The 72089-nt window shown below is 43.1% G+C and overlaps 1 protein-coding gene, 1 long non-coding RNA gene and 1 pseudogene across 2 annotated transcripts; 2 read left to right on the top strand and 1 right to left on the bottom strand.

The window, feature by feature from the left end:
- Positions 1-10941: 10941 nt before the first annotated feature.
- Positions 10942-18371, top strand: LOC139182090 (uncharacterized). The gene is made up of 3 exons (XR_011565672.1): positions 10942-11454; positions 11928-12022; positions 17823-18371. It is a non-coding gene; the product is annotated as an uncharacterized lncRNA (long non-coding RNA).
- On the top strand, positions 14427-17195 carry LOC139182089 (zinc finger protein 724-like; annotated as a pseudogene).
- A 12767-nt stretch (positions 18372-31138) lies between the features above and the next one.
- LOC139182092 (zinc finger protein 724-like) lies at positions 31139-66768 on the bottom strand. Its single transcript, XM_070785563.1, has 4 exons — positions 66764-66768; positions 35184-35269; positions 34350-35015; positions 31139-31386 (listed from the first exon to the last, which is right to left on the bottom strand). The coding sequence occupies exons 1-4, from the start codon at positions 66766-66768 to the stop codon at positions 31139-31141; spliced, it is 1005 nt and encodes a 334-aa protein (XP_070641664.1).
- Positions 66769-72089: the final 5321 nt, after the last annotated feature.

Here is a 72089-nt window from a genome sequence, read left to right as displayed (position 1 = left end):
TGTGGAATCTTCTTGGACCAGGGCTGGAACCCGTGTCCTCTGAACTGTCAGGAGGATTCTTAACCATTGGACCACCAGGGAAGTTCCTATTTATCCCATTTCTCAAGGACTGTTTAAAGATTTCCACCCTGTCAGACTTTGACTCTCCCCTTCGTCTTTCTTCATTTTCTGGTGACTCACTTTAATGTTTTGTGCTCCCTGTGGTTTCACCATAACGTTTCCCTTTAGTAGCAGCAGCCCAGAGGCTAACAGCTTTATCTTGGGCTGGACAGAACCCAAACTGGGCTGTCAGGATCCCGCCCAGCCTTTTCCTCTTCTTTCATGTTAGCTATTACAGATAAAAATAACCCAGGATCATGCATTTAGCTTGTTCTTGTTATGTTGCATTTTCTTATGCATCCAGTGAGTCAACTTCTTGGATGTTGTATCCATCATTAAAAAAAGGTAACCCTTAACCTCCTGTAACTAATTACAGAACAGTTGTATTTCAGGAACCCTTGAGTAACCCTGGGGCCACCCAGGAATCAGAGTCATCACCTCGTGTCCTCATCCTTCCTTTTCCCAAATGATGTGCTTCAGTGGGTCCTGTTTGCTCTAGTGGATTTCATTTCTATGCCAGCAGCAAAGCTAGGGAATGGTCTGCAAGATGCCTCATTCCTGACAGTGACTGCAGATTGCAGGGGTCCCTAAAAGCCCCTCGTTTTTTACATCTATTGAAAGTCTGCGGGCCCTCAAGACTACCCTCAGATTTGATAATTCACTGGAAGTACTCCCAGAATTCACAGAAGGACTTCCCTTGTGGTCCAGTGGTTAAGACTCAGCACTTCTGATGCAGGGGTCATGAGTTCAATCCCTTGTCAGGGAACCAAGATCCCACATGCTGCAGGGTTCAGCCAAAAATAGGAAACAAAAGAATCCACTTCCAGAATTCACTGAAAGCTGTTTTAGGTTACTGTGTTTTGCAACTAAAGGACACAGATTAGGATCTGCCAAGAGAAGGAGCACAGAGGGCAGAGTCTGGGAAAGTTCCAGCCAGACAGCTTCCTGCTCTCCTCTCCCCGAGGAGTCAGAGACAGAGCAACTTAACTGTTCTGGAGTTAATGCCTGACAACAGGCCCAGAAGACTGACAACCAGAGAAGCTCACCCAAACCCTGTGACCAGAGTTTTTATTGGACCTTAATGATGAGGGCATCTGCCCTTGCAGAAGATTTTACTCTCCTGCTCCTTCTGAAGGTGAACTGGTACCACAGGATCCAAAGCCCCCACTGGAAATCACGTTGTTAAACGGTCTTGTGTGGCCAGCTCCTGCTGTTAATCACAGCTGAAGACTCTTCAGTGTGACGCCAGGACCTCAGGCAAACAGAGACTCTCCATCAGGCAGGACTTCCCAGGGTTTAGAGATTATACCTCCTGGAATCCAAGGGCAAAGGCCAGACCTCTCTTTGGGCTCCATTAACTTCCTTACTACATAGAATGATGTGTGCTAAATTCAAGGTAGCAGTTATTGCTAGATTTTAGTGGGAGATATGGTTGGGGAAGGGGTACAAAGGGTGAGTGTTTTAAATTTTAAGCTGGATGGTAGGTGCATGCTCTTTTATATACCATTTTTATACAGTTCTGTAAAGAATCTGCCAGCAATATGGGAGAACGGGGTTCGATCCCTGGGTCAGGAAGATCCCCTGGAGAAGAATGGCAACCCACTCCAGTATTCTTGCCTGGAGAATTCCATGGACAGAGGAGAAATGAAAAATTGATCATTTCATTTATGTAAAAGTTTTATTTATTTATTTTTGTTTTGGCTGCACCTCGTGGCCTGTGGAATCTTAGTTCCCTGACCAGGGATCCAACTGGCATCTCCTGCATTGCAGGCTGAGCCACTTGGGAAACAGAGATGGATTAGTAAGTGGAAAAAAAGAAAGAATCACCTAATTAGGCCATAATGAGATTTTAAAAACCTTTAACTTCAACTAGTATTTATTGTTTACTATGTATCTGTCAATTTCACATACACATAGTCTCATTTACATCCCCGTCAACAACCTGAGAGGCTGAATATACAGAAAAAAGAGCCAGACTACATATGACCCTCAAGTCTCATCAGTATGACATACATGACTCTGGTCCTCAATTACCAGCAACTAGTCCAGGAAACCAAACCACTACTGCCGTGACAGTTAGCCTAGAACAGTCAGAGTCTGGCCCGTAAGTATCAGGTTCCTTATTATTTACCCCTGTTTCCGGCTCAGAACCAACCAAGGAAAACCAAATATGCTTTCCAATTCAACCACAGAAGGTGCTAACCCTCCATCTTTCTCATGATTAAAATCATCTCCCAACACTGCTGACACTCCTTCACTTTTTTCCACTCTAAAGGACTCCCACTGCCTTGCCTGGCTTTGTAGTCTTTGCCGAATGCAAATGGTGGTGGCTGGCTCTCTCACTACAGCAAGCTCTGAATCAACAGCCTGTTTGTTCTCATTTGGGTGGTTTTCATTTATTTCCACAAGCCCTTATGGAATTAAGTGTTATGATTTCCTCTTCACAGAGGAGAAAATGGAAACTCAGACAAATAAGTGATTTTCCCAGAGTCGCTAAGCAAATACAGTTAGAGATGAACTTAAAACTCGTTTCTCTTTTTCCACACCAACTTTCAAGAGTGTAGAGATTATAAGCTCCCCCAAATTCTCTGGCCAAGTGGCACTATGGGTACTGTACAAATTACTATTAAATGTTTAAACAGCACTGCCCTATTCTCAGGGCTTCCCAGGTGCTCAGAGGTAAAGAATCCTTCTGCCAATGCAGGAGACGTGGATTTGATCCCTGCATCAGGAAGCTCCACTGGAGAAGGAAATCACAAGCTACTCCAGTATTCTTACCCAGAGAATCCCATGGACAGAGGAGCCTGGTGGGCTGCAGTACACGGGGTTGAAAAGAGTTGGACAAGACTGAGAACACACGCAGCAACACAGCCCTCATGTCATAAAAAGGAAAAAGTCAATCACCTAAATTTAGGAAATATGTCTCTAAATCAAATAAAATCACGTTCAGGAAGAAATCAAGAATCAAGACCTCAGAGTCCACTTTGACTACTCTTTTATATGTCAGAAAATCCTGTTGGTATTGTTTTCCAAAATATATTCAATTTTGGAATTGAATTGGCCACTTCTAATCAGCTGCACTGCTCCCACTCTGGCCCAAACCACCATCCTCTCACCCAGATGGCTGCGATGATCTTCTCATTGGCTTGGCTGCTTCATCTGTGTCCTGTACATGCTACTCCCCGCATGGCAGCTGGAGGGATTCCATCAACACCTCAGTATCATCCTGCCCCCTTCTCTTCTCAAAACTCTCCAAACGGTTCTCATCTCACTCAAGAGTAAAAGGCAAAGTTCTGCATAACATGGTCCATTCCCTCCATTCCCTTTCCTTGTCTGATCCCATCCCCTACCACTCTACAGAAACTCTACATCAAAGAGCAGTCTTCCCCTTCTCAGGAACCTTTCTTGAGAAGCACACGCCGTTTTTGTTTTTGGCCATGACACACAGCCAGCATGTGGGATCTTAGTTCCCCCAGGAGGGATCAAACCCGGGCCCCCTACATCGGCAGCACAGAGTCCTAACCACTGGACCACCAGAGAAGTCCCAAGGAGCACATGCCTTGGTGATGGCACTCTTCATTCATTCTTTCAGTCAACCAACATGTTTGAGCATCTCCTTTATGCCAGGGACTATTTTAGGGTTTTAGCAGTAAGCAAGAATGACACAATCCCTGTCCTCAAAAATCAAGCTGATGGTGAGCATAACTTGATAACTGTAAATACAATGAAGAAAAAGAACCCAGGACAACACGATAGGAATTATGGGATGGGGGACAATGGGGAAATCGTTTAGATAGGGTGGTCAAAGAAGGCTTCTTGGAGGAAGTGACATTTGAGCAGAAACCTAGAGGAAGGAAAGCCAGGCCACGCTGGGGGAAGGAAAATTGCAGGTTGAGGGAAGAGCAACTGCAAAGCTTGAGGAGTTTAGCATGGTTAAGAGAGAGAAAAAAAAAAGTGAGCTGCTGAAGTGCAGTGAGGGGTGGGGGAGACTGGCATGAGACAAGGTCAGATACCAGGTGGGCTCAGCTCCTAAAAGGCACAAGGAGGAATATGAATGCAATTCCACTGGAGTGTATTAAGAGGCATGACTGTAAACTGATTAATTTGGTTTTGAGTTCCCTCTGGCTGCTGTGTGGAAAATGGACCACATCAGGGGCTAGAGCGAAAGCACAGAGACCAGTGGGAGACCACGAAGCCAGTCAGAAAGTGTGATGATGGCCTAGCCCAGGGGGGCAGCTCTGGAGATCTTTACTGTACTGAGGATAGATTCTGGGCTGAAATGATGGCATTTTCTCTTCTTCACACCCTACAGCCATTCCCTTTTTGCACTGCCATTTTTATTCCCTTTTCCTTTCTCCAATTTAAAACTGCATTTGGGTGTTGGGATGAGCCCTGTCTGGGTCCTGGCCCAGGCTTGGCCAGTAAATCACTAAAGAACCTTGGTCAACTATTTTACCCTCTCTGGTTTTTTTTTTCTTTTTTTTTCTTTCTTTTTTTTTAATCTATATTTATCTATTTGACTCCATGGCATCTTAGTTGTGGCTCATGGAATCTAGTTCCCTGACCAGGGATCGAACAGAGTCTCCCTCCATTGGAAGCACAGAGTCTTAGCCACTGGAACACAAGGGAAGTCCCTCCTTCTATTTCTTCATCTATAATATGAGTGAGCTTGACTGTTTGAGATGTAATGATCAGCCAAGCTCTAAAATTCTGATTTCCTCTTGCTCCTCTCTGCCAGCCTTTAGAGGTGAGTTGAGTGACTCCTCATGCACCCTCTTTTCCCCCTCTCCTTCTATTTCCCTTCATCCATCACCTCTCAATTTTACCTTTGTCTCTGGTTCCAAGGGCCCCAGACGGTTCTTTGACCTCAGCACACCTCTGTCTGTATATTTCCGAAGCAGAGTGCAAGAGATGCAGCGACCTTTCCAGACTTGGTAAGGGCGGGACTGACTTTTGGATGACTGACCTACTTAGGAGCTGGAAAACGAATTTCAAGAGAAATCAAGGACTAACAGTGAAACCGATTAGCTGGCTTACACGCAGGATAACTGTGTGACTAATGACTGAGTGCCTGGTAGGGGGATTAGCTTATTAGGAGGCTGATTTACAGGGAGCCTAATTGGACTGATTAACAGGGCAGGCTGTGAAGGGGGTGGATTATCCGATTAAATGATTTACGAGGGGACTCACTGCAGACTCATCAGGGCACTAGCCTGATCCTCCGTTGACATAGAGACTGACGGTCTTATTGGCAGATTGGTGATCCTCTGGCTGCTCTTCAGGCTGACCGGGTGACCCACCTGGTGGCAGGCTGACGAATACAGAGACAGGCTGCGGTGAACTGACTGACTAGCTGGTGAGCTGGCTCTCAGGGAGCCTTCCAACCTGATCCAGAATTGGCCCCGGGGGCCTCTCAGGCCGGACAGCCACCTTGGGAGGCCTCACCCACCTCCGGCCGCCTAACTGTCCAAGGGTCACAGTGACTGACAGAGATGCCCGACTCTCATGGAAGCCCAGTTCGGCCAGTGCCAGCGCAGGTTCTCCACTCAACAACTGACAGGAGAGCCAACAGCCGGAGTGCAGCCCCGTGAGGCCTCGTGAGGCCCCACGACGACCCATGTATCTACAGAAAGAAGGCTGTGTGGAAACCACCCTAGATCCTGGCTGCGTGCCTCCTGAGCGTGTGACGTAAGCGTATACCCGGCAGCCAATCAGCGACTGCACGGGCCTGCCTCCCAGCCAGTCAGTGACTGAGTGGTTTAGTCTGGTTCCTGAGAGGTAGGGTTGATGCTCAGAAAGTGAGAATTATTAGCGATGTACCCTTGTTATGGAGAAGGCAATGGCACCCCACTCCAGTACTCTTGCCTGGAAAATCCCATGGGCGGAGGAGCCTGGTGGGCTGCAATCCGTGGGGTTGCGAAGAGTCGGACACGAGTGAGTGACTTCACTTTCACTTTTCACTTTTCATGCATTAGAGAAGGAAATGGCAACCCACTCCAGTGTTCTTGCCTGGAGAATCCCAGGGACGGCGGAGCCTGGTGGGCTGCCGTCTATGGGGTCGCACAAAGTCGGATACGACTGAAGCGACTTAGCAGCAGCAGCAGCAGCCTTGTTTATAATGACATAATGTGAAATTATTTGAAAACCAAAATGAATGTCATTCAACTCTCAAATAATCCATACTATGCTTCGTTTCTAGTGTGTATGCAAATGTAGGTTTTTGATGGTTTGTGCTTCAGAGAAGAGAAGCCCTTCTATATTGTGTTGCAACCATTTATATCTATTCTCCATTAGGAGATGGACACCGTAATGTAAAATGTACAATGAACATCTAACTGGAGGTGTTTGTTATTCTTGTCAAATATCCTTGGACGTCACCATGATGTAAGTAATCATGGAATCTTTTCATGTATTAAAGTAAGACAGATTGGTTCTAAATTTTCAATAGTTATGTCACTTGATTTGTGAGGAGAACACAATGATAGCTCACTAAAATATTGATGTTATGTTTATAATATCACCAGAAGTCATGAACATTAGTTGACAACATTGAAATAAAGACAGCTTCTGTGATAACCTAGAAATGTATGGGAAACCCTTCCTGAAAAAGTCATATAATTAGTGTATGTCTGTTTACTAGCTTCTGTTTTGTCAACCACAGAAATCACAGTTCTCGGATTGTTATATCAGGAAAATAAATAGCTTTCTCTACACTTGTAATTTGTATTTTAATCAATGATCACACAGTGAATTGTAAAATGTTTTATTTCAACTATGTGTGAAATTAAGACATGCTAATTAATAAAAACTGAATGGTTTTTATTTTTTATTTTAATGAAGTGTTAACCCACCACCACCATTAACCTCTCCCACCTTATTAAAGGTTTCAGGGAAGAGATAACAACAATAAACTACTTGGTAGCACAGAGAGATAGCATCTGTAGAAATTAGTTTCCTTACTGGCTTTAAATCTCTAATAACATCATATATTTTCCACCATTTCTACACTGTATCTGTTTCCCTCTCTGTAACTGAAGGGACATTGTGGTGGTTCTAATAAGAAGGATCATACAGAGTACTGTTGAGAGTCTACCTGAACTGCTCCATGCTGTTGCTGCCTCAGCATCTATCTGGGGAGCAGGCAGCCTGTAGGTCCTTGAACTCACACCAGCCAGTCCTGTGAGCACCTGCACTAGGTGACCCCCTTCCTTGAGATCAGCAGTCTTGCTGAACCCCAGGGTCTACTTCACAGTCCCCCCTTCAATGACACCCTCACAGCGCTCACTAGAATCCTGGTCTTTTTGGTTTGAATGGACCCATCCACGCTTGGCCTGGGGAGCCCACAGCACTTCACTCAGGGTCACTTAGAAAGGCCTGAATCCCAATTACTGCCTCTTTCTGTGCCTGGTTCTCGCCTTGACCTTCCTAAGAAATCCCTTCCCTAAACCCTACCCCACAGAGAAGTCTCAGGTGTGCTGAGTGTAAGGGCTCGACCTCAGGGCTCCTTAATGTGGGCCGTGAGGGAGAAACATCAGAACAAACAGGGAATTTGCTAAAGACTCATTTCATGGCCCCACTTCAGACCTGCAGATTCATAACTTCTTAGAGTGGGGACCTGACCTCAAGGGATTGTATACACTGAACTGGTTCAGAAAGAATCTTTATCCAAGTGGTTTCCACCTGGTTTCCTATCAGGATCACGTGACCAGTGTTGAGCGATAACCTCCCCGGTGCCCTCCCTACAGATTTCTTTGTTGGTCCTGTGGGAGCATCAGTGTGGTTTGTAGGAAGTGCTCCAGGGGCTTCTAAGGGGAGGCCTGGGTTAAGGACATGGCTCCTGGTCCATTTGTGAGAGCTGAGGCCCAGCTTCAATCAGGAGAGGCAGCAGGGTTGGCCTAGCTGGATTTGGACCGGGGAAGTCAGTCAGCTCACACGGTCTGTGTGAGCTCAGGGTGAGGAGCTCTCTCTAAGGAGAGCACAATCAAGAAATAAGTTCACAGGCTGGTCTCCAGGTAGGAAGTGATTGTTGCTGAATCTCTCCTGAGACAGGACAGGAGAGGTGGGTCTTTTCAGCTTTTCAAGGTCCTTCTGTCTGTAGCTGCGGTGGTTGCAGGTTATAGAGCTGTGCGGATGCCTTTGAAGGTATTTTCTCAAGATGCAGAGGTGTGTTTGCTACATAACATCCCCAGAGAAGACAGAGCAGGAGGAAGAAGAGGAGGAAATGGCAGCTTCTCAGGTACACGTCCTGTCCTGGGTCTGGGGCTGTGTCTGCTTTTCCTGCTGAAATGCCTGGACTGAGAGAACCTACAAACCTTTAATTCTCTACTCATATTTTTTTTGGCCTGGGATGTTTGTTTTCAACTATTTACTTTTTCCTACAATAGTGAAGACCAGCTCTTCCCCCTGATGTCCCAGAGCCTTTTCTTCATTGTCTGTATCCCAGCTTTCTATAGAAAATGAATTCTCAGAGTGAATTAGTGATGAATTCTCAAAGTGAATTAGTGATGAATTCTCAAAATGAATTAGTGACTTTCAACTCGTGAATATATTCCCTTTGTGAGAGATCAACACTGAGAGGTACTGGTATCCCAGATTCCCATGGGGATGTGGTTTGGTGTTGGGCTCTTAGGAAAGTAGAGGAAATGCAGTGATGAGTTTACATCTGGATGCAACTTCAGCTCTTTAGAACAGAAAGAAAATGCAGTTATAAATAGAATGAACTCGGTGATCCATAATTTTTCAGATAATTTTGAAACAAAAAATAATAGTGCAGTGTCTATATTATTAAAATGACTCGCTGTTAAAATATACTCATAGGATACAGAACAGGGGAGGTATATATGAAGTGAAATTTTTAGAAACTGACATTTTTCAGGGTCAATTCAGATCACTGCTACCATTTATCCCATTACACTGCATGTTACCTCGATCAGGTACTTCTGTGAGATTCCAGCATTATGATGTTCGCATTTTTTTTCTCTTTACCTTTAATAAAGATTTAGGATGATTTAGGGAGGGACCTGCACCAGCCACCAGTTATGGTGGAAATCCGCACCTTCTTAGTCTATCTTTGCTTTGAATAATGAACACACCTGTGTTTAGTGGGGATATTGGATTTGGGGAGTGGAGGTTTCCTCGCTCAAGCCCAGGTCCGGTAGTTTCCGTTACACTCCACCCTCGTATCTCAGACATGATCTTATCACCTCTTTTTATTTTCCAAAGCACTTACAATAATCATATTCCTAATGTTAAATTTCTAAAATATAGCTCAACACAAGTGATACAGATTTTGAAAGAAATAAAGGACTCTAATTTAGAGTCCTATTTTATTTCATATTGGTATGTGTGTTTGCACGTTAGTGTATTTTAAAAATACAGATTATCATCCACAAAAAATGATGAGATTTAACCCTTGAAAAATAATCTTGATCTTATTGAATTGAATATTTTTTATCACTTTTAAAATGTATATAGTTCCCATTTTAGTGTAGGTGTGTGCATGGAAATGTTAACCTATTTGATCCATTTTTGGACTATGTTCTTCCCAATTACCTACACTTGTCTACACATTTATTAGAGTTGTCTCTGTATATTTCTCTGTTCTTTTTATTTTTTCTTTTTTTATACCATGAAAGTATGATAACACATTTACAGGAGACATGTACAACACAGAAGAAAGTTACATATAGTTCCACTATATAATACATTTGTCTTTTTAAGTAGATAAATTAAGATTTTTAGTTGGAGTTTCAATATCAAGCTCTCCAAAGTTAATGGAATATTCATTCTAAAATGAATGGATTATGATTTATTAAAGTTTATTTAATTTAATTTCTAAAAGTAGAAGGTTATAGTTAGACCTGAAAAGCACCATGAACCAATTCAACATAATTAAGATTTATATAATTTGTACACAACAGTAGGATACAAATTCTATTTGACTTCCAATAGCCTGTAAACTAGGAGACACTGGAACATATGTGCTAAGTCACTTCAGTTGTATCTGACTCTTTGTGACCCCATGGACTGTAGCCTCCCAGGCTCTTCTATTCTCCAGGCAAGAATACTGGAGTCAGTTGCCATTTTCTTCTCCAACTGGAACATATCTCAGTACATAAAACAAGGTACAAAAATTTCATGGTCTAAAGTTTTTGAAATCATAGAGTCTGTTCTCTTATCAATGTGGAATTGTCTTACCCTAGAACAAATATCAAAAGATGTTTTCAAGTGCAGTCTGACATTTACCAAGAGAGATCCTTGACTTAGCCATTGAAAACCTCAATAAAGTTAGAAGACAGAAAAAAATGTGTTTTTTAAAAATAAATTCTAGTCCATATCAACTAAAGAAAACCCAAGCTCTACCATTTACTGAATACCTGACAAAATATTCTAAAATAAGTGTTACAGCAATATTATTGATCTAAATTATTTATGTGGCTCATTCAAGACTATGTAAAAACTTTTAGAAAGATATATGGTATATACTAAATATCAACAGGACTGTTGTTTTCTATGCTTACTATTCTATTAAACCTGTAAAATCTGTAAAACATGTACAGTTCAATATTAACTATGACTTCTTACCTGGCTGTTCAAGTCTTTGCAATCCCATGGACTATACAGTCCATGGAATTCTCCAGGCCAGAATACTGAAGAGGGTAGCTGTTCCCTTCTCCAGGGGATCTTCTCAACCTAGGGATCGAACCGAGGTCTCCCACATTGCGGGCAGATTCTTTACCAGCTGAGCCACCAGAGAAGCCCTACCTGGCTCTTCTACTTCTGTGCTACTCACAATGCCATTCATGAACCTGAGATTCAGTTAGAAGTGAGCTTGTTAAAGAACAACAACTCTGGCCCCACTCCAGAATTCCTGAATTAGAATCTCCTTTTAAAAAATATTCCCAGTTTAGAGAAAACTATTCCCAGTTTGGTTGATAGACAATTTATCCTGTATAACACAAGAACAACACTCTAAACCTGCCTCTATACATCACATCATACGATAGTTCTTCTCCCAGACAAAAAGGATCTCTACAGTAGTTTTGTGAATCGTATACCATCTTCTTTTTTTCTGGGGTTAGAAATATGGTAGAGAATATTAGTGTGGAAAATCTTATTCTTGTGTAATACCAGACATTCTCCTGAATCAAAATCATTTCTCTTGCTGGTTTCATCTTGGGTCACATAAGGAAGTGACAGCCATATGGCATATGTACTTTGTATTTCAGGGATGGCTGACATTCCAGGATATAGCCATAGACTTCACTCAAGAGGAGTGGGAGTGCCTGGACCTCGGTCAGCGGGAATTGTACAGAGACATGATGCTAGAGAACTACGGGAACCTGGCCTCCTTGGGTGAGGATAACTGCCTTCAGAATCCCTTATCTACCCACTGGGTTATGGTTCCTGCATTTCCAGAATGTCTCCTGGAATCTTCTGCTTCTTATAATAGAGTTTCAGATCCCTGCTTTCTAGGAAAAGAATGGGAGTTTGTGAGGTTAGAAAGACGTCATGATGATTCTTTATTATTCCACCCTTCCTCTTTCTTGAGATAATCTGCCTCCTTCTCTCTAGATTACTAGGAATTTTATAAGTTCAGTGGTATACAATAGTTGTTCCTCGTCTCTACTACTAACTTTTCCCTAGTAGTACTAGACCAGAATCTCAGGATCTGTCTTTATGTTTTTGTTAGTGTTTATAGGTGCTCTCAATAAAGCATTTGGGGAAATCAGTTTTCTAGGCTGTGTCAGTATTCTACCACACCTTGTTTTCTCACCTGAATACGTATTGGAATGGAAACTGATGAATCTCCTTTCTCTGATGAACAGGACTTGTGTCTCTAAGCCAGACCTGGTCACCTTTCTGGAGCGAATGAAGGATTCCAGGAATATAAGGAGAGTGGAGACAACACCCATACACCCAGGTATGTCTGAATGGATGGAGCCTGTGACAGGTGAGAGGTCCAAGGATCAGTGAGGAAGTCGTCCTTTGTCATGTGGTTTGGGAAGATCTGCTTCAGTGGAAATGATTTTGGAGAAGTCTGGGCTTATTTCTGTTGCTGTCATAGATGGATATCACCTTCCTCATTCTGTCTCTTTAATCATTCATGAATTCATCTCCAGTGATTACTTTTCTCATTCCCAGCGAGAACTGAAATTCTCCCCTTGGCCTGTGACAACCTGCATGAGTTGGCTGCTCTTTCATTTCTTGGGGATCCTAGGAAAACTGTGTTCATTTCTGAGTAACTCTATGACACTCCTTTTAAAGTTCATTTCTACCTCTAGACAGAAGTGTTTGGGTGGAGTTGTAGACAAACTGCCAAAGTTCTAGAAATACTGGGGACAGACATTTGTTTTCTGCTTTATAATTTCTAATCCACTGGGAACTATAAATATGGCCTTATAAATTTCATACTCAAATAATTTCTTCACTGCATAAAGCCAAATCTCTCTAAAATGAGGAAATGCAAATCCCAGGTTTATTTCAAAGTTTCTGTTTTCTTTATATAAACTCATGTTAAATATCTTAAGTGTATTTGCCCCAATTCGTCAATGTTAAAATACTTTAATATATTCATTTAACTCAAAGAATGTTAAAATAAATTGGCATGAGAGCTTAGAACATTTTCTACCATATTTTTTCTGGTTGTTTCTCACTATTAAGCTTTTTAGATTATGTGAAGAAATCTTTAAAAAAATTTTATTCGAGTGTAGCTGTTTTACAGTGTGCTGCTGTATAGCAAAGAGAATCATATATATATATATATATATATATATATATATATATATATACTTTTTTAGATTTCCTCCCCACTTAGGTCTCCACAGAGCGCTGAGTAGAGTTCCTTGTGTTCTTACCACATTTTTAAAGTCTCACTTCTTATTTGATTTCATAAGAACTACTACTTTATTGAGTTTATCTTGTTTGTTATGAAGCATCCCAGGACTTTATCCTATACATCTTCACTTTCTGATTAGCTCTATGCCAATATCACTTATGATTTTTAGATTCAAACATCTAATAGAATATGCTCAAGTAAAAACACATGTGGTAAAAAGTGGGTTAAAGAATTAATAGGCACCTAGTAATTGTGAAAATGTTTGGTATCTCAATTTAAGATTACTTAAAGCAAATGATTACTTAAAGTCATCATTAGATTGTAATCATTAGTAATCATTAGATTAACTATCTATTCTTAATTTAGTTGTAGGTTTTTATCTTGGTCCTTTCTCTACAACATATTTCTTTTTCATTCTTCATCTCATTTTGTGAAATTTTCTGTGCTTGTGGTCTCAGACTCTGGCCTGGTCCAGCTCCCTCAAGTACAAGCTCACAAAGTCTCCAGCTGCTAAAGCTACAGCTATCAGGACTGTGGGAGTCCTTATTGTCTAATCAGGCTTTCTGTAGGTGCTGAGTTGACAAAGCCAGTTGTGGGGGTATAAAATCATGGTCTGTGCAGCTGTGAGATTTCACTTTTCTTCCTTAGATGCATGACCCTGGGGCTCAGCTGTGTTTTCCGCCCCCCCAGTGCGCGTGGGCCACCCACAGGCACCTGCTCCTCGGGCTGCCCTGGAGCACAGGAGTCCACCCTGGTGGCGAGGGTCATAGGGGAGGAGGCAGCAGCTGGGGTGGTGAGCTCACCCAACCCTGTGGGAGTCCTTGCTAGTGCCTGGCCAGGAGGGGCTGGCATAGGAGGAGAGGGGCTGCAATGGTGGTTCTTCCCTTTGGGCATCACTCAACAACGCTGCTCTGCTTCTCTGGTGGTTCAGGCTTCCTCCACAAGCATCCCGTTTGCAGAGCTCCTCCCTCCCTCCTGTCCCCTCAGGATGTCTCCTCACGGCCAACCGCAGTCCTCTGCCTGGGTCTGCTCTCCAAACCCCACATTTCAGGACCCAGCCCTCGTGTGCAGTGGTGGACTCCCCGCTCAGGCTTGGGGAGCAGGGCTGTGGTTAGTACCGTCTGTCGCGGCCTCACTCTGTCCTGCCTGCCTCTAACAGGTGCTGCCTCCTCTTCCCATAAGAGAATGAGGCTCCCTTCTGTCCCAGTGAGCTCCCCCAAGGGTTGCAGGTCCCATCCCACTTCCTCTCCTCTTCCCTTTCCTTCATTTGCTTTGGTCCCACCTGGCTAAACAGAATCTTTCTTGTCCTTTTAGGTGTCCACGGTCCTCTGCTAGTGTTCAGGAGGAGCTGCGTGAGACTTAATCCATTTCTAGATGTATTGATGCATTTGTGTAGAAAGACGAATTCCATGTCTTTCTAATCCTCTGTCATTTTGACTCCTTCCTTCTCTGTTTCATTCTTAATCTAGCTAAGGGTGTATCAGTTTTATGTAAATTTTAAACTATATTCACTGAGAATAGTAAGTAGAATAACTTGTTATTTGCCCTTTCAGCTGCGTCTTCTCTACACACCCAGTGTGTGATGCCAAGAAATCCAGGCTTTGAAGATTTATGTCTAATAGAAAACCTATAAATATATGAAATATTTCACCTTGTAAATTTACATTTAATGAAAGACTGGGAACATACACGGGCATGTGAAGGACAGAGAGGATGTTATGATGGACATAACCCAACTGGGACAGTTTCTCATAATGTAAACATTACTGCCAAGAGAAATCAAGGTTGTGAATCAAACTGGGAAAAAGACCAATTTAAGTCACTAACATCTGCAGAGAAATGTATGTTTGTCAGCAAAGACCCACATCGTTTTTTGACATATACATGTTCTCTGAAAGGAACTGTGGAAAATCTGGAAAGTCATCTAGTCTCTACTGCAGATAATCATTCAAACCACTCTAAATGCAATATTCAATTAAACATACATTCAAATATGTCTGAAGACCAGAAATTTAAAAATGAGGGAAAAGATTCCCAGTGTAATCAACTTGAGAGCCTTTAGCAAGGGTTCAGTATTCTTCAAACAACAGATATTTTTTCCCTTTTTCAAAATCTGCAATGTTGATAAAAATGGAAGAGACATTATTCAAACATCAATGGTCAATGCATATGGGGGTGTAGTTAATGCAGGACAACTTTTCATGTATCATAAAATGAGTAAGGCTTTAAGCAAGAGCTCTACCCCCAACAATTACAAGAGTCTTTATGATGGGGTATGATGGGGTGAGAAAGTATTTATTCAATGAAACTGGACATAACATTGACCAAGGCTCAAGTCTCATGAAACACCAGGGAAATCCATTTTTAGACAATGATTCTGGAAGTAATAAATGTAGGAATATCTTTTATCAAAGAGCAGATGTTTCTCTGTATAAAAGTGTGGATATTGGAAAGAAGGCTTATAATTGTAGTGAATATAGTAAAGTTTGTAATCAGTCTTGTAAACTTGGACAACAGCAGAGTATTCAGAATGTGGAGAAACATTACAAGAGTAACACATGTGGGAAAATAGTCACTAAATCATTAAATCTAAGTAGCCATAGGAAAATCCATACAGAAAGGAAGCCTTTCAAATGTACAGAGTGTGTCAAAGCCTTTATCTGTCCCTCGTGTCTTACTTAACATCAACAAACCCATACTAGGGAGAGACCTTATAAATGTAAGGAATGTGGGAAAGTCTATACCTGTTGCTCAAATCTTACTCAACATCAGGTAATTCATACTGGGGAAAAGCCTTACAGATGTAGAGAATGTGGCAGAGCCTTTAATAGGTGTTCATATCTCACTATGCATCAGCGAATTCATACTGGGGATACTCTATACAAATGTAGAGAATGTGCCAAAGCCTTTATCTGTGGCTCACATCTTATTCAACATCAGCAAATTCATACTGAAAAGAAGCCTTATAAATGCACAGAATGTGACAAGTCTTTTAAGCGGCGTGGAAGCCTAACTCAGTATCAGATAATTCATACTGGGGAGAAGCAGTATAAATGTACAGAGTGTGGCAAAGCCTTTAGGCACAGCTCAAGTCTCACTCAACATTAGTGAATCCATTACTGGAGAGAGACCTTATAAATGTAAATATTGTGGCAAAGCCTTTAATTGTAAATCACATCGTACTCAACATAAGCAAATTCATCCTACAAGGAAGGCTTATAAATGTACTAAATGTGGTAAACCCTTTAATCAGAAGTCAAGTCTTTCTAGACATCAGATAATTCATACTTGGAGAGAAACCTTATAAATGTAAGGATTGTAGCAAAGCCTTTAATTGTAAATCACATTTTACTGAACATGAGCAAATTCATCCTACAAGGAAGCCTTATAAATGTACAGAATGTGGTAAAGCCTTTAATCAGAGGTCAAGTCTTTCTAGACATCAGATAATTCATACTTGGAGAGAAACCTTATAAATGTAAGGATTGTGGCAAAATCTAACCAAATTTCAAGCCTTACCAACATCAGCAAATTCACATTGGGCAGAAATCATCCAGATGTAAAGGAACATGGCAAAGCCTTTACCCAAAGCTCAAGTCTTGGTCAGCATCAGAGAATTCATCCTTCAGAGAAACTTAAAAGCCTAAACATAAGGAAAGTGGCAAAGGCTGTAATCACTCTCGCCTCACTCAATGTCAGAGAACACGTACTGGAGAGAAACTCTGGTAATATAATAAGTGATGAAAGAGGTTTGTCCTAAATACACACTTTAGAAAACATGAGCCTGTGTTTATACAAGAAAGATATGTGAGTGATGTAAAAACAGTTGTAGGAAAGTATTTAATCAATCATCAAATCTAAATAAGTATCAGAGAATGTGTACTAGAAAGCATTTCATCAGTTGCTCTTCTCTGAATTCACTCTAAAGGAGAATTACTGTATATGAACTTATGTTTTTGATGGTTGATGCCCCAAAGATAAGAGAAGCCCTTGTGTATTGGGTGGGCATGATTTATATTTGTTCTTCATTAGAAGATTAAGGACACAGTAATGTAAAATGTACAGTGAACATCTAAATGGAGGCGTTCTGTCATTGAAGTCAAACATCCCTGGAGGTCACCATGATGTCGGTGATCAGGGAATGATTCTGTGTATTAAAGTAAGGCAGGTTTGTTCTAAGTTTTCCCTAGTTATGTCACTTGTTTTTTAAGGATGAAACAATGACAGTTCACTGAAATCTTGGTATATCTTTATAATATCACCGAAATCTTGATGTATCTTGATAATATCAATAGTTCACTGAAATCTTGATGTATCTTGATAATACCAACAGAAATAGATCAATAATAACAGTTCACTGAAATCTTGATGTATCTTTGTAATATCTTTATAATATCAACAGAATATTAGTTGACATGGCTGAAATAATGACATCTTCTCTGATACCCTAGAAAAGAACTGGACACCCTTCCTGGAAAAGTCATGTGATTAACATAGGTTCCTGTTTATGAAACAATTAGCCTCCATTCTGTACACCATAGAAATACTTTTCTCAGATCATTATATCAAAGGCATGAATATCTTTCTCTGTGTTTGTAATTGGTTATTTTGATCAAGGATCCCACAGTGAACTGTAAAAGGTTTTATGTCAACTGTATGTGCTATTAATATACGTTAATTAATAAAACTGAGTGGTCTTTAGTGTTACAGTTGATGTGGAATGAAGTGTTAACCCACCATCAACTTTAACCTCTCCCACCTTCTTTAAGGTTGCAGGGAAGAAATCAAGCATCAACTATTTGCTGCTCTTAATCCTCAAATAATGTCACATATTTTCCACAATTTCTACAATGTACCTTCCCCCACCCTCTCTCTGTAACTGCAGGGACGCTGTGACAGTTCTAATAAGAAGGACCATACAGAGTACTGTTGAGAGCATCCCTGACTGCTCCGTGCTGTTGCTGCCTCAGCGTCTGTCTGGGGAGCAGGCAGCCTGCGGTTCGTTGAACTCACACCAGCCAGTCCTGTGAGCACCTTCACTAGATGACCCCCTTCCTTGAGACCAGCAGTCTTGCTGAACCCCAGGGTCTACTTTACAGGCCCTCCTTCAATGACACTCTCACAGCGCTCACCAGAATCCTGCTCCTCTTGGTTTGAATGGACCCATCCACACTCAGCCTGAGGAGCCCACAGCACTTCACCCAGGGTCCCTTAGAAAGGCCTGAACCCCAAGTACTGGAGCTTTCTCAGCCTGGTTCTAGCCTTGACCTCCCTCAGGGGGCCCTCAAGGCTTGCTGTTAATTCACTCAAGACCTTGAGTAATAAACTCATCTGCATCAATTTCCATTGTGCTTTTTTGTTGACCTGAGACTCTCCATTCCTGCTGGAGGTTCCTTTTAACAAATGTAGATTTAAGAAAGTCACAAAAATATAATTAAAGCCATATTTATCAAAATCTGGAATCATATTTATACAATTTTATGCTATCTATTTCTTTGCACATGTTCTTTGTCTCAACTTATGGAACACAGTATTTCATGGCTTTGACCTACACTGAATGCAAAATGTAAATATACAAAGGTATATTTTAAGAGTATGAAACCTAAGAAGAAGAGCAGTGTGGGTATATGTGTTTATACACATGTCTTTTGCAGAGTTTAGAAATGTTAAATCAAAACTGGTCATTCCAAAACTTTTGATGAGTTACTAACTAAAAACCTTAGATTCAGAAAGTAAATCTAATTTGTTTACTTTTCATTGAATTCATTTCTCCCATATTTCATGAATCTTTATTTTGAGATTCTTTCCATGCAGATCCCGTTTTGCTTACTGGCCTGTTAATTATGAAAAACCTATTTTATGGGGTTTTTTTTTTAGTTCAAAATTTATGAACTTTACTTATCTGCTCAAGGATTTTAAGAACAGCTTTTATTAAATTTCAAGGAGGTCAGAAATTAGTTTCAAGATGAGATTAATTTCCCTATGAGCATATTAATTTGATCTTGTTTAATATGTCCCATTACTTCCTTCTTAATTTGAGAGGAACACTAAGAGAATCTTTTTTTTCTGATTGTTTCTTTCATTTCTTATAATTGACTTCATCAGGGTTAAACAGTTTATTGTGACAATTGATCAGGAGAAAATCCGGAAATTTCATAAGTGATCGTGTTGCTTAGGCAATTATAAGAAGTGAACAAATACACTGAAGCTGATGGGTGCGTGATAGAGTATCTGTAATTAAAAGCAAAATACTTCAGGGGCTTCCCTGGTGGCTCAGTGGTAAAGAATCTGCCTACTAAGGCAAAGAGTCAGACATGATTGAGCAACTGAACAACAAAAACAAGGCAGAAGACACAGGTTCGATCCCTGATCTGGGAAGATCCCTCATCAGTTCAGTTCAGTCCCTCAGTCGTATCCGACTCTTTGCAACCCCATGAACCGCAGCACGCCAGGCCTCCCTGTCCATCACCAACTCCCGGAGTTCACTCAAACTCATGTCCATTGAGTCGGTGATGCCATCCAACCATCTCATCCTCTGCCGTCCCCTTCTCCTCCTGCTCCCAATCCCTCCCAGCATCAGTCTTTTCAAATGAGTCAGCTCTTCACATCAGGTGGCCAAAGTATTGGAATTTCAGCTTCAACATCAGTCCTTCCAATGAACACCGAAGACTGATCTCCTTTAGGATGGACTGGTTGGATCTCCTTGCAGTCCAAGGGCCTCTCAAGAGTCTTCTCCAACACCACAGTTCAAAAGCATCAATTCTTCTGTGCTCAGCTTTCTTTATAGTCCAACTCTCACATCCATACATGACCACTGGAAAAACCATAGCCCTGACTAGACAGACCTTTGTTGACAAAGTAATGTCTCTGCTTTTTAATATGCTATCTAGGTTGGTCATAACTTTCCTTCCAAGGAGTAAGCGTCTTTTAATTTCATGGCTGCAATCACCATCTGCAGTGATTTTGGAGCCCCAGAAAAATAAAGTCAGCCACTGTTTCCACTGTTTCCCCATCTATTTGCCATGAAGTGACGGGACTGGATGCCATGATCTTAGTTTTCTGAATGTTGAGCTTTAAGTCAACTTTTTCACTCTCCTCTTTCACTTTCATCAGGAGGCTCTTTAGTTCTTCATTTTCTGCCATAAGGGTGGTGTCATCTGTATATCTGAGGTTATTGATATTTCTCCTGGCAATCTTGATTCCAGCTTGGGCTTCATCCAGCCCAGTGTTTCTCATGATGTACTCTGCATAGAAGTTAAATAAGCAGGGTGACAATATACAGCCTTGACGTACTCCTTTTCCTATTTGGAACCAGTGCATGCTGCAGAGTCACTAAGCCCGTGCACCACAGCTATAGAACCTGTGGCCAGAGCCCACAAGCCACAACTCCTGAACCCTCTTGCACAACTACTGAAGCCCGCACACCTGGAACCCGTGCTCCCCAACAAGAGATGCCACCACAATGAGAAGCCCGCAACCGCAACCAGAGAGTAGCCCCACCTCACTGCAGCTAGAGAAAAGACCACACAGCAATGCAGACCCAGCACAGCCAAAGATAAATAAATGAAATCAGTTTTGAAAAAGAAAAAGAATTCAATAGATTGAAGCTATAATCTGAAGTAAGAGGTAGAAAATACACAGGATGAAGAATTCTTCGTGTGGCGAGAGGGTACCTGCTGTCGTGGGACACAAACTGAGACTCTAAATTTAGGAGAAAAATCTATGTGTTTTATTGCTGAGTTATCTCCAGTTTTTGTATTTTCCTTGTAGGTATTTTTGCTACATGAGTCACACTCATGAGCCTTCCTTGTCTGTGTTATGACTACAGAGTTCTCAGTGTTCTCACACGTGTCATCCGTGCAGGACCTGATAGGATTTTATGAGTGCTTTTGAATTTTTCTCATGCATTGAGAAATTAATTTTAACTGCAGAAATTGATGCCACTTAGGAGATTTGAATGCAACTTTCTGATCCCTTAATTGAGGTAAAAGGGGAAGAGCATCAAGTTCTAGAGGTTTCATTCAGGCAATTATACTTGACCAAGATGTGCAAAAACATCCTTTTAAAAAATATATATGTATATATTTATTTATTTATTTTTGGCTGTGCTGGGTCTTCATTGCTGCGCAGGCTTTTCTGTGGTTGCAGTGAGCAGGGGCTACTCTCTAGTTGCGAAGAGGGGAGCTACTCTTCCTTGAAGTGTGTGGGATTCTCACTGCGGTGGCTTCTCTTGTTGCGGAGCACAGGCTCTAGGGCACACAGCGTTCAGTCGTTGCAGCTCCTGGGCTCAGTAGTTGTGGCTCCTGGGCCCTAGAGCACAGAATCAATAGTTATGGTGCAGGGTTTAGTTGCTCCAAGGCATGTGGGATTTTCCTGGATCAGGGATCGAACCTATGCCTCCTGCATTGGCACAAGGATTTTTTTACCCACTGAGCCACCAAGGAAGCCCCAGATGCTGTGTGTGATGCTGTTTTTCTTAGTGAGGAACACACCACCCATTGAGAGCACACATGAGAGCTCTCTGGAAATGCATGGAGGAAACTGCAAGGAAGCTCTCTTTGATCCTTCCAAAGTCTTAGGCTGCTAGTGCGGGGGAGGAGGGGGGGGATGTGTTCTGATGAACAAGTGACAGATATGAGAATGTGGCAAACACAGTAGGTTTCTGAGAATCCAGAAAATGCAATGCTGTCCTCCTGAGAGGCGAGTTTCTGGGCAGCACAGAACACCAACACCACTAGACAGAGGTTATTACACTTTCCCAGACTTAGATCTGGGAGAAATGGAAACAGTGACAGACTTTCTTTTCTTGGGCTCCAAAATCACTGCAGATGGTTACTGCAGCCGTGAAATTAAAAGATGTTTGCTTCTTGGAAGAAAAGCTATGACAGTTCAGTTCAGTTGGTCAGTTGTGTCTGACTCTTTGCAACCCCATGGACTGCAGCACATAGGACTCCCTGTCCATCACAAACTTCCGGAGCTTGCTCAAACTCATGTCCATCAAGTCGATGATGCCATCCACCATCTCATCCTCTGTTGTCCCCTTCTCTTCCCACCTTCAATCTTTCCCAGCATCAGGCTCTTTTCCAATGAGTCAGTTCCTCATATCAGGTAGCCAAAGTACTGGAGTTTCAGCGTCAGCATCCGTCCTTCCAATGAATATTCAGAACTGCTTTCCTTCAGAATGGACTGGTTGGATCTCCTTGCAGTCCAAGGGACTCTCAAGAGTCTTCTCCAACACCACAGTTCAAAAGCATCAATTCTTCAGCGCTCAACTTCAGGGTCCAACTCTAATATCTGTACATGACTACTGGAAAAACCATAGCTTTGACTAGACAGATGTTTGTTGGCAAAGTAATGTCTCTGCTTTTTAATATGCTGTTTAGATTGGTCATAGCTTTTCTTCCAAGGAGCAAGTGTCTTTTAATTTCATGGCTGCAGTCACAGTCTGCAGTGATTTTGGAGCCCAAGAAAATAAAGTCTGTCACTGTTTCCATTGCTTCCCCATCTATTTGCCATGAAGCGATGGAACTGGATGCCACAATCTTAGTCTTTTGAATGTTGAGTTTTAAGCCAGCTTTTTCACCTTCCTCTTTCATTTTCATCAAGAGTCTTCAGTTTCTCTTCACTTTCTGCCATAAGGGTGGTCATCTACGTATCTGAGGTTATTGTTATTTTTCCCGGCAATCATGAATCCAGCTTGTGCTTCATCCAGCCCTGAATTTTGCATGATGTATTCTGCATATAAGTTAGATAAACAGGGTGACAATATACAGCCTTGATATCCTCCTTTCCCAATTTGGAACCAGTCTGTTTTTCCATGTCCAGTTCTAACTGTTGCTTCTTGACCTGCATATAGATATCTCAGGAAGCAGGTAAGATGGCCTGGTATTCCCATCTTCTTAAGAATCTTCCACAGTTTGTTGTGATCCACACAATCAAAACAAACATAGTGTATTAAAAAGTGGAGGCATCACTTTGCTGACAAAGGTCTGTATAGTCAAAGCTATGGTTTTTCCAGTAGTCATATACGGATGTGAGAGTTAGATGATAAAGAAGGCTGAGCGCCAAGGAATTGATGCTTTCAAACTGTGGTGCTAGAGAAGACTCTTGAGAGTCTCTTGGACTGCAAGGAGATCAATCGGTCCTAAAGGAAATCAACCCTGAATATTCATTGGAAGAACTGATGTTGAAGCTGAAGCTCCAATACTTTGGCTACTTGATGCAAAGTGCCGACTCATTGGAAAAGACCCTGATGCTGGGAAAGATTGAAGTCAGGAGGAGAAGAGGATGACAGAGGATGAGATGGTTGGATGGCATCACTGATTCAATGGGCATGAGTTTGAACAAACTCTGAGAGATAGTGAAAGACAAGGAAGGCTGGTGTGCTGCAGTCCATGGGGTTGCAAAGAGTTGGACATGACTGAGAGACTAAAGAAGAAAGCACCTGTTAAAACTTACTATTGGGGGTACTTTTAGGGGGAGAAATTTATAAATTTCCATCTTTCTGTGGACATTTTTCTATTTAGGCTTTCCGTAACTACCTGGGAATGGGTCCATATTGGTAAAACATATTTTAGTGGAAAACATCTTTATCACCATCTAGACTTCCAAATTAGCTGACACTGAGTTGGACAAATATATACAATAATTTTTAATATAAAAATTGCTATCATCATGGTCTTCCTTTTAATTATAGGGCTTAGAAATCCTCAGGCAGTTTGGTTCTATTTCTCTGATCATACTTAAGCGATGCTGAAGCTCAGGGGTCAGGAAAGAACTCACTGTTGGGTAGAAAAATTTCTCAGAGGAACAGAGAAGTCAGCACAATACAAGAGTTTCATTGCCAGGCTCTCAGCTGTCAACTCAGCATTTCCTGCTCATTCCATATGAGAATCTATCTGCCTCCCCAGATTGTATAAAAGAAAAAGCCTCTCAGAGCACTGCAGTGGTCTCTTTGGGAATGACAAGTTGATTGTAGTTTTTTGGGGAGAGGGTAATTAACAGTTTTTAGAAAGTTAATTAAAAATTTTACACAAGTATCCCCTTGTTCCATGAGCCTACCTTCTCATTGCAGCTAAAAGTGAAAAGATAATCGCAATTCTGAGAGAAGAGGAGGTCATGGAATCACAAATCCATATCTAGGGGTGTGACAGCCTCCATCTAACACAGGTGCTGATTTTTAAACAGCACACCTCCTCCCACAGTGTCCTGGCAACAGAAAGGAGTCAGATACCCATTCTCTATTTCAATCTGAGAAGAAGAGTCTGCAGACAAGGAGTATCAGGAACTGAGATAAGTGGTTATTTCAGATAAAAAAGAAATTCTTCAGGGTTCAAATCTAGTCCAGTGCCAAAGCCACACAGAAAGGATTCTGACTCTTGAGCTGGACCAGTAAAGAGAGGCCAGGACTAGAGATCCAACAGCAATCCACGACTGCTCTGAATTTATAGTGTATAATTTAGTGTAATCCACAATGACCTTGATTCCTGGCATTGAGTGTGAGTGACAATGCAGCTTGACTTTTAATTATCTTAAGAACCTTAGGGTTTTTTTCTTTTGTTTATTTTTGGCTGCACTGAGTCTCCACTGGTGCATGGGCTTTCTCTAGTCGGGGTGAGCAGGGCCACTCCTTGTGGTGCCCAGGCTTCTCACTGCAGTGGCTCCTCCTGCTGCAGAGCACAGATTCTAGGCGCTCAGTCTTCAGTATTGAAGCATGTGGGCTCAGGAGTTGCAGTGTGCCGCTCTAGAGAGCAGGCTCAAAACTGCTGGCGCACAGGCTTAGTTGCTCGAGGACATGTGGAATCTTCCTCGGCGGACCAAGGATTGAACCTGTGTCCCCTGCACTGGGAGGTGGATTCTTATCCACTGTGCCACCAGGGGAGTCCGTAAGAACTGTAGTTTTGAACTCAGTCTGAAGTTCAGCCTCGTTTACTGAAATCAGACATTAAATTTTCGGGGTTATTGCAGGTGTGCGTGACTATGACCTTCTGCATCTAGTAATGAGTAAGAGGAATCTACAGGTCACTTAGTCCTGTGCAGAAACGGTGAACCCAAATGACAGTTCCTGGTATAAAACTGTTTGCTTTATCTCTGAGTATATGAAGTGTTTAATGGAGACAGTAATTGTTATCTCCTGAAAATGTCTTAGGTCTGTTAAATTGATGAGACTGTTTTCCCTATTGAAGAAAAAGAATCAGCACATAAGAAAAGTGTACATTTATAGTAATGAGTTTCAGATAGCCCCAGTCAGGCTCAAATACACCATGATACTTTCACTCATCTAAAAATATTCTACTATCAATTGTTGCTGTTGTTTAGTTGTAAGTTGTGTCTGACTCTTTGTGACCCCATGGACTATAGCCCACCAGCTTCCTCTGTCATTGGGATTTCCCAGGCAAGAGTACTGGAGTGGGTTGCCGTTTCTTTCTCCAGGGGATCTTCCTGACCTAGGGATTGAACCCATATCTCCTGCATTGGCAGGCAGTTTCTTTACCACTGAGCCACCAGGGAAGCCCGAAATATAATGACACATTACCAAAAGAGCTCAATATCTATTTAAACTTGGGAGAACAGAGCTACCTGGATTTGTCAGATATCACAGTGATTAAATGTGCTAGATTTGTTACGAGCCAAGTCAGGTTTCAGTCCTTTCTTGCCCATGCTGGTTTAGTTGCTAAGTCATGCCAGGCTTCCCTGTCCTTTACCATCTCCCTGAGTTTGCTCAGACTCATGTTCATTGAGTCAGTGATGCCATCCAACCATCTCATCCTCTGTCACCTCCTTCTCCTCCTGCCCTCAATCTTTCCCAACATCAGGTTCTTTTCCAGTTAGTTAGCTCATCACCTCAGGTGGCCAAAGTATTGGAGCTTCAGCTTCAGCATCAGTCCTTCCAATGAATATTCAGGGTTGATTTCCTTTAGGATTGACTGATTTGATCTCCTTGCTGCCCAAGGGACTCTTATGAGTCTTCTCCAGCACCACAGTTTGAAGACATCGATTCTTTGACACTCAGCCTTTTTTATGGTCCAACTCTCACATCCATACATGATTACTGGAAAAACCATAGCTTTGACTATACAGACTTTTGTCAGTGCTATCTAGACCTTCATAGCAGTGATTCACTCATTTATAAGAGCTCTTTTTTCCAGATTTTTTCTGCTTTTATTTTATTCATTTTAAGTTAATTTTTTATTCAAGTTTGTCGGGGCAGTCTGAGCGTGGGTTGGAAAAGAATTTCCAGACACAGAGTATTTCAGAAGGGAGCACACTTATTAAGAGCAGGGAGCAGAGATAATGAAGGTGCTAACAAATGCAGGGGGCTGGAGAGAGCCTGTGCTTTTCGTGGATTAGTAGCTGATTTTTATAGTCTCAAGACCAAGACGATTCCTGCTGGAAGGCTAGCATTAGGTTATTGGATAGGGCACTATAGGGTGACTACCAGGATGGGCATTTTTGCCTAATTTGGGGAAAGGAAGTCTGCTGGTGATGATGGCAAGAGGTGGGGCCAGAGCTTTTGGCAGTGGTTACAAAGGGGTTTTTCCAATGGTGATCTGACATCACCATCAGTCCCAGGAACTCCAGGTGGGGACAGCTTAAAATGAAAGCTCCCAAGTACATTGGATCCACTATTTTCCTCTGCTGGGTTGTGCGCATGCTGATAAATATTCGATTTACTAGGTATGTGAAAGATCAGTGGAGTAACAGAAACATCACAAAGAAGAAAGATTTAGGATTGTGTTATGGTTTGATTCATAATAGAATCAAAGTCTTACTGAATGTAGGATGGTTTTTACTTCCTGCTGTTTCATGTCTGGTGTTCATGATCTGGTCCAGTGTCTCCATGGTTTTCATCTTGGACAGCCACAAGCAAAGTGTGCAATACATTCATAGGATCGGCATCTCTTCAAGATTCTCCCTCAAACCTAGAGCCACCCAGAGCATCCTTGTCCTGGTGAGCACCTTTGTGTCTTTGTACAGTGTCTCCTCCATCTTTCACATTTGTTTGGCTCTTTTTAACAATCCCAGCTGGTGGCTGGTGACTCTGCCCCAACTATAAGCCCCTACATTCTCATGAGTCATGGTTGCAGAGTACCCAGGCTCTCCTTTCCTTGGATAAAGATGAAATAATCACCTAATCTTACGTTGTTAGGTCACTAAGTTGTGTCTGACTCTTCGTAATCCCATGGACTGCAGCACACCAGGCTCCCCTGTCCTTTACTATCCCCAGGAGTTTGCTCAAATTCATGTCTATTGAATTGGTGATGATATATAACCATGTCATCCTCTGCCACCCCTTTCTCCTTTTGTATTCAGTCAATTTACATGGCCAAAGTATTGGAGCTTCAGCATCAGTCCTTCCAAAGAATATTCAGGGTTGATTTCCTTTAGGATTGACTGGTTTGAAATCCTTGTAGTCCAAGGGACTGTTAAGAGTCCTCTCTAGCACCACAAGTTGAAATCATCAGTTCTTCAGCGCTCAGCCTTCTTTATGGTCCAACTCTCACATCCATACCTGACTACTGGAAAAGCCATAGCTTTGACTAGATGGACCTTTGTTGGCAAAGTAATGTCTCCGGTTTTTAATATGCTGTCTAGGTTGGCCATAGCTTTTCTTCGACAGAGCAAGAGTCTTTTAATTTTGTGGCTGCAGTTGCCATCCACAGTGGTTTTGGAGCCCAGGAAAGTAAAGTCTGTCTCTTGTTAGGGTTCACAAGTGTATACTAGTGTATAGTTTAAAAATGGCCCGTTGTGGTGACCTGACAAACAGGGGATGAAGTCACAGTGACCAAATTGCCCTGGTGGCATCCTGTTTTTTCCTTAAGGTGATATCCTGTTTCCCCCTGCTGGTGCCAGTTTCTCAACTATGTGACCCCCTCAACCATGAGACCCCTTCAACTCCCTGATAACAAGACCCCAGCTGCGGGCTAAAGATACACTAAGGGCCCCTCCCTTTGGGGTGCAATTTCCCATCAATAAGGTATAACAAGGGTTGGCTGTAAAAAGAGAGCACTGGCTTCTCTCTAAAGTCAGCCACTTTCTCTCTTCCTATAATAAATCTTTCTCTGCCTGACTGCCCAGCTTGCTCTCTTTGTCTCTACGCTTGTCTTACATCACTGTTTCCTCTTTTTCCCCATCTATTTGCTGTGAAGTGATGGGACTGTGTGTCATGATCTTAGTTTTTTGAATGTTGAGCTTTAAGTAAAAAAAAAAAAAAAAAAACATATCATATATCAACACATATATGTGGAATCTAGAAAAAAGGTATAGATGATCCTATTTTCAAACTAGAAGCAGAGACAAAGACATAGAGAAGAAATGTATGGACACCAAGCGGGGAAAGGGCGTGAGGGAGATGAATCGGGAGATTGGGATTGACACGCATACACTATTGATGCTATGTATAAAATAGATAACTGATGAGAATGTACTCTATAGCACAAGGAAGTCTACTCAATGCTCTGTGGTGACCTTGGTCAGAAAGAAGCCCCAAAGGGAGCGGGTATATGTATATGTGTGACTGGTTCATTTTGCTGTGCAGTAGAAACGAACCCAACTTTGTAAAGCAAGTGTACTCTAGTAGGAATTAATTTTAAAAATTTCAGTGTTATTCAAGGATTGGCAGAGGTGGGGCTATGAATATTCTGTGTCTAGAGGATTTTCTGGACAATGAAAACTATTTGTGGGAACCTTTTATTTTTTTTACTGGTCAATTTTTTAATTCAAAGAATTTGAATTCTTAAAGAATAGTCAATAACATGGGTACCAGATGTCTCAAGAAATATTTCAGTCCCTTGAACTCCATGTACCATTGAACTTGGAAGTATTGAAAAGTACATTGAGAAGGGTCTTTGGTTTTCATATTATTAAGTCTGACTACCATAAACCTCTTAGCGAAAAACATAGGCAGAACACTATGTGACATAAATCTCAACAATATCTTTTTTGATCCATCTACTATAGTAATGGAAATAAAAGCAAAAGCAAACAAATTAGACCTGATTTAACTCAAAAGCTTTTGCATAGCAAAGGAAACCACAAATAAAACAAAAAGCCTACAGAATGGGAGAAAATATTTGTGAAGGATGTGACTGACAAGGAATTAGTCTCCAAAATTTACAAATAGTTCATGTAACTGAGTATCCCAAAAACAAACAATCCAATCAAAAAATGGGCAGAAGACCTAAACAGACATTTCTTCAAAGAAGACATACAGATGGCCAAGAGGCACATGAAAAGATGCTCAGCATCACTAATCATTAGAGAAATGCAAATCAAAACTGCAATGAAATATCACCTTACAACAGAATGCCCGTCATCAAAAAATCTACAAATAATAAGTGCTAAAGAGGGTCTGGAGAAAAGAGAAGCCTCCTTGGTGGGAACATCACTGTTAGAAAGAATGTAAACTGGTACAGCCAATGTGGAGAACAGTATGAAGTTTCCTTTAAAAAAAAAAACTAAACAAAAATAAATGGAAACCTTTAATAATGGATACATGTCATTATATGTTTCTCCAATGTCACAAACTGTACAACCCTGAAAGTGAGCTATAAGGTAAAGTATGGACCTAAATACTGATGTCACTATAGATTCATCAGTGGTAACAGAAGTACCCCTATGGTGGAAGATGATGATAAAGGAGGAGGTTACACATATGTGGGAATAAGAAGCATATGAAAATTTCTGCACCTTTCTCTGAATTTTACTGTGAAACTAAACCTTCTCTAAAAAAATCTTTAAACTTAAAAAAATACATTGTTATTGGCGTATTCACACTTCATGGTTAAAAAGATTTAATGCTGTCAAATAATATTTAGAAAATGGGTATGTTTCCCTTGTTTTATTTTTACCTCAATTAATGCACTTTATAGATGTGATAAAATATCAGGTAAAGAGTAAAGAGAGAACAAACCATAGCCACATAATCCTTTTCTTTTTTAAAAAAATATCTATTTATTTGACTGAATCAGGTTCTAGTTGTGGGAGCATGGGCTTAGTTGCCCTGTGGCATGTGGGAGCCTAGTTCCCTGACCAGGGATCAAACCTGCATCCTCTGCATTTCAAGGCACATTCTGAACCATTGGCCCACCAGGGAAATCCCTCAAACAATTCTTAAAATGTAGAAACACACATACAATAGGGCAGCAACACCAAAAAAAATTCTCATCTGCTAATTCAGTTACAGTGTACCTTTTTACTTAATATTAATCACTACTTCCTTTGTGTATCATCAAATACACATTTATGGCATCATTTCCAAAGGCTTTCGTCCCTTCCCAACAAACATTTTAATCCTCCATGACTGCCTTTGGTTCATTTTCAAAGAAAGCTGTGATGTAAATACCTTCGTGCCCCTGGTCTCTGAAGATGGAGGCCCCCTCACCTGCGGGTAGATGGTCACAAGGCTAATCATTTTGTGAATGAATGTGGGCCCAGGGGGTCTCCCCAGGTGGCTCAGTGGTAAAGAACCCACCGGCGGATGTAGAAGATCCAGGAGACTGGGTTCCATCCCTGGGTCAGGAAAATGCCCTGGAGAAGGGAATGGCAACCCTCTCCGGTATTCGTGCCTGGGAAATCCCAAGGGCAGAGGAGCCTGGAAGGCTATAGTCCACAGGGTTGCCAAAGAGTGGGACACGGCTGAGCTACTGAGAAGGAAAGTACGTGGCCCCAGGAAGGGGAGGGGGAGACAGGACCCAAGGACTCAGGGTAACTTTGGGAAGATCTGGGAGAGCAGAGCCTCACCACACCCCCCCCCCCAACACACACCCCCCCGCAAGGGCATCATGTGACTTTGTGCAGCACTGCCTCCCACCTCCCCTTCCCCAAGCGCAGCTCGAGGCCACGGAGGGCCGCCCCCAGGAGGAGCCCCTCCCCGGGGCATCAGGCGGAGGGAGCCGGTGTTTTCAGAGGTTCCAGCCCCGCGCCCTCACCGGCTCAGGGCTCCCAGGTGTGCTGTGTGGGATGGCTCCAGCTCAGTGCCACGGAAGACAGGTGTTAAAGGAGCAGCGACAGCACCCACAGGGGGCTTGTTCAACGTGTCATTTCACGGGTTCCCCTCAAACTGGCTAATTCATAGCTTCTTAGACTGGGGAGGGTTTGTATCCACTTTAAAGCTAGAGAAAATCTTTAGGCAAGTGGTTTTCATCTGGGGTCCCAGGAGGATCCTCTTCGCAAACTCCGGCCCCTGGTCCTGGAGGAGCATCAGCGCTGCTTGTCTTCCTGCTCCAGGCGAGGCCCGGGCTGAACACGGGGCTTCGGGCGCGTCTGTGAGAGCTCAGAGCCAGCTTCAGGCCGGGGCGGGCGGCGGGGTCTGCTGTTCTGGGGTCGGGAGGGGACGTCAGTGCCGCTCACCTCTCCCGTGTTGGCAGAATCCGGGAGAGAACACGTGTGGACAGCAAAGGAAAACTTGACGTGCGTCTCCGGGAGGAGCTGATCGTCCTGAGTCTCTCCTGAGACGAAGGACAGCAGAGGTGGGCCCTCTCAGCTTTTCAAGCTCCTTCTGCCTGTGGGCGTGTTGCGAGCAGGGGAAGACGCTGTGCTGACGCCTTGGAAGGTGTTATCTCATGATGCTGAGGTGATCCTTCCCCATGACCTTGAGGAGAAAACGACCCAGGGCAGGAGGAAAAGAGGAGGAAATGGCAGCTTCTCGGGTAAATGTCTGTCCTGGGTCAGAGGCTATGTCTGCTTTTCCTCCTGAAATGCCCTGGATTAACAGTTTACAAACCTTTCATTCTTTACTTCTGATGTTGCCTATTGACATGGTTTTCAACTGCTAATTTTTTCCCCTTTTATTCTGATGATGTTTAAGATCAGAGCTTTAGAATGTTTCTCCCTCACGTCCCAGAGCCTTTTCTCAGGTGTCTGTCGGCATCAAGGCTGCCTGGAGAACTTGAAGCATTCTCACCAAAAAGTAATGACTTTCCTTGTGGCTAAGAATCCTCCTGCCAATGCAGGGGACACGGGTTCCATGCCCGGCCCGGGAAGATCCCACGGGCCACAAAGCAACTAAGCCCGTGCCCACAAGTACTGAGCCTGCGCTCTGGAGCCCGGGAGTCGCAACTACGGAAGTGTGTGCCCTGGAGCCCGCGTGGCACAATGAAAGAAGCCCCCGCAGTGAAAAGCCCATGCACCACAACTGGAGAAAAGCCCGCACAGCAACCAAGACCCAGCACAGCCAGAAATAAATGAGTGAGTAAAAACAGAAGGGCCTGGGATTTAGGAAGACTGCTGGTGACCAGGGCTGCTGGGGAAGACCTATGAGGAATTTACATTTGCTTATGAACTTGCAGGCTGTTACCTAGCACGTGTGCTTATGAGAATAACTGGTGTCAAAGCAAGGCACCCATGGGCTTCTGGTCCATACACATGATGCCAAGGCAGCAATATCATGGAGCACTGTAGATAACTCTCAGCAATACTCCTAGGCAATCCATATTGTAACCATCATAATGTCCCAGTAGTTAAAAATGAGGAAATGACACACTGTACCATTTATGGAAAATATGATCTCAAGTTATTTGAGGGTTATTGCCAGTAGAAAAAGGGAATTATTATGAGATGTCATTCTCTGTGCATCTTAAGTCACTTCAGACGTGTCTGACCCTTTGTGACCACATGGACTGTAGCCTGCCAGACTTCTCTGTCCATGGGATTCTCCAGGGAAGAATATTGGAATGGGTTGCCCTGCCCTCCTCCAGGGGATCTTCTGGACCCAGGGATCGAACCAGCGTCTCTTATGTCTCTTGCACTGGCAGACAAATTCTTTACCACTAGCACTACCTGGGAAGCCCCATGAGATGTCATCCTACTGTGTTACAGATACTTTCTAGTCACCATCAGTTAATGATGACTTAAAAAACCCCAGGGGGATGATAATGCTTGTGTTAATGTTAACACTGGTGGTGGAATACGTATGTGCATGCTCAGTTGTGTCTGACTCTTTGCAACCCCATGACTGGAGCCCACCAGCCTCCTCTGTCAATGGGATTTCCCATGGCAAAAATACTGGAGTGGGTTGCCATTTCCTTCTCCAGGGTATCTTCCCGACCCAGGGATCAAACCTACACCTCCTGTGTCTCCTGCATTGGCAGGCAGGTTCTTTACCACTGAACCACCTGGAAGCTTGTTACTGATGAGAACACTTCTTCAAATATACATCAAGTTTAATATATGAAAAGCCGTTCACTTTTATTGATTAACATATAGTAAGTTCACACATAATCTAAATAAAACTTTCCAAAGTTTACTCTATAATCTTTGATCAAAATACAGATTACAAGCATTTGGAAACATTCTTGTTCTTGTGATACAGTGGTCAGAGAAATGTGATATTTATGGTTTACAAAACAGAGAGAGCAGTTATTTAGTAAACAAGGATGTACATTCATTACATCACCTTTCAGGAAAAGGTTACATGTATTTTTCTTGGGTATCTGTGAAGATTTCCTGATTGTTACCATGTCAACTAAAATTCATGACTTCTAGTTATTGCTGTTATAAAAATACATCAGGATTTCAGTGAGCTGCCGTCTTTATATCCATAAAAAACCATTGGCACAACTATTTAAAATTTCGACTCTCTGTCTTACTTTAATACAAAGAATTATTCTCTGAACACTTACCTAGCGGTGACGTAGAGGGATGTTTTAAACAATGACAATCATCACCTCCATTTAGACTTCCACTGTACATTTCACATTAGAGGATCCTTAATAGTACATAAAAAAGTAGATAAAAATTATTTCCACCTATTATAGAAGGGTTTTAACTTTGAGGCAGCAAAGATCAAGAATATTAGTTTTAAAAAAGCATATTCACATACACACTAAAGGTATAGCACATAGTAATTTGAAAGTTGAGTTATATTAAATTTCACTTTCACATACTGTCAATATGAATAAGGATACAATGATAATAATTATGTTGTCCAACATCTCTTGCCTTGATCCTATGGTCCAAGTAACAAATAATTTTTCTAAGTGTTTTCACTTTGGATTATTTTCTATAATATCCTGATTTAAAGTAATACCAGAAAAGGGTTATTGAATGAATGCTATCTTTGATGAATTCTCTGATATTTATTTAGACCTGAGTTTTTAAATTCATTTTGTACATTTTTTACAGCATTAAGCATTCTTCCCAGTATGAACTCTCTGGCATTTTCTGATGTGTGTGCTTAGGACAAACCTCTTTCATCACTTACTACGTTTGTAGGGTCTCTCTCCAGCACACGCTCTCTGATGCTGAGTGAGGTGACGGCTCACTTCAAGGCTTTGTCCTATTATTTATATTTGTAAGACTACTTGGCAGTATGAATTATTTTATGGCAAGTAAGATTTGAGTGGCAATTAAAAGCTTTGCCTCATTCTTTACATTTGTATGGTTTCTCCCCAGTATGAATTCACCTGTCGACTAAGGTTTGAACTCTGATTAAAGGCTTTGCCACATTCTGTACATTTATAAGGCTTCTCTCCAGTATGAGTTCGCTGATGTTGAATAAGTGTTGAGTTTTGATTAAAGGCTTTGCCACATTCTGTACATTTATAAGGCTTCTCTCCAGTATGAATTCGCTGATGTTGAGTAAGTGTTGAGTTTCGATTAAAGGCTTTGCCACATTCTGTACATTTATAAGGCTTCTCTCCAGTATGAATTCGCTGATGTTGAGTAAGTGTTGAGTTTCGATTAAAGGCTTTGCCACATTCTGTACATTTATAAGGCTTCTCTCCTGTATGAATTCGCTGGTGTTGAGTAAGGGTTGAGTTTTGATTAAAGGCTTTGCCACATTCTGTACATTTGTATAGTTTCTTCCCAGCATGAATTCTCTGGTGACGGGTAAGGTTTGAGTGATGATTAAAGGCTTTGTTACATTCTGTACATTTATAAGGCTTCTCCCCAGTATGAATTCGCTGATGCACAGTGAGATGTGAGCAACTATTAAAGGCTTTCCCACATTCTCTGCATGTGTGAGGCTTCTCCCCAGTATGAATTCTCTGATGTTGATTAAGCTTTGAGCAACTGATAAAAGCTTTGCCACATTCTTTACACTTGTATGGTTTCTCCCCAGTATGGATTTGCTGATGTTGAATAAGTGTTATACTTTGGTTAAAGGCTTTCCCACAATTCTGACATTTATATGGTTTCTCCCTAGTATGGATTCGCCTATGTCGATTAAGGTTTGAGCTCTGATTAAAGGCTTTGCCACATTCTGGACATTTGTAAGTCTTCTCTGCAGTATGAACAGTGAGATGTTGAGTAAGGCTTGAGGGCTTGCTGAAGGTTTTGCCACATTCTGCACATTGGTTACGTTTCCCTCCGGTGTGGATTTTCCTGTGTCTATTTAGATTTGATAATTGAGGAAAGACTTTCCCACATTTATTCCACTTGCTGTGTTTCTCCTTAGCATGAATACTCAGATGTTGAGTAAGTTCTGATGACTGGTTAGAAACTTGACCACATTCACTAAATTTGTAATTATTCTCTTCAATATGTATATTCCCATCTGTAATAAGATTTGAGCTTTGATAAAAGACATTTCTACATTCATCACTATGGTTCTCTGAATATAGAGTTCTCTGATGATTCATGAGACCTGAGTCTTGGTCAAAGTGATTCCCAGGTTCAAGGCATGGGTAGATTCTGGCTCCATCATAAATACTGTTGTAATTATTGAAGGTGGAGCTCTGGCTTAAGGCCTCACTCATGGGATTACACATGGAAGGTTGTTCCGCATTATCTGTACTATGATACCCATTGAATGACGGCAGCTGGATAAAGACTGTCTCATTATTATTGACATTACAGATATTGGAATAGGGAGAAAATGTTTCTTGGTGGAAAAATAATGAGCCTTCACTAAAGGATCTCTCAAACTGATCATAGTGAGATTTTCTTCCTTCATTTTCAAATCTCTGGCTCTCAGACATGTATGACTGGCTGTTTAATTCAAACCTATATTCATACTGGTTTGAGTGATTATTTGTAGCATAGACTAGATGACTTTCCATGTTTTCAAAATTTCACACCAGAGAATATGTTTGTTTTTTTTTTTTTAAATCATGTGGGTTCTTGCTTACAAAAACATATTTTTCTGCAGAACTTATTGACTTCAAATGGAATTTTTCCCAATTTGATGCATATCCTCAATTTCTTTTGGCAATCATGTTTTCATCATGAATAATTGTCCCGATTTAGTTACATCTAAAACAACATCCTTTTGGCCCTTCACAGCCCCCCTTACTTTCCCAGTCTTTCATTAAGTACACATTTCCAAGCTGAGAGCTCTCAGAATTTCTGAGCACATTACACATGAATCTCCTATGCACGGCTTCTTTAGGAACAAACCCTGGGTGTCATGAGAAGACATCGCTGAAAGATAACAAATAACCAAGATCCCACTTAGTACCTTGAGTGAATATGCTTTACAGTTGTACACAATATTGACAAACCCTTAGCTATATTAATAAGAGATGGTATGCAAAGAAGATCAGAAGTAAAAATAATGGCACTGTACATGTTACATAGAACAAAAAGTAATTCTATCAGGTTATGATGACTGATACTATACCAAAAAGTTGAATACCTCCAAGGAAGATTCAATTTTTAGAATCAGAGAACACCTTAGATGTTAGCATGAGTGAATTAAAAAATTATAACACATCTACAACTATTAATAAGAGTAAAAAAGTAATTTTAAAAAATCCCTGGAGTAGATGAGTTAACTGGAAAATTCCAACAACATTTCAAGAAAAATAAATATCAATTCTCCATAAGGGATCACCATGTACACACTGCTGTATTTAAAATGGAGAGCCAACAAGGTCCTACTGTCCTGCACAGGGAGCTCTGCTCAACGTTACGTGGCTGCCTGGATGGGAGGGGAGTTTGGGGGAGAACGGATACACGTGTATGGACGGCTGAGGCCCTCTGCTACCCACCTGAAACTATCACAACGTTGTTAACCGGTTATGCTCCAATACAAAATAAAAGAACAGTGAAAATATTTCTGTGAGTCAATAGATATATTAAATGGTTTTAGCACTGATGAGTTGGGGTAAATGCACTTAAAAATGTCTAAAATTTGTTTATAGAAGAAAAAATTGGGAGGTAGAAATTGGGGATTACCTTTTATGATTTCAGGGACTGAGAATGAACTTCAGAGAGCCATGTTTGAAGTTTCCATTGGAAATTAGAAAGCAGGAAGCATATATCTGTTCCCAGTATCTCTGGAATTTTGTCAACTAATCCCAGATCTCCACAACTCTTTTCTGACTTGAGGCAGAGACGGAAATTTTGAAAGGCCTTAAGGCAGAGTTTGTCAGAACTGTTAGCAGCTTTTCCTAGGTCCCCCAAAGCAGCGAGAGTATGCAGGTCCTCATAGACCAGGAGGACGGTTTTGGCTCTCAGTGAAACTGAGGGAAAACCCACTGGAGCTGAAGAAGATGGAGATGAAACAGCAGAAGAACGGGGCCGGTCATGTCCCTCTTTGGCAGACATAAACCCAGGCTTCTCATTCTAGTGAAGCAGGCCTCCCCAAACCATCTGAACACGTCTGGCTTCCTCTGTGGTCTTTGGACCTCTCACCTGTGTCATCCGCTTCATTCATTCACACCTAGCACCGGGATTCTTCCTTTCCTCCAAAGGGGACCTGCTCATTAGAAAAATGAACATAATTAGGACTTTGGGTTTAACATATACACTCTAGTATACACAAAAATAACCAACAAGAATCTGCTGCATAGCACAGGGAACTACTCTCAATATTCGTAATAACCTATAAGCGAAAAGTGTCTGACTTGACTGATGGAAACCTCTCCTTACAAAACTCAGTATCTCTCCTGAACACTGTTGCGTGTTCATATTTCAAAGCCAACTAGCAGCAAAGAGACACTAGGAGGAAATGGAGTTTCCACCTTAGCTGTGTTGGATTGTGCACCTCCCTCACCACATCTTGCCAGGATTTTCTTAAAGATAAAGAGACAAAAATGGAACTTGATGGTGTGGGAATCTAGCAGAAAACACCCGAATTGATGACCATCAGGTGTTATGGGATAAACTGGTGTCACGTGCGAGAAACACTCAAGAAGACACGTGGTCACTGCTCAGGTACTTTCGGCAAAAATAAGGAAATGTCAATGTATCTTGAAAAAATTTCACTTTTCTGCATTTTTACTCCAAAAATACCTCCCCAGTTCTGCATCCCTAATAGCGCATTTAAATAATAGACCTTTCTTACCAATGCAGAGAATAGTCAGATTTTTGTCAAAAGTCTCTAAGGAACTCTAGACCATTAAGGTCATCCTGTTTCAGTTCATTGCAGTCCCTCTGTCCTGTCTGACTCATTGCGACCCCACCCCATCCCAAAAGAAATTCTGCACATCAATGCCTTCCCTTGTCGGTCTTTCAAAAAGGGACTATTTTGAAAAACTGAAAGTTGTTCATTCACACTGGGAATGCTTTATGCCCTGTAGGGAGCCTGGAGGCAGACAAGGAGAAGAGGCTCATGGAGAGAGAAGAGCCTGATTGTGACCCATAAAAATAAAAGAAAAAACAGTATTTAATAGTCAAAAACCACCTCACCAGGCAAGAATATCAGAAAAAGAGAATTAAAGAGTTGTATGTTTTCAATCCAGGGTATTTAAGGAGGAAAAAGCAGACACAGCCTCTAACCTGGATCAGGACATTCACCTGAGAAGCTGCCATTTCCTCCTCTTCTTCCTGCTGCCCTGGGTCGTTTTCGCATCAAGACTGTGGAGGAATCACCTCAGCGTCATGAGATTACACCTTCAGAGGCGCCAGCACAGCTCCTTCGCCTGCTCCCAACACCCTCACAGGCAGAAGGACCTTGAAAAGCGGGAAACGCCAACCTCTCCTGTCCTTTGTCTCAGGAGAGATTCAGGACAATCAGCTCCTCCGTGGAGACCAATCTATCAATTTGTTGTTGTTGTCTACTCTTCTTTCTTCATATAAAGTCCCCCAAATTCTGCTAACATGGGGTGTGTGGGCTGCACTGACTTGCCCCTTTAAAGCTCATGCAGAGCAGAACTTGTTGCCTCTGCTTGGACTGAAGCCAGGCCTCAGCACTCAATGGACCAGGAGCCACGTCCTTAACCCAGGCCTCCCCTTAGAATCCCCTGGAGCACTTCCTATACACCACACTGATGCTCCCACAGGACGGAGAGAGAACTCTGTGGGAAGGGCACCGGGGAGGTTATCGCTCACCACTGGTCACGTGACACTGATGGGAAACAGGTGGAAAACCACTTGGCCAAAGATTCTTTCTGAACCAGTTCAGTGTATACAATCCCATGAGGTCAGAGCCCCACTCTGAGAGGTTATGAATCTGCAGGTCTGAGGTGGGGCCATGAAATGAGTCTTCAGCAAGCTCCCTGTTTGTTCTGATGCTTCTTCCCCAAGACCCACACTCAGGAGCCCTGAGCTTCAGCCCTCACACTCAGCACAGCTGAGACCTCTCAGGAGGGAAGGGTTTAGGTCAGGAATTTCTTGGAGAGGTCAGGCTAGAACCAAGCAGAGAAAGCTCCAGTACTTGGGGTTCAGGCCTTTCTAAGGGACCCTGGGTGAAGTGCTGGGGGCTCCCCAGGCTGAGCGTGGATGGGTCCATTCAAACCAAGAGGAGCAGGATTCTGGTGAGCTCTGAGGGTGTCACTGAAGGGGGGTCTGTGCAGTAGACCCTGGGGTTCAGCAAGACTGCTGGTCTCAAGGAACGGGGTCATCTAGTGGACGTGCTCACAGGACTGGCTGGTGTGAGTTCAAGGACCTGCAGTCTGCCTGGTCCCCAGACAGACGCTGAGGCAGCAACAGCATGGAGCAGTCAGGGAGGCTCTCAATAGTACTCTGTATGGTCCTTCTTATTAGAACCGTCACAGCATCCCTGCAGTTACAGAGAGGGGGCAGGGGAAGGTATATTGTAGAAATTATGGAAAATATGTGACATTATTTGAGGATTAAGGCCAGTAAGGAAACTAATTTTTACAGATGCCATCCCTCTGTGCTACCTAATGGTTTATTGTCACAATCTCTCCCCCGTAGCCTTAAAGAAGGTGGGAGAGGTTAATGTTGGTGGTGCATTAACCATTCATTACACATCAACTTTATCACCAGAAACCATTCAATTTTATTAACTAACATATATGAATATCACATATAGAATAAAACCTGTTACAATCCACTGTGTGACCTTAATTAAAATACAGATTTACAAGCATAGACAACAATATTCATTTGTCTGCTACAATGATCCGAGAATTGTGACTTCTATGGTTACAAAATGGAGGCTAATCATTTAATAAACAAGATGTAACTAGCTACATGACTTTTCTGGGAAGGCTTTCGCATACTATGGTATCAGAGATGTCGTTATCCCAGGCATGTCAACTAATATTCATGACTTCAGTTGATATGATAAAGATACATTAAGATTCCAGTGAACTCTCATTATCTTATCCTTAATAAGCAAATGATATAACTATTGAAAATTTAGAATTTTGTCTTACTTTGATACATAGAATTAGTTCCTGAACACTTACATCATGGTGACCTATAGGGATGTTTCACATGAATGACAAACACCGCCATTTAGATGTTCAGTGTACACATTACATTGCAGTTAATCTTCTAATGGAGAATAAATATAAATGACTTCTCCCTAGGATAGAAGGGGTTCTTTTATCTTTGAGGCAGCAACCTTCACATACATTAGAAACAAAGCATAGCATGGAATAATTTGAGAGTTGCATTACATTCATTTTGGTTTTCAAATAATCTCAAATCATGTTGATAGAACCAGAATACATTGCTAATAATTATACCTTTCTAAACACCAACCGTCTAGTCAAGGCTATGGTTTTTCCAGTGGTCATGCATGGATTGAGACTTGTACTATAAAGAAAGCTGAGCGTAGAAGAATCGATGCTTTTGAACTGTGGTGTTGGAGAAGACTCTTTGAGAGTCCTTTGGACTGCAAGGAGATCCAACCAGTCCATCCTAAAGGAGATCAGTCTTGGGTGTTCATTGGAAGGACTGATGTTGAAGCTGAAACTCCAATACTTTGGCCACCTGATGTGGAGAGCTGACTTATTTGAAAAGACCCTGATGCTGGGAAAGATTGAGGGCAGGAGGAGAAGGGGACGACAGAGGATGAGATGGTTGGAAGGCATCACCAGCTCAATGGACATGGGTTTGGGTGGACTCCGGGAGTTGGTGATGGACAGGGAGGCCTGGCGTGCTGTGGTTCATGGGGTTGGAAAGAGTTGGACATGACTGAGTGACTGAACTGAACTGAACTGAAACACCAACCTTTTGTCTGGTGATGCAGAGTAACATATCAATTTTCTATCTGTCTTAACTATGGATTACTATCTATAGTAATTCTCCTCCAGGAACTTCAGAAAAGAGGAATTGATGAAATGTTTTCTTATACATTCTTTGATATTTATTTAGATTTGATTAAAAACTTTGTTTTAACATCATTCACTTATCTTTCTTGTATAAACCCTTTCCTGTTTTCTAAACTAAATTTGGGATGAACCTCTTTCATCACTTATTACATTACTAGAGTTTCTCTCCAGTATGTACTCTGCATATATATTAAATAATCAGGGTGATGATATACAGCCTTGACATAGTCCTTTCCCAATTTGGAACCAGTCTGTTGTTCCATGTCCAGTTCTAACTGTTGCTTCTTGACCTGCATACAGGTTTCTCAGGGGGCAGCTAAGGTGGTCTGGTATTCTCATCTGTTTAAGAATTTTCCACAGTTTGTTGTGATCCACACAGTCAAAGGCTTTAGTGTACTCAATAAAGCAGAAGTGGATGTTTTTCTGGAATTCCCTTTTTCTATGATCCAATGAATGTTGGCAATTTAATCTCTGATTCCTCTGCATTCTCTACATCCAGCTTGTACATCTGGAAGTCCATGGTTCACGTACAGTTGAAGGCTGGCTTGAAGGATTTTGAGCATTACCTTGCTAGCATGTGAAATGAGCGCTGTTGTGCAGTAGTTTGAGCATTCTTTGGCATTGCCCTTCTTTGGGACTGGAATGAACACTGCCCTTTTCCAGTCCTGTGGCCACTGCTGAGTTTTCCAAATTTGCTGGCATACCTAGTGCAGCACTTTCACAGCAGCATCTTTCAGGATTGAAAAATAGCTCAGCTGGAATTCCATCACCTCCACGAGCTTTGTTGGTAGTAATTCTTCCTAAGGCCCACTTGACTTCACACGCCAGGATGTCTGGCTCTAGGTGAGTGACAACACCATTGTGGTCATTCAGGTCATTAAGACGTTTTTGTACAGTGCTTCTGTGTATTCTGGCCACCTCTTCTTAATCTCTTCTGCCTCTGTTAGGTCCATGCCATTTCTGTCCTTTATTGAGCCCATCTTTGCATGAAATGTTCCCTTGGTATCTCTAAGTTTCTTGAAGAGACGTCTAGTCTTTCCCATTCTATTGTTTTCCTCTATTTCTTTGCATTGTTCACTTAAGAAGGCTTTCTTATCTCTGCTTGCTAGCTTTGGAACTCTGCATTCAGATGGGTATATCTCTCCTTTTCTCCTTTGCCTTTCGCCTCTCTTCTTTTCTCAGCTATTTGTAAGGCTTCCTCAGACAACCATTTTGCCTTTTTGCATTTCTTTTGCTTGGGGCTGGTTCTGGTCACTGCCTCCTGTACAATGTTGTAAACCTCTGTGCATAGTTCTTCAGGCACTCTGTCTATCAGATCTAGTCCCTTGAACCCACTTGTCGCTTCCACTGTATAATCATGTTGTTGTTGTTCAGTCGCTCAGCCGCGTCGGACTTTGCAACCCCATGGATTGCACCACACCAGGCTTCCCTGTCCATCACCAACTCTGGAGCTTGCTCAAACATGTCCACTGACTTGGTGATGCTATCCATTATCTTGTTCTCTTTTGTCCCCTTCTCCTCCTACCTTCAATCTTTACCAGCATCAGGGTCTTTTCCAATGAGTCAGCTCTCCACATCAGGTGGCCAAAGTATTGGAGTTTCAGCTTCAGCATTAGTCTGTCCAGTGAATATTTGGGGCTGATTTCCTTCAGGAAGGACTGGTTGGGTGTCCTTGCAGTCCAAGGGACTCTCAAGAGTCTTCTCCAACACCACAGTTCAAAAGCATCAATTCTTCGGCACTCAGCTTTCTTTATAGTCCAACTCTCACATCCATACATGACTACTGGAAAAACCAAAGCTTTGGCTAGACAGACCTTTGTTGGCAAAGTAATGTCTCTGCTTTTTAATATGTTGTCTAGGATGGTCATAACTTTTCGTCCAAGGAGCAAGTGTCTTTTAATTTCATGGCTGCAGTCACCATCTGCAGTGATTCTGGAGCCCCCAAAATTAGTTTAGTTTTTATTTCGTTACTCTAGGAGGTGGATCCAAAGAGTTGCTGTTTATATCAAAGCGTATTCGGTCTGTCTGTCTGTCCTACCTATATTTCCCTCAAGAGATTGAGATTATCAGCCCTCTTTTGAGCTCTTTCATCAATTTGGAGTTTCTCTTTCTGTCTGGGTTCAGGGAGTGTGCTAACTTCATTCTCTTTTCACTTGAGAGACCTCCGCACTGTCCTACAGTCTGGCTGTTAACAATTGACATTGCCAGCATCCAACATGTAGGAGGGATCCCTTCTCTCTACAACCCTCTCCAGCGTTTATTGGTTTTAGACTCTTGCCAATGTCCATTCTGACCTGTGTGAGTTTTGATTGGCATTTCTCTTCAGATTTTGCCATGTTGAAATATTTTCATTTGATTTTTAAAAAAACAGTGTGAGTAAAACTGACCTCTCGAGGTTGTCCACTTGACCGACTGCCCTGTTTCAAATTCTTTTTTTAAGATCTCCCCAAGGACATTTGTTGAGAACAGATGTTTTTTCCTTACAGCCCCATGAAAGTGAAGTCGTTCAGTCATGTCCAACTCTTCTATCTGGGACCCCATGGTCTGTAGCCTACTAGGCTCCTCTGTCCATGGGACTTTGCAGGCAGGAATACTGGAGTGGGTTGCCAACTCCTTCTCCAGGGGATCTTCCTGACCCAAGGATCAAACCCGGGTCTCCCGCATTGCAGGCAGACGCTTTACCGTCTGAGCTACAGAGCTCTAAGCCCCACAAACACGGTGAATATGAAGTGCCCATGAGCACAGGTTTTTCAGTCGTTACCAGAAGTGTCCACAAGGTGGCAGCATTTCTTCCTGCTCCACTGTTGAGTTTTTTGTTGTTTGTTTTTAGTGTTTATTTTCGGTTCGAGTAGAGTTGATTTCCGATGTGTTGTTTTAAGTCTACAGGAACTTGGTTTAGTTATGCATGAACGTATGTCTATTCTCTTTCGGGTTCTTTTCCTATATTGGTTCTCTCGGTGTGTTCAGTAGACTTCCCTGTGCTATTCCGTTATTTTGGATTATCTATCTGATAATAAGCAGTGAGTATGTTAATCCCAACCTCTTAATGTCTTCCTTCCCATACCTTTAAAAAAAAAATCGTAAGTGAGTTTTCTGTGAGCCTGTTTCTGTTTATAAATTAGTTCATTTTAGTGAATTTATAGATTCCCCCTGTAAGTGATGTATTTCTCTCCTTCTCCAATTGACGTCACTCAGTATAATAAATCTCTCGGTCCATCCATGCTGCTGCCTGTGGCAGTTTTTCGTTCTGCTGATGGCTGAGAGTATTCGGTGTACAAATGAACCGTTTTCTCTTCATTTCTCTATTGATGGACATTTTGGTTGATGCTCTGTCTTGGGTATTGTCAGTAGTGCTGCCCTGAAGAGAGGGGTGCATGTATCATTTTAAATTAATGTTCTTTCCGGATCTAACCAAGGAGTGGGCTTGCCGGATCGTGTACTAAGTCTATGGTTAGTGTTTAAAGGAATGCGCATCCTGTTGTCCTTCGTGGCCGCACCCGCCCATTTCCACTCCTGCCCACAGTGTAGGAGGATTCCCTGTTCCCCCTCGCCCTCGGCAGCGTTTAATCCTTGTAGATCTTTGGGGGGATGGCTGTTCTGAGGGGTGTGAGGTGATACCGTGGCCCAGTTTTGATTTGCATTTCTCCAATAGTTAGTGATGCTGAGCATCTTTTCGGGTGCTTTATATGGCCACCTGGATGTCTTCTTTGGACAAATGCTCATTTAGATCTTTGGTCCATTTTTGCTAATGGGATGATTTTTTAAATATATATATATTGAGCTGCATGAGCTGTTTTCATATTTTGGAGATAAATTCCTTGTTTCTAAATTCAGTTCCAAACTTTTTCCCCCCGTCCCAAGGGTTTCTTTTCTTTAGTTTGGTTTACAGTTTCCCCTCCAGTGCAAAAGTTTTTGAGGTTCGAGAAACTCAACTCAACAAAACCTCAAAAGCTTTTGAGGTTAGAGAAAATCAACTCTTTGGTTGAGTTTTAATTTTTCATTATTCTAAAAGTGGATCCAAAAGGGTTTGCTATGGTTTATGTCAAAGCTTGTTCTTCCTGTAATTTCCTCAAGAGGTTTAGAGTAATTGTCCCTCCATTAAGCTCTTTAATTGGTTTGAAGTTACTTTCTCTGTATGAGGATAGGGAATGTCACAATTTCATTCGCTGTTATCTTGTTGTTATCTTGTTACCCTCTCCTCTGTATGGACTCCTAACAATTTAACTTGGTAGCATCCGTGCAGGAGAATTAATTCCCTTTTCTCCAAAACCTTCCAGCATTTATTGTTTGTAGACTTTTTGACAAAGGTCATTTTTGACCAGTGTGAGGCAATACCTCATAGTTTTGATTTGCATTTTGGTAAGATTGCAGGGTGTGGAGGCTTTTCATGGGATTAAAAAAAAAAAAAAAAACAGTGTGAGTAAAACTAATATATCGAGATTGGCCTCTTGACAGTCTGCCCTCTCTTTTGAATTCTTTTTCCAGGACCCACCCGAGGACATTTATTGAGGACGGGTGTTTTTTTCATTAAATCCCTGCTGCTGCTGCTGCTGCTAAGTCGCTTCAGTCGTGTCCGACTCTGTGCGACCCCGGAGACGACAGCCCACCAGGCTCCCCCGTCCCTGGGATTCTCCAGGCAAAAACACTGGAGTGGGTTGCCATTTACTTCTCCAATGCATGAAAGTGAAAAGTCAAAGTGAAGTCGCTCAGTCGTGTCCGACTCTTCGCGACCCCGTGGACTGCAGCCTACCAGGCTCCTCCGTCCATGGGATTTTCCAGGCAAGAGTACTGGAGTCGGGTGCCATCGCCTTCTCCGTAAATCCCTGCAAGCCTGGTAAATAACCAAGTGCCCATCCGCCCAGGTTTTTCAGTTGCTGTTACCAGACGTGGCCACAAGGCGGCAGCATTTCTCCATGCTCCGCTTTTGGTTCGACTTTAGTGTTTATTTTCTGTTGGAATACAGTTGATACCTGTTGGGCTTGTTTTAGGTTTACAAGAACTTGATTCAGTTATACATAAATGTATGTCTATTCTCTTATTTGTAGGGGTCTTTTCCCATATAGGTTCTTTCAGTATTTTCAGTACACTTTCCTGTGCTATTCAGTAGGTTTTTTTGGATTATCTGATAGTAAGCAGTATGTATGTTGATTCCAACTTCTTAATGTCTCCCTACCCTTCCCTTTTTTGAAATAATCATAGGTGAGTTTTATTAGTCTGAGTCTATTTCTGTTTATAAATCTGTTCACTTGAAAGAACTTACAGAGTGCACCTGTAAGTGATGTAATATTTCTCTTTCCCTGACTTCTCTGAGTAGGACAAACCTCTTGGTCCATCTGTGCGGCAGTTAATGGCATTATTTTTGTTGTTGTTCTTTTTGATGGCTGAGTGTATTCCAGCGTCTAGATGGATCAGTTCCTGTTCATTTCTCTCTATTGATGGACACTTTGGTTGAAGCTCTGTCTTGGAACTTGTGACTAGTGCTGCCATGAAAACAGAGGAGCAGGTATCACTTTAAATTGTGATTTTATCCAGATCTGAGGGAAGGAGTGGGCTTGCTTCATCAGGTGGTAACTATATTTAATGTTTTAAGGAATCTCCATACTGTGTTTCTTGTGGCTGCACCCACCCATTTCCATCCCCGCCCACAGTGTAGGAGGTTTCCCTGTTCCCCTCAGCCTTTGAACCATTGAATCTTTGTAGATCTTTTGGAGGGTGATCATTCTGAGGGGGTGAACTGATACCTTGTTGCAGTTTGATTGGCATTTCTCTAACAGTGATGCTGAGCATCTTTTCATAGGCTTTGTGGCCATCTCGATGCCGCCTTTCAAGATACATCCATTTAGATCTTTGGCCAATTTTTTCTCTTAGGTTGATTGTATTTTGCTGTTGAGCTGCAGGAGCTGTTTGCATGTTTTGGAGATGAATACGTTGCTTTTAAATTCGGTTGCATTTTCCCCCTGATGTTCAGAGTTGTGTTTTTCTTTCGTTTTGAGTTTCCCTTGCCGTGCAAAAGCTTTTGAAGTTAATGAAGTCCCGTTTGTTGAGTCTTATTTTTCATTATCCTAAAAGTGGATCCAAAAACAATTTGCTGAGATTTGTGTCAAACCGTGTTCTGCCTATATTTTCCTTAAGAGGGTTAGAGTAATCGTCCCTCAGTTTAGTTCTTTAATGGATTTGAAATGTCTTTTTCTGTAAGTGGTTAGGGACTGTGAATTTCATCATTTTTCACTTGTTGAAGGAACCTCCACCCTCTCCTCCACACTGGTTGTTAGCAATTTACTTTGCCAGCATCAGTGTAGAAAGGTTCCCTTTATTCCACAACCGCTCCAGCATTTACTATTCGTAGACTTTTTGACAAAGGCCATTTAACCAATGTGAGGTGATACTTCCTTGTAGTTTTGATCTGGGTTTTTTTATAAGATTTCATGATGTGAAGGCCATTCATGTGATATTTTTAAAAAAACAGTGTGAGTAAAACTGACCTCTCAAGGTTGGTCTCTGGACCGTCTGCTCTGCTTTAAATTCTTTTTCCAGGACCTACTCGAGGGCATTAGTTGAGGACAGGTGTTTTTTTCCTAGGTCCGAGCAGGCCTGGTGAATATTAAGTGCCCATCAGCGCAGGTTTTTCAGTTGATGTTACCAAAAGCGGCCACAAGGTGGCAGCATTTCTTCATGCCCACCAGAGCCTTAGGGCAAGTCCTGTTCTGGGTTGTTAATAAGAATGGATACACCCAAGGCTGTGTCTCCTTCCTTCTTCTCTCTGAGCCTTTATCCCCCGACAGATCTCAACGATTGCCACACCACTATGCAGAAGGAGCTGTCCTCTCAGTGGGGTGACCCTAAGGAAGGAGGCTGGAGGTGGGAACCCTGCCACCAGGAGCCAGGGAGCCCACAGCACGTTGCAAAGCTCTTCCAGCCCAGAGACCCCACCATCCTTTGGGGGCGCTAGGGTTGGCTCTGCTGCAGGAGGGTCCCCTGGATCTGGAGATTGTAGGCTCATGCAGAGGGGAACAGGCAGTCCAAGTCCAAGGGGTGGGGGGGCAGTGGGGGGCTGTTTGCCTGGCAAACCCTCCCCAGCGCCCTCAGCCCCAGGACAGTCCCGCCTGGGGACCCAAGCCTGCTCAGACTCCAGGGATGTGACACCAGCCCAGGTCCCCAAGGCCAGAAGGGAACAGAGTCAGCAGTTCTTTTCTCTTTTTTAAAAAAATGTTTTTGAATTGTAGTTTACAGGTGACTTACATTGTGATGGCTTGTACAGAAACTTGATTCATTTATTCGTAGAAGTACATATATTCTTTATCGGTTTCTTTTCCCATAGAGGTTATTTCAGAGTTTTGAGAGGGTTTCTTGTGCTCTGTGGTGGGTCCTTGTGGATTATTCTAGAAGTATAAATCGTAGTGTGTTTATGTTATTCTCAACCTGCTAGTTTCTTCCCCCCCACACACATTTCACTTTGGGGACTATAAATTTATTGTCTAAGTCTGTGAAGCTGTTTCTGTTTTGTAAAGAAGTTCACTTGTATCCATGTTTAGGTTCCACCTAGGAGTGGTATTATATGATATATGTTTTTTCCAACTGTAAACAAAGGCCCAGAAGGGCGTCCTGTGTGAGTGATGTAAGTCTCCTCTCACTGGGCTCTCACCCAGGACTCTGGCACTGCTTACCCCGTGTGTGGTACTTAGTCTCTGTCTTAAATAAATAAACTGCTTCTCTGTGTGCTTGCCCAGACATTCTGCCTTGTCCCTAATAGTGAACTTTGTATCTGTTTTTACAGGGTTTGCCTCTTTGAGACATTCTTGCTTTCAAGCAGAGGAAAGACCCAGGGTCACTTTGCTTCTGGCCTCTGGCCCCTGCTAGTCTGGCAGCGAGGACTCCTGGTTCTCATCCGGGCTCCCCACATTCAGTTCAGGACGGCTCACTGCTGCCTGCGAGACCACTTGGTGCTGAAACCCGAAATCCAGGAGTTCAAGGTTTGCATTAAAGCAACATTGGGATGGACATGATCGAAAGGAACATCGATGGACATGAGTTTGAGTAAACTCTGGGAGTTGGTGATGGACAGGGAGGCCGGGCGTGCTGCAGTCCATGGGGTCGCAAAGAGTCGGACATGACTGAGCGACTGAACTGAACTGAATATTGGGAAGATAATGTTATATGTGGCCAGGACTCTCTAAGACTACACTGAATTTGATTAGGTAAATAAATTTTGTGATTAATAGTAAGCTGTGACCAGAATGGGATTTGGTTTTCTCTCCCTATTAAGAGAATAAAGTTTTCTTAGAATGTGGCTTTTGATAACAGTCTATGTAAATTTCTTTGCCTTCAGATCAGATCAGATCAGTCGCTTAGTCGTGTCCGACTCTTTGCGACCCCATGAATCGCAGCAAGCCAGGCCTCCCTGTCCATCACCAACTCCTGGAGTTCACTCAGACTCATGTCCATCGAGTCAGTGATGCCATCCAGCCATTTTATCCCAAACAATTTTATTTTTCATGTCTCTCAGAGGGATTTGAGGTAGGAGATAGAAGGGCCCCCAGGCTGGAAAGCTGGAGTCTGTCAGGTGGAGTAAAGTTGAAGCTCTGTTCTCACCAGACACTCCAAGGACAAAGCTAGTGGCAGAAGCTGAGCCCTGCTGGGGTCAAGAGATAAAATGCCCATTCCTGAGGACAAGCAGAGCTTCCCTCTCTGCACACGCGCAGGAAGGCTGCTTGGCGCTGAGAAGACCATGTGGCCCCATCCCATAAACAGTGTGGACACGCACCGCAGGCCTCTGTGGTGGGATCAGTGTGAGGGAAAAGTTGCACATGCTGCTGGGGAGGGTCCAGGGACAGTGGGTGGGGAGGGTGGGACCCTGGGGAGGAGAGGGGAGGGGAGGGGAGGGGAGGGGAGGGGAGGGGAGGGTGGGACCCTGGGGAGAGGAGGGGAGGGGAGGGGAGGGTGGGACCCTGGGGAGGAAAGAGGTGGAGAAGCAGGGCGGGGTGGGCGGGGCCCTGCCAAGGTGGAGCCTCTGGGTAGGTGGTGCAAGGTGGGGCCTTAGTGATTTGGGTCTTAGGCTCTTTGTCCACTACCTTTCAGAGAACAGTTGTTGAGTGTAGGTTTTTGTTTGTTTGTTTGTTTGTTTGTTTAAAAGGTACCCAGGCTTGGTGAGGGCCTTCCCAGGTGGCTCAGCAGTAAAGAATCTGCCTGAGATGCAGAAAAGGCAGGAGACGTCACTGGTTGGACACCTGGCTCAGAAAGATACCTTGAGGAGGGCCTGGCAACCCATTCCAGAATTCTTACCTGGAGAATCCAATGGACAGAGGAGACTGGCGGGCCAATCCATCGGGTCGCAAAGAGTTGGACACGACTGAAGCGACTGAGCACACACGAGGGCTGGTGGGTATTAACTGCCCAGCAGATGTTTACAGTTGCTTTTACCAGGGTCAGGATTAAGTCAAAACCAGAGTCATACCAGAGTGAGGCCTAAGCACGTACCACGGTCAGGCCTGAGTGTGGACCAGAGTCTGTCCTAAGTGAGTACGACAGACAGGCATAGGAGTGGACCAGGGTCAGGCCAAAATAAGGACCAGAGTCAGGGCTTAGCACGCACCAGAATCAGGTCTCAGGATAGACCTGAGTCAGGGTAAGTAAGTACCAGAGTCAGGCCTTATGTGGACCAGAGTTTGCCTGAGTGTGGACGAGAGTCAGGCCTGAGTTTGCACCAGAGTGAAGCCTTAGCCTGGTCCAAAGTCAGGGCTGAGTGTGCACCAGAGTCAGGCCTGAGTGTGACCAGAGTCAGGGCTGAGTGTGCACCAGAGTCAGGCCTGAGTGTGCACCAGAGTCACGGCTGAGTGTGCACCAGAGTCAGGCCTGAGTATTTCCAGAGTCAGGCCTGAGTGGGACCAGAGTGACACCTGAGTGTGCACCAGAGTCAGGCCTGAGTGTGACCAGAGTCAGGCCTGAGTGTGGAACCGAGTCTTCCTGATGCTTGACTATTCCTCACTTAGGCCTCACTCTGGTCTACACCAAGGCCTGACTCTTGTACCCACTCAGGCCAGACTCGGATCCACACTCAGTACAGACTCAGGTCCACAGTGAGGCATGGTTCTGGTCCACACTCAGGCCTGACTCTAAACCACTGAAGGCCTGACTCTCGTCCACTTTCAGGGCTGACTGGTCCACGTTAAGCCTGACTCTGGCTCACACTGAGGCCTGACAGTGGCCACTCTCAGGCCTGACTGGGGTTCTCACTGAGGCCTCATACTGTCCCACCCTACAGCCTGACTCTAGTCCACACTTAGGCTTGAGTCTGGTCCTCAGTTAGGCCTGACTCTGGTCAAGGCTAAGGCCTGGTTCCACACTAGGGCCTGAATCTGCTGCTCACTAAGGTCCGTACATCATAAATCAGTTCAACCCCAGATAAAATATAATTAGAGCTGGCAAGACCTTAGTCAGAAACTAACAGAAAATTTCAGAGCTATTATCCAGCAATAAAAAATAAATTAAAAAAATCATATATGTGTATAAACTTTCAGTGATTGGGCTCCATGCCTGCAGAGAGAGCTGGAGAAAAAATAATATTTTAGAAGACAGCCACACCCCAGCGATATCGGCAGCTCTAGGTTCAATAACCAAGACAGCGAAGCAACCTACGCTTAGAAGGAGAGATGACAGATAGAAAAGATGCAGTGCAGATACACAGGGCGATATTATCTACCACAATATGCGATGAAATTGCGTCTTTTCCAGCCATGGTGACAGAAAACATATGATCGTGATCTCGGGGAGACAGCAGTGAGCAGGCCTGGATAGAGATCTCGGCTCCCTGCCCGGAGCTGAACCAGGGTGCCCTGGATGAAAAGCAGGACTGCCAGCCACGAGACTGCCGGTGGCCAGAGTGTAGAAGCAAAGTGACCCTCGGTCGTTCCCTGGTTTGAACCCAAGAATATTTTAAGGAGGCAAGAAGCATAAATACGTATAGAAGTCCATTATTATCGACACAGTGTAGCATCTTGGAGAGCATAGAGAAACGCAGGGTGTTTAAGAGAGAAGCAGCTCAGAGATAAAGAACCGAGAGAAGTGTGTGTGTCCTGCGGAGGAGCCCAGGAAGAGGTGATGTAAATCCCTCATTTAGGACCATCCTTCCGGGTCTTTGGTCACCTTTGAGCAATTACCTTGTCTCTTTTTTCACATCTGACTGGTCCCTGCACCCTCCCCAAGATGTGGGCATGACATTTGCTAAGATTGATCCCCCACAAGGCCTGTGGGTTCATGTCCACACTTATTATGGGATGGGGCCCCTCCCTTTTTGGCCATCAAGGAGGCTTCCTGCCCTTGTACAGAGAAGTCTTCTTTGACCTCAGGAGTGGGCCCCGTATCTCTTTACTCCCACAGACTTCAGCTTCTGCCACTAGATTTGCCCTTGGAGTGTGTGAGTGAGAACAAAGCTTCAATTTCACTCCACACAAATACCAACTGTCCAGCCCAGAGGCCCCTCTATCTCCTACGTCAAATCCTGCTGAGAAACATGAACCCCAAAAATCTTTATTGGGAGGCTGAAGGGCGAAGGTCTGTCTTCTGTAGCTTCTTCAGGCTGGCATGGGGCTCATAGACCTTACCTAGCTGGGGTCATGGAGCTCTCGTCCTGTCTCATTCAGGGGCCCCAGGGTGACCTCTGTTGCTATCCCCACAGGATCTGTTCCGAAGACTAGCTGGAACCATTGTCTTGATGTGAAACCATCGTAGTCTGAAAGAGACAAACATAACAAGTGGATTTAAAAAGTCAGGGGCCAAAGATCTGTGATTAATTATCACAAATTATTGTGAGCAGGAGCTATAGCAGGAGTGAGAATCAGGTTACGTTTTTCAGCAATTTTGAGCCTGGTCCAGACAGAGTCAGCACGGGTGGTGCCCTGTGCAAAGGAACGGAGCCTTTGGCGTGGTCTTACATACTTTCGATGTCTCTTGTATTAGCCCGGAGTGACTGATGAGGTATGACAGGCTCAGGTTCCAGTAGTTGGAGGAGTGACAACCTGAACAGTAATGTGAAAAATCAATCACAATTTTTCCCAGGAGAATAAGCTGGATTCCCAGTCTAGACCTGGCAGGCACTTCAAGGAGACCGGTAGCCTGGTAGCCAGTTGTCTAGTTGTGTCTAAGTAGGTTCTAGCTGCTGACGTGGTATTCACATATTAATTCACATATTAGTCAGAGCAGTTGTCACTGTTACTGACTCTAGTGCTCCTCTAGGCATGAGAAGAGGCAAGAATCTGGGCTCGTGAGAACCTTTACTGAGAGCATCTGACTATCTGAAGGCCTGTTCTGCCAGCTTCCCCAGAGTGCAGATGCCCCGTTCCCGATCTCCCCCCTCAGTGCCCTTCAGGGCTGCTGAAGGGCAGCCGCTGCAGCGGGTCCTGATTGAGTCCTAGCAGAGGCAGACGGCAAGTGCTGGTTTTCAGTTGGCACGGCCCCTTCGTGGCAATTTGACCGTGGTTTTGGGGGCGCTTCATGTCCATTTCCTCCCATGGTGCTAGGAATGTTCAGTCCTAAATCTGGCAAAGATTCTGCTGACAGGCCACTCAGTGCGGTGTTACGGGACTAACCCAAAAAACAGGAGCCAAGAGACGCTGGATCACCTGTCTCAGCAGCCTCTATGGTCCGTGAAAACGTTCCCTCTTGTTGCTTCTTCCCATAGCTAGAGTTTCACCGTTACCCTCACTGATCACATATCATCATTTTATCAGAGGCTCAGCCACACACTTGGTAACGCAAGAAACAATTGTACAAAGCAGACAGAAGAGGAAATAATGCAGCTAGCAGTATCAATAGGACCATAAGTAAGAATCTGAGACCCTGTTTTAAGTACAGTTAGCATGTCCCAGGTCCTCTGACTTAGTTTGTTAAATAACTGTAGCCTGGTGTTAATCTCCTGGCTGTAGACCATGGAGATTCTGACCCTTATCCAAAGACTGATTACTGAGATAAGTTTTAGAAATAAACTTAGAGAGCCCCTTAATAATTCAGTTAACTCTCATCAGCATTATAACATAAACGCAAGGAACTATGTCATAAGAGTTTCTTAGTAAATATAGACCTTAATTGACAAAACTGGAATTTAATATTTAGTGAAACTTTTTTTTTTTCTAAAATTGCTTCTATTTTCATTAAACTAGGCCAAGACTAATTTGTTTTAAAAATAAGTTTGGGTGCTGACCACAAAGGCTTCTTCTACATGGACTCTGCTGTAATTCCTCAGGAGTCTTAGACTAAATTCCCCAAAGGCCTCTCAAGGCCAAGAATTTATTAACTTGTTCTACTTTCCCCCATTTATAAATGACTGACTAGAGAATAGAATTATCATGACTTTTTTACAACAAAAATGTTTCCAGTCTTTATATCTTCTCTCACTGACAACACATATCCGACTTGCCATACACACTGAAACATTTTCCTTGTCACTTTAGTAGATTTGAGTCCATAATTTTTAATCTTTAAAAAATGAACCCCTAGTGAAAATCAAGAAGAAAGCAATTGTGAACTCTCTGTTGCATTGGCAGTCTCTGATCAGCAAATTCAAGAACATATTTTAGAACCTCTAAAAACATGTATTTTTTCAAAGTAGTTTTTCTCAATGTAATACAAGGCATGTGTCTAATAGATATGTGTCTGTGTATAACTGAATGAAGTTCCTGAAAACCAAAAACAAACACAACATCGGAAACCACAGTCTACTCCAACAGAATATAAAAATTTACCAAAATAATAGAGTGGGGCATGAAGAAATGTTGCCACCTTGTGGCCACTTTGGGTAGCAACAATTTAAAACCTGTGAAGATGGGCGCGTAATATCCCCAGGCCTTCAGGGATGCGAGGAAAAAACACCTGTTGTCAACGAACGACCTTAGGTAGATCCTGGAAAAAGAATTCAAAACCTGGCAATTGGTCAAGAAGCCAACCTTACTCACACTCGTTCAAAATAATCACACGAAAAGATTTCAGTATCACTAAAACTTCCTGCTGCTGCTGCTGCCAAGTCGCTTCAGTCGCGTCCAACTCCGTGCAACCCCATAGACGGCAGCCCACCAGGCTCCCCTGTCCCTGGGATTCTGCAGGCAAGAATACTGGAGTGGGTTGCCATTGCCTTCTCCACACTAAAACTTCAGAAATTCGAATCAAAACTACAATGAAGGTATCACCTCACTCCGATCAGAATGGCCACTGGCAAAAAGTCTGCAAACAATAAATGCTGGAGAGGGTGTGGGGAAATGGGAACCCTCTTACACTGATGCTGGCAAGGTGAGCTGTTAACCGTCAGCATGGAGGAACAGGATGGAGGTTCCTCAAACAAGTGAAAAGATGATGAAATTACTACACTGCTCAACCGCATGCAGAAAAACATACGCCAAATCAATTAGAGATCTAAATGGAGGGATGGATACTATAAAGCTCTTGAGGAAAATATACAGAACATGCCTTGATATAAATCGCAGCCAGTTCTTTTTGGATTCATTCTTAGAATAATTCAATAAAATAAACAAATGGGACCTCATTAAACTTAAAAGCATTTGAGCAGCAGGATAAACCATAAATGAAAGAAAAAGACAACCCTCAGAATGGGTGGGGAAAAAAGTGTTTGCAAATGGAGATACAAGGAATTCATCTCCAAAACATGCAAACAGTCCATGCAGCTCAATTAAAAAAAACAAGCAATCAAAAAGTGGGCCAAAGATCGAAATGGGCGTTTCTCCAAAGAAGGCATCCAGGTGGCCATAAAGTACGCAAAAGATGCTCAGCATCCCTAATCGTTCAGTTCAAGAGAAATACAAATCAAAAGTTCAATGAGATATCACTTCACACCAGTCAGCATGGCCATCTCAAAAATTCGACAACAATAAATGCTGGAGGGGGTGTGGAGAGAAGGGAACCCTCCTACCCCGGGTGGGAATGTAAATCAGTGCATCCACTCTGGAGAACAGTATGGAGGGGCTTTCAGATACTCAGCAACAAAGTACCACGTACCCCAGCCATCCCATGCCTGGGCATGGATCCTGGGAAAACCAAATTTTCAAGATACTGCACGCCAACAATCATGGCAGCACTGGATACAATCGCCAAGATACAAAAAAACCTAAGTGTAGAAGGACAGGTGAACGGTTAAAGAAGCCGGGGTACAGACACACAAAGCGGCATTACCCAGACACGAAAGGATGACAGAAAGCCACTTCCAGTCACAGGGAAGAGCCAGAGAGGCCACACTAGGGGAAGTAAGTGAGACAAAGTATCACCTGTTATCGCTTCTAGGTGGAATCCAAACATGGAAACAAATGAACTTCTTTACAAAACAGTAACAGCTTCATACACTCAGTAAAGAAACGTGTTACCAAAAAGGAAAGGCCAGGTGCAGGGAGAAATATTTGTTGAGAATAACATATACACACTATTAGTTATAAAATGCGAAGAGAAGACTCTGATGCTGGGAGGGATTGGGGGCAGGATGAGAAGGGGACGACAGAGGATGAGATGGCTGGATGGCGTCCTGACTCGATGGAGGAGAGTCTGAGCGAACTCCGGGAGTTGGTGATGGACAGGGAGGCCTGGCGTGCTGCGATTCATGGGGTCGCAAAGAGTCGGACACGACTGAGCGACTGAACTGAACTGAATTGAACTGAATCCATAAGGACCCACTGTAGAGCACAAGGAACCCTACTTTGACTGTAAATAACGTATATGAGAAAAAGAACCCCAAAAGAACATATATACATCTATGTATAAATGAATAACGTTGCTTTACACATTAAAAAAAAAAAAAACCCACAACAGTGCAAATCACCTATATACTCGAATTTAAAATAAACATAACAGGAAAGAAAGAAAGCCAAAAGAACTGCTGACTCTGTTCCCCTCGGGCCTTGGGACCTGGGCTGGCGTCACACTCCTGGGGCCTGAGCAGGCTGGGTCCCCAGGCGGGGCTGTCCTGGGGCTGAGGGCGCTGGGGAGGATATGCCAGCCAATAAGCCCCCCACCCCGGTGGACATGGACTTCCTGTCCCCCTCTGCATGAGTCCACAGTCTCCAGATCCTGTGGGACCCTCCTGCAGCAGAACTAAATCTAGTGCCCCCAAAGGATGGTGGGGTCTCTGGGCTGGAAGAGCTTTGCAAAGTGCTCTGGGCTCCGTGTCTCCTGGTGGCAGGGTTCCCAGCTCCAGCCTCCGTCCTTAGGGTCACCCCACTGAGAGGACAGGTCCCTCTGCAGAGTGGTGTTGCAATCATTGGGATCGCCTGGGGGATGAAGGCTAAGGGGGAAGAAATAAGGAGACACAAGCCTTAGGGCTTCCCAGGTGGCGCTAGTGGTAAAGAATCCATCTGCCAATGCAGGAGACATAGGAGAAGCGGGTTCAATCCCTGGGTCGGGAAGATCCCCGGGATGCATTCTCATTGACAACCCAGAAACCGGATTTGCCCTAAGGCTCTGGTTGTCCAGGTAACCAGAGCGGGCATGAAGAAATGCTGCCACCTTGTGGTCATTCCCCGTAACAACCACTTGAAAACCGGGGCTGTTGGGCTCGGCTCTAAATGACACCAGCCCTAAAGAAATCTTCCGGGGTAAATCACATGAAGAAACTCAAAACAGGGCTGACTGTCAAGAAGCCACTTTCCAGAGGTTAACTGTACTCGCCCGTAGAAGGTAAAAAGCCCATGGAAAGATACTCAACATCACTAAGTATTAAAGAAATGCAAATTAAAACTACCATGAGCCATCTTCTCACACGGCTCAGAACGGCCATCCTCAAAAGATCTTCGAAGCTTAAGTGCTGCCGAGGGCGAGGGGAACAGGGAACCCTCCTACACCGTGGGCAGGGTTGTAAATGGGTGGGTGCAGCCACGAAGGAAAATATCTGGAGGCTCCTTGAAACACGAAATAGAGAGTTACCACGTTTTCCAGCAATACCACTCCTTGCTTTGATCTGGAAAAAACTAATTCAAAGGAATATGTACATTTCTATTTTCAGGGCAGCACTACTCACAATAGCCAAGTCAGAGCATTAACCAAAACATCCAGCGACAGAAAAATGAAGACGAACTGGCCCATCTATACAGTGGAATACACTCAGAAAAAAAAAACTACCATGAGCAGCAGCATGGTACATATGTACTGAGAGATTATCACACTGAGGTATGAGACCAAAGACAAACATCCTAAAATAGTACTTAAAGCTGGAAGCCAGAAATTCATGCAAATGAAACAATTTGCAAATAGAAACAGACTCAGAGTTAAAAAAAACTCATGATTATTTTTTTAAAACGTTGCAGGAGGGATACACTAAGAGGGATTAAAATGCTCACATTACTACGTATCAAACAGGTAATCTAAAAGGACCAGCTGAAGAGCTCAGCAAGTTGAAGGAAACACACTGTGATAACCTTCCCGGGAAAAGATCCCCCAAAAGAACAGCGGTACATCTGTTTATGACTGAATCAAGTTCCTGAACACCTAAAACAAACACAGAGTCGGAAATCAACTCTATTAGAAAAAAATAAATTACCAAAAAAAGTGGAGGATGAAAAATGCTGCCGCCTTGTGGCTGCTTTTGGTAACAACAGCTGAAAAACCTGTGCTGACCAGTCCTTCAGGGATGTTAAGTAAATACACCTGTTCTCAACAAATGTCCTGGGGTATGTCCTGGAAAAAGATTTCAAAACAGGGCAGGTGGTCAAGAGGCCAACGTAACTTGTTAATAGCCAGGACAGAGGACAGGGAGGAGGGTCCTTAAACAAGCAAAAAGAGAATCAAATTACAACACTCCCTAACCATTTAAAGAAAAACTCCAAATTAGTTAAAGAACTAAATGGAGAGACAATTACTCCCTACCATTAGAGGAAAGCATAGGAAAAACAGGCTTTGACATAAATCACAGCAAATTCCCTCTGGATCCACCTCTTAGAATAAGGAAAAAATAGAAATAAGAAAAACTCAGCAAGGGACCTCATTAACCTTAAAAGCACTTACACAGCAAGGGAAACCATAACGAACGAAAATGACAACCCTCAGAGTGGAAAAAAACTTTACAAGCAAATATATCAACAAGTAATTCATCTGCAAAACAAGCAAACAGCGCATGCAGCTCGATTAAAACACACACACACACACACACACACACACACACCAGAAATGGGCCAAAGATCTAAACGGATATGTTTTCAAAGAATGTATCCAGATCGCTATAAGGCACATGAAAAGATGCTCAGCACCCCTAATGATTGGAGAAATGCAAATCAAAGTGACAACGAGGTATCAGCTAAAAATCACTCAGAGTGAGTATCCTCCAAAAGGTCTACAAAGATTAAACTCTGCCAGGAGCGTGGGGAAAAGGAATCCTTCTACCCTGGGGATGTAAACAGGTGGGTGTGGCCACGAAGTAAACCTGCATGGAGATTCCTTAAAACACTAACAGGGAGTTACTAACGCCCTGGAAGCCAACTCCTTGCCTTAGCTCCGGAAAAAATAAAAAATTTAAATGATATGTGCATGTACCCTTATTTTTGCTGCTGCTGCTGCTAAGTCACTTCAGTCGTGTCCGACTCAGTGTGACCCCATAGACGGCGGCCCACCAGGCTCCCCCGTCCCTGGGATTCTCCAGGCAAGAACACTGGAGTGGATTGCCATTTCCTTTTCCAATGCATGAAAGTGAAAAGTGAAAGTGAAGTCGCTCAGTCATGTCTGACTCTTAGCGACCCCGTGGACTGCAGCCTACCAGGCTCCTCCGTCCATGGGATTTTCCAGGCAAGAGTACTGGAGTGGGGTGCCATTGCCTTCTCCGACTTATTTTTAGGACAGCACTATTGACTATATTGAAGACAGAGTGTTAAACAAAATGTCCATCGATACAAAAATGAAGGTAACTGGTCCATCTAGACACCGGAATACATTCAACCAGCAACAGAAGGAGACAGTGGCCTGGATGGACGGAGGGGACGTAAGGAAAACACACATCTCCTCAACTTGCGTCCTCAGGTGGGTCTGGGGAAAAGAATTCAAAACAGGGCAGACGGTCAAGAGGCCAATCTTGAGAGGCGGGTTTTAATCACAGTTTTGTTTGTTTGTTTTTTTAATCAAATGGAAACCTTTCGATACGAAGTAATTTTAGAGAAATTCAAATAAAAACTACAACTAGGAATGAGCTAGTCCCAGTCAGAATGGCTAGTGTCAAAAACTCTACAAACAGTAAATGCTGGAGGGGTTTTGGAGAAAAAGAAATTCTCCCACATTGATGCTAGTTATGTCAATTGTTAACAGCCAGAGCAGAGGATGGTGTGGGAGGCTCCTGAAACAAGTGAAAAGTGAATGAAATTGCATTTCTCCCTAACCTCATACAGAAAAGAAACTCCAAATCGATTAAAGAACTAAATGGAGGGATGGATACTCTAAACTTCTTGAGGAAAATATGGGCAAGACAGGTTTTGGAATAAATCCCAGCAAGTTCTTGGTTTCCCTCTTAGGATAACAACAACAACAACAAAACCTCAACAAAAGTAACCTCATTGATCTCAGAAGCTTTAGCACAGCAAGGGCAGCCCTAAATGAAAGAAAAAGACAACTTAAATTGGGGAAAATGGTTACACTTGATTTGGAACACGTGTACCCTGTCACGGATTCATTTTGATGTATGGCAAAACCAATACAATATTGTAATTATCTGCCAATTAAAATAAATAAATTTATATTAAAAAATTAAAATAAAAACAATTTATTCATCTCCAAAAACATGCAAACTTCATTCAGCTCAACATCAAAAATCAATCAATAGAAAAATAGGCCAAAGATCTAAATAGGCCTTTGTCTTCAGCTTGCATCCAGCTGGCCACAAAAAGCTCATGAAAAGATGATAAACACTACTGTTAAAAAAAATGCCCATCAAAACTGCAACGTGGTATCAACGCACACCCCTCAGAATGGCCATCTTCCAAAAGCTCTACGAAGATTAAATGACGCGGAAGGCGAAGCAAACGCGAAGTCTTCCTACACTGTGGGCGGGGATGCAAATCAATGGGGGCGGGGATGTAAATGAGTGGGGGCGGTAACGAAAGAAAGCAGTGTGAAGATTGCTGAAACACACTAAATATAGTTACTGCATGATCCGGCAAGCCCACCCACATTGCCTTAGATCCGGAGAAAACCATAATTTAAAATGATACTTGCAACCCTATTTTCAAGGCAGCGATATTGACAACATTTAATAGAGAGCTTCCCCAGTGGCTCAGCTGGTAAAGAATCCACCTGCAATGCGGGAGACCTGGGCTCGACCCTAGGTTGGGAAGATCCGCTGGAGGAGAGCGTGGGAACCCACTGCAGTATTTTTGCCTGGAGAATCCCCAAGAACAGCAGAGCCTGGCAGGTTACAGTCCGTGGGGTCGCAGAGAGTCAGACACGACTGAACGACTAAGCCCAGCAGAATAAAGAGCATCAGTCGAAATGTCCGTCAATAGAGAAGTAAAGTCACTGACCCATCTACACACGGGAATCACTCAGCCGTCAGAAAGAGCGAAAAAATATCATTGTCAGCAGCATGGATGGACCGAGATTTATCATACTGAGTGAAGTCAGTCAGGAAGGGAAAGAAATATATCACTCACGGGTGGAATCTATAAATTCATACGAATCAAAGAATTTATAAAGAGAAACAGACTCTCAGACTTAGAAAACCAATTTATGATGATTAAAAAAAAAAAAACAGGTACAGGGAGGGAGACAGTAAGAGGTTGGGATTAACATATACTTACAACGTATTATCAGATAGATAATCCAAAAGGACCTCCTGATAACACAGAGAAGTCTACCGAACACCCTGAAAGAACCGACCTGGGACAAACCAGAAAAAGAACAGACACAGTTCTCTATGTAATTGAATCAAGTTCCTGTAAACCTGCAACAAGCACAACAGCGGAAATCAACTCTAGTCCAAGAGAAAATAAGTATTAATTTAGCCAACGGAACAGCGGAGCGTGATGTGCTGCCGCCTTGTGGCCGCTTTTGGTAACAACAGTGGGAAAACCGCAGACGGGCACTTAACATGCACCAGGACCAAGGGGCTGTAGGATACACCCGTCCTCAACTCATGTCCTCGGTGGGTTGGGGGGAAGATTCAGAACAGGGCCAATGATCACATGGCCGATCTCAAAAGATCAGTTTTACTCACACTGTTTTTAAAAATATCACATGAAAAGCTTTCAACATCATGAAATGTTCAGTTCAGTTCAGTGGCTCAGCCGTGTCTGACTCTTTGTGACCCCATGAATCGCAGCATGCCAGGCCTCCCTGTCCATCACCAACTCCCGGAGTTCACCCAGACTCACGTCCATCGAGTCAGTGATGCCATCCAGCCATCTCATCCTCGGTCGTCCCCTTCTCCTCCTGCCCCCAATCGCTCCCAGCATCAGAGTCTTTTCCAATGAGTCAACTCTTCACATGAGGTGGCCAAAGTACTGGAGTTTCCCCTTTAGCATCATTCCTTCCAAAGAAATCCCAGGGCTGATCTCCTTCAGAATGGACTGGTTGGATCTCCTTGCAGTCCAAGGGACTCTCAAGAGTCTTCTCCAACACCACAGTTTAAAAGCATCAATTCTTCGGCACTCAGCCTTCTTCACAGTCCAACTCTCCCATCTATACATGACCACAGGAAAAACCATAGCCTTGACTAGACGAACCTTTGTTGGCAAAGTAATGTCTCTGCTTTTGAATATGCTATCTAGGTTGGTCATAACTTTCCTTCCAAGGAGTAAGCGTCTTTTAATTTCATGGCTGCAGTCACCATCTGCAGTGATTTTGGAGCCCAAAAAAAGAAAGTCTGACACTGTTTCCCCATCTATTTCCCATGAAGTGATGGGACCGGATGCCATGATCTTCGTTTTCTGAATGTTGATCTTTAAGCCAACTTTTTCACTCTACATTTTCACTTTCATCAAGAGGCTCTTTAGTTCTTCTTCACTTTCTGCCATAAGGGTGGTGTCTTCTGCATATCTGAGGTTATTGAGATTTCTCCCGTCAATCTTGATTCCAGCTTGTGTTTCTTCCAGTCCACCGTTTCTCATGATGTACTCTGCATATAAGTTAAATAAGCAGGGTGACAATGAAATGTTACAGAAATGTAAATCAAAAAAGTACAAGGAGGTATCAGCTCATAATGGTCAGAACGGCCTTTGTCTATAAGCCTTAAAAACGATAAAGGCTGGAGAGGTTGTGGAGAAAAGGAAGCCCTCCTACGCTGATGCTGGGACTGTAAGTTGCTAACAGCCACGATAGAGGACGGAGTGGAGGTTCCTTCAACTTGTGAACAGTGAAAGAATTTACTCCTCTCCTTAACCGCTTACAGATGAAGGAATTTAAAATCGATTGAAGAATTTTATGTAGGGACGATTCCTCTAAATCTCTTGAGGAAAATATATGCAGAATACACTTTAACGTAAATCACAGCAAGTTCTTTTTGGATCTATACTCAGAATTATTAAAAATAAAACTAAACTGAAAAAAAAGGCACCTCATTAACCTAAAAAGGTTTTGCACAGGAAGGGCAACCCTAAAGGAAAGAAAAAGACAACCCTCAGAATGGGAAAATCAATGTTTGCAACCGAAGTTAAAAATAAGGAATTCGTCTCCAAAGATGCAAACTGCTCACACAGCTCACGATAAAACAAACCTCTGAACGCAGCAGGAATACAGGAAAAGATCTAAACGGACATTTTCCAAAGGCATCCAGATGGCCATAGAGCGCGTGAAAAAATGCTCAGGACCACACTTCCAGAAATGTCAATTGAAACCGCAACCAGGTATCACTCACACCTCTCAGACAGCGCCCCCAAACCTACAAAGATTAAATGCTGCCCAGAGCGAGGGGAACAGGGACTCCTCCTACACTGTGGGCGGGGAAGGAAATGGGTGGGTGTGGCCACAGGGAAAATGGTAAGGACATTCCTTAAAACACTGCTGCTGCTGCTGCTACTAAGCCGGTCAGTCGTGTCCGACTCTGTGTGACCCCAGAGACGGCAGCCCACCAGGCTCCCCCGTCCCTGGGATTCTCCAGGCAAGAACACTGGAGTGGGTTGCCATTTCCTTCTCCAATCTTAAGACACTAATCATAGACTTACTACCTGATCTGGCAAGGCCACCCCTTGCTTTACATCCAGAGAAAATCATCATTGAAAATGACAGTTGCACCCCTGTTTTCAGGGCAGCACTATTGATTCTCCACGACAGAACATCAGCCAAAGTGTCCATCAATAGAGACGTAAAGAGGAACCTGTCCATCTAAACACCGGAATACACTCAGCCATCGGAACAAATGAAAAAACGTCATTTTCAGGAGCATGGATGGACTGAGAGTTTATGATACTGAATGAAGCCAGTCTGAGCGGGAAAGCAAACTCTTACACACGAGGGGAATCGATAAATTCCTCAAATGAACGAATTCATAAGCAGAAACAGACTCACAGACGTAGAAATACAAGTTTATGGTTTTTTTTTAAAGGTTGGGGAAGGGAGACAATAAAAGACTGGGATTAACAGATACACACTACTTACTGTCAGATCATCCAAATGAACCTACTGAATAGCACAAGAAAGTACAAAACACACTGAAGGAACCTATATGAGAAAATACTCCGGAAAAGAACAGAATAGATGTACCTCTATGTATAACTGAATCAAGTTCCTGTCAGCCTAAGACAAACATAGCAGAAATCAACTCTACTTCAATAGAAAATAAAAATTAACAGCAGTAAATAAATTAACGGAAATAAATAATTGTGAAGCACAAGGAAATGCTGCCGCCCTGTGGCCGCTTTTGGTACAACAACGGAAAATCCTGGGCTGACGGCACTTCCTATTCCCCAGGACTGAGGGGCTCTACGGAGAAGGCAATGGCACCCCACTCCAGTCCTCTTGCCTGGAAAACCCCATGGACGGAGGAGCCTGGTAGGCTGCAGTCCATGAGGTCGCTGAGAGTCGGACACGACTGAGCGACTTCACTTTGACTTTTCACTTTCATGCATTGAAGAAGGAAATGGCAACCCACTTCAGTGTTCTTGCCTGGAGAATCCCAGGGACGGGGGAGCCTGCTGGGCTGCCGTCTCTGGGGTCGCACAGAGTCGGACACGACTGAAGCGACTTGGCAAGCAAGAGAGGCTCTAAGGAAGAAACACCTGCCTCAAGAAATGTCCTAGGTGCGTCAGGGAAATTTTTCAAAACAGGGCAAAAGATCAAGAGGCCGATCTCCGAAGCTCGTTTTACTCACACTGTTATTAAAAATATCTCATGAGAAGCTTTCAACATCGTGAAATGTTATAGAAATGTAAATCAAAACTACAATGAGGCATGGGCTCATACTGGTCAGAATGGACTCTGTCAAAAAGTCTTAGAAAAAATAAAGGCTGGAGAGATTGTGGAGAAAAGAGAGCCCTCCTACGCTGATGCTGGGAATGTAAGTTGTTAACAGCCAGGATACAGGACGGGGTGGAGGTTCCTTAAACAAGGGGAAAGTGAAAAAATTTACATCTCTGGCTAACCGCTTACAGACAAACTCCAAACCAATTAAAGAGTTAGCTGGAAGGACAATTACTCTAAACCTCTAGAGGAAAATATAGGCAGCGCACACTTTACATAAACCACAGCAAGATTTTATATATATATATATGCTCAGAATTATTCAAAATAAAACTTTTAAAAGGCACTTCATTAACCTGAAAAGATTTTGCACAGGAAGGGCAACCCTGAAGGAAAGAAAAACACAACCCCCAGAATGGGAAAATAAATGTTTGCAACCGAAGTGAAAAACAAGGAATTCATCACCAAAGATGCAAAGTGCTCACACAGTGAAAGTGAAAGTTGCTCAGTTTTGTCCGACTCTCTGTGACACATGGACTGTACAGCCCGTGGAATTCTCCAGGCCAGAATACTGGAGTGGGTAGCCTTTCCCTTCTCCAGGGGATCTTCCCAACCCAGGGATCGAACCCAGGTCTCCTGCATTGCAGGCAGATTCTTTACCAGCTGAGCCACAAGGGAAGCCCCCCACAGCTTATGATCAAAAAAACAACCAGCTGAGCCACAAGGGAAGCCCCCCACAGCTTATGATCAAAAAAACAATCAACCCAGTAGAAAAACTGGCAAAAATCTAAATGGACATTTCTCCAAAGAAGGCACCCAGATGTCCATAAAGCACATAAAAAGATGCTCAGGACCACTCTTACAGAAATGCCAATCAAACTGCAACCAGGTAGCACTGACACCCCTCAGAAGAGCCATCCTCCAAAAGATCTACAAGGATGAAATGCTACAGAGGGCAAGGAAAACGGAATCCTCCTACACTGTGGGCGGGGATGGAAATGGGTGGGTGCAGCCACAGAAGAAAACAGTATGGAGATTCCTTGAACACTAACCATGCACTTACCGCATGGTCCGGCAAGCCCACTCCTGGTCTTAGATCGGTAGAAAGTCAAAACTGAAAACCATGGTTGCACCCCTATTTTCAGGGCAGCATTATTGACAATATCCAAGACAGAGCATAAACCAAAGCGTCCATCAATAGAGAAATAACGAGGAAACTGTCCATCAAAACACGGCAGTACACTCAGCCATCAAAACGAATGAAAAGTCATTTTTAGGAGCATGGATGGGCCAAGAGATTTATCATACTGAGTGAAGCCAGTCAGAGAGGGAAAGCAAAGGATGACATACAGGGAGAATCTATAAATTCCTCACGTGAACTAATTCATAAATTGAGACAGACTCACAGACGTAGAAACACGAGTTTACGATTTTTTTTTAAGTTTGGGGAAGGGAAACAATAAGAGATTGGGGCTTACAGATACACACTACTTACTGTCAGATAGATAATTGAAATGGACCTACTGAATAGCACGGGGAAGTCTACTGAACACTCTCAAAGAACCTGTATGGGAAAAGACCCCGAGAAAGAATAGAACAGATGTACCTCTGTGTATAACTGAACCAAGTTCCTGTCAACCTAAAATAAACACAACAGAAATCAACTCTACTTCAATAGAAAAGAAAAGTTAACCATAGTAAATAAATACATAATTGTGCAGCATAAGGACTGCAAGGAGATCCAACCAGTCCATTCTGAAGGAGATCAGCCCTGGGAGGTTTTGGAAGGAATGATGCTAAAGCTGAAACTCCAATACTTTGGCCACCTCATGCAAAGAGTTGACTCATTGGAAAAGACTCTGATGCTGGGAGGGAATGGGGGCAGGAGGAGAAGGGGACGACCGAGGATGAGATGGCTGGATGACATCACCAACTTGATGGACGTGAGTTTGAGTGAACTCCGGGAGTTGGTGATGGACAGGGAGGCCTGGCGTGCTGCGATTCATGGGGTCGCAAAGAGTCGGACATGACTGAGTGACTGAAATGAACTGAAGGAATATAGACAAAAAAGTTTGTCCTCTCCTCCTCCTTGAGAATTCCAGACCCCTCTCTCCTTGGGGACCCCCGGACTTCTTATCAACCTGCCTAGGAACTGACTGTCTCACTCTTGAGTGAAGTCTATGGCCACATCCCGGAATGTCAGCCATCCCTGAAATACAAAGGACATATGCCATGTGACTGTGGGAAGACTTCCTAATGTGATCCAGGATGAAAACAGCACGTACAGAGAACTAGTTTTTCAATGAGAAGAGTGTCTGATGTTATACAATAATATACTTTTTTACGTAGTAATATGCTCTACCACATTTCTAACATGAGGAAAATAGGATGACAGATGATCCACAAAGCCACTTGTGCTTCCCTGGTGGCTCAGATGGTAAAGAACATGTCTGCAATGCGGGTGACCTGGATTCGATGCCTAGGTTGGGAAGATCCCCTGGAGAAGAGAATGGCAACCCACTCCAGTTTTCTTGCCTGGGGAATCTTATGGAGAGAGGAACCTGGCAGGCTATAGTCCACAGGGTCAGAGAGAGTGGGACATGACTGAACGACTATGATTCATTCATTCATGCATCTGGGAGAAAAATTATTAATGTGATCAACAGAGGCATATTTACTTTTAAGGGTTTTCCTTGTGTTCCTCAGGATAAATATCAATCAAAGCAGGAATATTTTTAAAAAGCACATTGTGATTCAAGAGTTCTAGGGTGGGGCCACAGTTTTCCATCTTGAACAAGCTTAGTTTTCACTAAATGTCTGGTTGATAAATGGCCATTGTGAATAGCACAGAGGTAAAAGAGCCATGGCAAATAGCCATGGCATCCAGTCCCATCACTTCATGGCAAATAGATGGGGGAACAGTGGAAACAGTGAGAGACTTTATTGTTTTGGGCTCCAAAATCACTGCAGATGGTGACTGCAGCCATGAAATTAAAAGACGCTTGGTCCTTGAAAGAAAAACTATGACCAACCTAGACAGCGTATTAAAAAGCAGAGACATTATTTTGCTGACAGAATTCCATCTAGTCAAAGCTATGGTTTTTCCACTAGTCATGTATGGATGTGAGAGCTGGACTATAAGGAAAGCTGAGCACCAAAGAATTGATGCTTTTTAACTGTGGTGTTGGAGAAGACTCTTGAGAGTCCCTTGAACTACAAGAAGATCCAACCAGTCCATCCTAAAGGAAATCAGTCCTGAATATCCATTGGAAGGACTGATGCTGAAGCCGAAACTCCAATACTTTGACCACTTGATGCAAAGAACTGACTCACTGGAAAAGACCCTGATGCTGGGAAAGATTGAGGGCGGGAGAAGGGGACGACAAAGGTTGAGATGGTTGGATAGTGTCACGGACTCAGTGGATACGAGGCTGAGTAAGCTCTGGGAGTTGGTGATTGTCAGATGTCCTGCAGCCCATGGGGTCGCAAAGAGTCGGACACAACTGAGCGACTGAACTGAACTGAAAAGAGCCGGGTACAAATTCATAGTTATTACTGAACTTTATGCACTTTACAGATTTTACAGGTTTACTAGATTAGTAAGCAGAGAAAACAATCCTTTTGACTATTTCTGAACTACATAACTTTCTAACAGTTTTTTAATTTTAATCTTGAATGAGCCACATAAATAATTTTAGACAAAAAATATTGCTGTTCAAAATTGTTTGGAATATTTGATCAAATATTCAGAAAATGGTAGAGCTTGGGATTGACTTCAATGGGTCTGAACTCGATTTTATGTAAGAAGAATTAAGTCAACACAGAGACCTGACTGAGCAACTGAACTGAACTGAACGCAGAGACCACTCTAATGGATATTTTACCAGTTGAGGTAACTGGCAAAAATATAAAAAAGAGAAAAAATGTCATATACTGTTAACATTTTCACGCACACAAACATACACCAGTTGGGAGACAAATTATTCATGTTTATAAAATCAGGAATAGATTTCTGTGCTTAAATCTTATAATTTATTTGTGGCAATATTCTGTATTTTTTAAATATATTAGGGTGCAAAAACACATAATGACATAAATTAGAGCTCTTGGTTCTGAATCTTTTATTCCTTTGAAAATCTCTATCATTTGTGGTGAATTAAATTTTAGATTTAACAGTTAAACATACATAAATAATAACATTTTTGTAAATATTGTAGAAAATAGAAAGAGGTGATAAGAATTCTGTCTGGAAAATGAGTGCAGAGTATATTACTAACAGAAATGATCAGACCTGGGCTTGAGTGATGAAAACCTCCATTCCCAAAATTGCAAGAACCTTACTAAACACAGGTGAGTGTTCATTTTCCAAAGCAAATGGAACTAAGAAGGCACACTTTGCTACATTAATTTTGGTAGTTTATACACGTCACCAAGTCTTTCAAAAATCCTTATCAAAGTAAAAAAGCAGGAACATCACACTTGCAGTATCACAGAAGCACCTGAACCAGGGAACGTGAGGTGTAGTGGGATAAATGTTAGCAGTGATCTGAATCCTGAAAAATATCAGTTTTATACAAAATTCACTTCTTATATAACTTCCATGTTCTGTATCCTAAGACTACACTTAAGAGTGAGTCCTTCCTACCAATATAGAGAAGGGTCTCTCATACTTTTCTCCTTCTTTTCCCCAAACTTCCTGTGGAATTCTGGACCACTAAGGTAATTCTATTCATAAGGGCAATTTCTTAATGCTGTTCTAAATGTCTGAAGTTGCATATATATGTAAATTCATCATTAATTTCCCCTACTTCTCTAAGATCCCAAGACTGAACCACATGCTAATGGGAATCTCAGAACCTAGGCCTCCCCTTGTTGATCTCTCACAAAGGGAATATTTTCAGCAGTTGAAAGGCACTCATTCAGGTTGAGAATTTTTCATGCTTTATCGGAGAAGGCAATGGCACCCCACTCCAGTACTCCTGCCTGGACAAGCCCGTGGATGGAGGAGCCTGGGAGGCTGTGGTCCACGGGGTCGCTGAGGGTCGGACACGACTGAGCGACTTTACTTTCACTTTTCACTTTCATGCATTGGAGAAGGAAATGGCACCCCACTCCAGTGTTCTTGCCTGGAGAATCCCAGGGACGGGGGAGCCTGGTGGGCTGCCGTCTATGGGGTCACACAGAGTCGGACATGACTGAAGTGACTTAGCAGCAGCAGCATAGAAAGCCAGGATACAGACAAGGGAGACAAGGTTCTGGGACACAAGGTAGAAGTGACCTAAAGAGCCGGTCCTCACTCTAAGAAAAGGAAAAAAGAAGAAGTTGATAACAAACACCCCAGGCAGAAAATTAGAGGCAGAGAACTAAAGGTTTGCAGGTTCCCTCAGTTCAAGCATTTTAGGGGAAAAAGCAGACACAGCCCCAGACCCAGGACAGAACATGTACCTGAGAAGCTGCCCTTTGCTCCTCTTCTTCCTCCTGCTGTGTCTTCTCTGAGGATGTTATGTAGCAAACACACCTCTGCATCTTGAGAAAATACCTTCAAAGGCACAGGTCTTTAACCTGCAACCACCACAACTACAGAGGACCTTGAAAAGCTGAAAAAGACCCACCTCTCCTGTGCTGTCTCAGGAGAGATTCAGGAACAATCTCTTCCTACTTGGAGACCAGACTGTGAACTTATTTCTTGATTGTTCTCAGAGAGAACTCCTAACCCTCTGCTCACACAGACCATGTGAGCTGACTTCCCTGGTCCAAATCCAGCTAGACCAACGCTGCTGCCTCTCCTCAGACTGAAGCTAGGCCTCAGCTCTCACAGATGGACCAGCAGCCACGTCCTTAACCCGCGCCATCCCTTAGAAGCCCCTGGAGCACTTCCTACACACCACACTGATGCTCCCACAGGACCAAGAGAGAACTCTGTGGGGAGGTTATCGCTTAACACTGGTCATGTGATCTTGATAGGAAACCGGGTTGAAACCACTTAAAGATTCTTTCTGAACCATTTCAGTGCATATGAATCCCTCGAGGTCAGGTTCCCACTCTAAGAAATTATAAATCTGGAGGTCTGAAGAGGGGCCATGAAATGAGTCTTCAGCAAGTTCCCTGTTTATTTTGAGGCTTCTCCCCCAAGACCCACACTCAGGAGCCCTGAGTTTCAGCCCTCACACTCAGCACACCTGAGACCTCTCAGGAGAGGTTCTAGGGCAGGAATTTCTTAGGTTAAGGTTAGGACCAAGCAGAAAAAGCTCCAGTATTTGAGGTTCAGGCCTTTATAAGAGACTTTGGGTGAAGTGCTGTGGGCTCCCCAGGCTGAGCGGGGATGGGTCCATTCAAACCAAGAGCAGCAGGAATCTGGTCAGCTCTGAGGGTGTCACTGAAGGGGGGGT

Source organism: Bos indicus, unplaced genomic scaffold (genome assembly GCF_029378745.1).
Source record: "Bos indicus isolate NIAB-ARS_2022 breed Sahiwal x Tharparkar unplaced genomic scaffold, NIAB-ARS_B.indTharparkar_mat_pri_1.0 scaffold_80, whole genome shotgun sequence".
NCBI lineage: Eukaryota > Metazoa > Chordata > Mammalia > Artiodactyla > Bovidae > Bos > Bos indicus.
The sequence above is the reverse complement of the archived record's forward strand: the minus strand, read 5'-3'. Positions and strand labels throughout refer to the sequence as shown.

What these genes read in the sequence shown, in the direction of transcription:
- LOC139182092 (XM_070785563.1), bottom strand. An exon ending in GCCCTCAAGCCTTACTCAAC is followed by an intron (nt 35,016 to 35,183) that starts ATCTCACTGTTC and finishes CACTTATTCAAC; the next exon opens with ATCAGCAAATCCATACTGGG. An exon ending in TAATCAGAGTTCAAACCTTA is followed by an intron (nt 31,387 to 34,349) that starts GTCGACAGGTGA and finishes CCTTCGTCTCAG; the next exon opens with GAGAGACTCAGGACGATCAG.